Below are 72,089 nucleotides of genomic sequence, written 5' to 3'. Positions count from 1 at the left end.
GGCAACAGAAAGCACAGCCACCAATGGTGGAATGATTAAAATTGGGGATGCACAAAAGGCCAGAATTAAAGGAGTGCAGAAATCTCAGTTTGTGGAGCTGGAGGAGTTTACAGATTTAGGGTGGCACAAGGCCATGGAGGATTTGAAAACAAAGATAAGGATTTTAAAATTAAGGTGTTACCGGACCAGGGCCCAACGTAGATAAGCGAGCACATGGGTGGTGGGTGTAAAGGACTTGGTGCAAGTTAGGACACAGGTAGGCAAGTTTTGGATGACCTCAGGTTTATGGAGGGTGGGAGATAGGAGGCCTGCCAGGAGAGCACAGGAATAGTCAAGTTGCCAAGTAACAAAGAGTTTCAGCAGGAAGCAGGTGATCTTAGTGATGGCAAGTATTTTGTGTCTGGAACAGGTGTCATTATTGTCATGAGCAGGTGATTTTAGGTTTGGGTGTAGGGGACTATAGGGTCTTGAATGGGGAACAATAAGGTCAGGTACAGAGAATATTAGGATCGAGAGTAGGGGACATTAGGGTCGGGAACAGGCGACATACTCCTGATTGAAAACTTGAGTCCAGAAATTCCCTGCGCTTGAACGGTGAGGCTCCCTAGATATTGGCCCTCAGGTCTTACTGTAATGGAGTCAACGCGGCATCAGAGACAGCAAAGCAACAGTAACCAGTGAAAAATCAGGACACGCTGCAGTCCTGGGGGACTTTCAATATGTCCATAGTGGGAGGGGCTGCACAGGAAGACTCTATTATACACCATTGGAGGAGGCGCAGTATAGGGGCTCTAAATACCGGCTAGGGATAGGGGAAGTACAGGGGGATGTAAATAATGCCATGTGAGGAGGGTCAAGATGGGGGACACAAAATATTCCCACAGGGAGAATGGCAGTATGTGGTGGGGGGGGCCTCCAAATACCCCTAAATACCTCTAAAGAGAAGGGCAGTAGAGAAGGTGTCTAAATACCACCATGGGGGGGGGGGGGGCGCAGTACAGGGGCAGTGCTAAATAACCCATAGGGTTCAGCACCATTCATGACTCCCCAGATAATGAAGCAGTCCATGTCCATGTGCATCAAGACCTGGATAACATTCAGGCTTGGGTTGCTAAGTGGCAAGTTGCATTCGCGCCACACACGTGCCAGGCAATAACGATCTCCAAGAAGAGAGAATTCAACCATCTCCCCTTGACATTCAATGGCATTACCATCACTGAATCCCCACTATCAACATCCTGGGGGTTACCATTGACCGGAAACTGAACTGGACCAGCCATATAAATACTGTGGCTACAAGGGTAGGTCAGAGGCTGGGAATTCTGTGGGGAGTAACTCACTTCGTCACTCCCCAAAGCTCACAACCATCTTGCTTTGTGCTAGGTATGACTTCAACCAGTGGAGAGTTTTCCCTTTGATTCTCATTGACTTCACTTTGGCTAGGGCTCCTTGATGTCGCACTCAGTCAAATGCTGCCTTGATATCAAGGGCAATCACTCTCACCTCACCTGTGTTGTAGCTGTACTGGAACAGCTTGGCTGGGGGCATGGCTAATTTTGGAGCACAAGTCTTCAGTACTGTATCCGGGATGTTGTCAGGGCCCATAGCCTTTGCTGTATCCAGTGCCTTCAGCAATTTCTTGTTATCATGTGGCGTGAATCATATTGGCTGAAGACTGGCATCTGTGATGCTGGAGACCTCAGCAGTATGCTGAGATGGATCATCCACTCAGCACTTCTGGCTGAAGCTGGTTGCAAATACTTCAGCCTAGTCTTTTGCACTGATGTGATGGGATCCACCATCATTGAGGATGGGAATGTTTTTGGAGTCTCCTCCTCTAGTTAGGACTGATGTCCTAGGGGGAGTATTTGCTAGAGTGGTTGGGGAGGGTTTAAACTAAAATGGCAGGGTGATGGGAACCTTTTCAAGGAGTCAGAGGAGGGGGGATCAAAGACAAGAACAAAAGACAGTAAGGGGAATAAGAAAAGTGATAGGCAGAGAAATCAAGGATCAGAATCAAACAGGGCCGCAGTGAAAAATAGTGGGAAGGGGACAAGTAATGTTAAAAAGACAAGCCTTAAGGCTTTGTGCCTTAACGCGCGGAGCATTCGCAATAAATTGGATGAATTAATTGTGCAAATAGATGTAAACGGGTATGATATAGTCGGGATTACAGAGACATGGCTGCAAGGTGACCAGGGATGGGAAATGAACATCCAGGGATATTCAGTATTTAGGAAGGACAGACAAAGAGCAAAAGGCAGTGGAGTTGCATTGCTGGTTAAAGAGGAAATTAACGCAATAGTGAGGAAAGATATTAGCTCTGACGATGTGGAATCTGTAATGGGTAGAGCTGAGAAACACTAAGGGGCAAAAAATGTTAGTGGGGGTTGTATATAGACCCCCAAACTGTAGTGGTGATGTTGGGAATGGCATTAAACAGGAAATTAGAGACACACGTGATAAAGGAACATCTGTAATTACGGGTGACATTAATCTGCATATAGATTGGGCAAATCAAATTAGTCACAATACCGCAGAGGAGGAATTCTTGGAGTGCACAGTGGCGCAGTGGTTAGCACCGCAGCCTCACAGCTCCAGCGACCCAGGTTCAATTCTGGGTCCTGCCTGTGTGGAGTTTGCAAGTTCTCCCTGTGTTTGCGTGGGTTTCCTCCGGGTGCTCCGGTTTTCTCCCACAAGCCAAAAACTTGCTGGTTGATAGGTTAATTGGCCATTATAAATTGCCCCGAGTATAGGTAGGTGGTAGGGAAATATAGGGACAGGTGGGGATGTGGTAGGAATATGGAATTAGTGTAGAATTAGTATAAATGGGTGGTTGATGGTCGGCACAGACTCGGTGGGCCGAAGGGCCTGTTTCAGTGCTGTATCTCTAAACTAAACTAAAACTAAACTGTATACAGGATGTTTTTCTGGACCAATGCGTTGAGGAACCAACTAGAGAACAGGCCATCCTAGACCATGTAACGAGGGAGGACTAATTGACAATCTAGTTGTGCGAGACCCCTTGGGGATAAGCGACCATAATATGATAGAATTCTTCATCAAGATGGAGCGTGACATAGTTGATTCTGAGACTAGGGTCCTGAATCTTAATAAAGAAAACTATGAAGGTATGAGGTGCGAGTTGACGATGACCGGATTGGGAAACGTTACTTAAAGGGATCACGGTGGATAGGCAATGGCAAACATTTAAAGAGCGCATGGATGAACTGCAACAATTATTTATCACTTTATCAACTTTGGTTCTAATTTCCACCCTTCTCTCACCTTTACATGGTGCATCGCTGACACTTCCCTTCCCTTCCTCGACTTCTCTGTCTCCATCTCTGGGGATAGGCTGTCTACTAATATCCATTATAAACCCACCAACTCCCACAACTAAACTTCTTCACACCCTGCCTCCTGTAAGGACTCCATTCCATTCTCCCAGTTTCTCCGTCTCCGACGCATCTGCTCTGATGATGCTACCTTCTATGACAGCGCTTCTGATATGTCTTCCTTTTACCTCAACCGAGGATTCCCCCCCACTGTGGTTGACAGGGCCCTCAACCGTGTCCGGCCTATTTCCCGCACCTCTACCCTCACCCCTTCCCCTCCCTCCCAGAACCGTGACAGGGTTCCCCTCGTCCTCACTTTCCACCCCATCAGCCTCCATATCCAAAGGATCATCCTCCGCCATTTCCGCCACCTCCAGCGTGATGCCACTACCAAACGTATCTTCCCCTCCCTTCACCTGTCAACATTCCGAAGGGATTGTTCCCTTCATGACACCCTGGTCCACTCCTCCATTACCCCCACCACCTCATCCCCTTCCCACAGCACCTTCCCCTGCAATCGCAGGAGGTGTAATACCTGCCCATTTACCTCCTCTCTCCTCACTATCCCAGGCCCCAAACACTCCTTTCAGGTGAAGCAGAGATTTACTTGTACTTCTTTTAATGTAGTATACTGTATTCGCTGCTCACAATGTGGTCTCCTCTACACTGGGGAGACCAAACGCAGACTGGGTGACCGCTTTGCAGAACACCTCCGCTCAGTCTGCAAGCAGGACCCCGAGCTTCCGGTTGCTGGCCATTTCAACACTCCCCCCTGCTCTCATGCTCACATCTCTGTCCTGGGATTGCTGCAATGTTCCAGTGAACATCAAGGCAAACTCAAGGAACAGCATCTCATTTACCAATTAGGCACACTACTGCCTGCCGGACTGAACATTGAGTTCAATAATTTCAGAGCATGACGGGCCCCCCCATTTTAGAACAAAGAACAAAGAACAAAGAAAATTACAGCACAGGAAACAGGCCCTTCGGCCCTCCAAGCCTGCGCCGATCCAGATCCTCTATCTAAACATGTTGCCTATTTTCTAAGGGTCTGTATCTCTTTGCTTCCTGCCCATTCATGTATCTGTCTAGATACATCTTAAAAGACGCTATCGTGTTCGCATCTACCACCTCCGCTGGCAACGCGTTCCAGGCACCCACCACCCTCTGCGTAAAGAAATTTCCACGCATATCCCCCCTAAACTTTTCCCCTCTCACTATGAACTCATGACCCCTAGTATTTGAATCCCCCACTCTGGGAAAAAGCTTCTTGCTATCCATCCTGTCTATACCTCTCATGATTTTGTACACCTCAGTCAGGTGCCCCCTCAACCTCCGCCTTTCTAATGAAAATAATCCTAATCTACTCAACCTCTCTTCATAGCTAGCGCCTTCCATACCAGGCAACATCCTGGTGAACCTCCTCTGCACCCTCTCCAAAGCATCCACATCCTTTTGGTAATGTGGCCGAACCAAAGTCCTATACAACTGTAACACGACCTGCCAACTCTTGTACTCAATACCCCGTCCGATGAAGGAAAGCATGCCGTATGCCTTCTTGACCACTCTATTGACCTGCGTTGCCACCTTCAGGGAACAATGGACCTGAACACCCAAATCTCTCTGTACATCAATTTTCCCCAGGACTTTTCCATTTACTGTATAGTTCACTCTTGAATTGGATCTTCCAAAATGCATCACCTCGCATTTGCCCTGATTGAACTCCATCTGCCATTTCTCTGCCCAACTCTCCAATCTATTTATATTCTGCTGTATTCTCTGACAGTCCCCTTCACTATCTGCTACTCCACCAATCTTAGTGTCGTCTGCAAACTTGCTAATCAGACCACCTATACTTTCCTCCAAATCATTTATGTATATCACAAACAACAGTGGTCCCAGCACGGATCCCTGTGGAACACCACTGGTCACAAGTCTCCATTTTGAGAAACTCCCTTCCACTGCTACTCTCTGTCTCCTGTTGCCCAGCCAGTTCTTTATCCATCTAGCTAGTACACCCTGGATCCCATGCGACTTCACTTTCTCCATCAGCCTACCATGGGAAACCTTATCAAACGCCTTACTGAAGTCCATGTATATGACATCTACAGCCCTTCCCTCATCAATCAACTTTGTCACTTCCTCAAAGAATTCTATTAAGTTGGTAAGACATGACCTTCCCTGCACAAAACCATGTTGCCTATCACTGATAAGCCCATTTTCTTCCAAATGGGAATAGATCCTATCCCTCAGTATCTTCTCCAGCAGCTTCCCTACCACTGACGTCAGGCTCACAGGTCTATAATTACCTGGATTATCCCTGCTACCCTTCTTAAACAAGGGGACAACATTAGCAATTCTCCAGTCCTCCAGGACCTCACCCGTGTTTAAGGATGCTGCAAAGATATCTGTTAAGGCCCCAGCTATTTCCTCTCTCGCTTCCCACAGTAACCTGGGATAGATCCCATCCGGACCTGGGGACTTGTCCACCTTAATGCCTTTTAGAATACCCAACACTTCCTCCCTCCTTATGCCGACTTGACCGAGAGTAATCAAACATCTGTTCCTAACCTCAACATCCTTCATGTTCCTCTTCTCGGTGAATACCGATGCAAAGTACTCGTTTAGAATCTCACCCATTTTCTCTGACTCCACGCATAACTTTCCTCCTTTGTCCTTGAGTGGGCCAATCCTTTCTCTGGTTACCCTCTTGCTTATTATATATGAATAAAAGGCTTTGGGATTTTCCTTAACCCTGTTTGCTAAAGATATTTCATGACCCCTTTTAGCCCTCTTAATTCCTCGTTTCAGATTGCGCCTACAATCCCGATATTCTTTCAAAGCTTCGTCTTTCTTCAGCCGCCGAGACCTTATGTATGCTTCCTTTTTCCTCTTAGCTAGTCTCACAATTTCACCTGTCATCCATGGTTCCCTAATCTTGCCATTTCTATCCCTCATTTTCACAGGAACATGTCTCTCCTGCACGCTAATCAACCTCTCTTTAAAAGCCTCCCGCATATCAAATGTGGATTTACCTTCAAACAACTGCTCCCAATCTACATTCCCCAGCTCCTGCCGAATTTTGGTATAGTTGGCCTTCCCCCAATTTAGCACTCTTCCTTTAGGACCACTCTCGTCTTTGTCCATGAGTATTCTAAAACTTACGGAATTGTGATCACTATTCCCAAAGTACTCCCCTACTAAAACTTCAACCACCTGGCCGGGCTCATTCCCCAACACCAGGTCCAGTATGGCCCCTTCCCGAGTTGGACTATTTACATACTGTTCTAGAAAACCCTCCTGGATGCTCCTTACAAATTCTGCTCCATCTAGACCTCTAACACTAAGTGAATCCCAGTCAACGTTGGGAAAATTAAAATCTCCTATCACCACTACCCTGTTGCTCCTACATCTTTCCATAATCTGTTTACATATCTGTACCTCTATCTCACACTCGCTGTTGGGAGGCCTGTAGTACAGCCCCAACATTGTTACCGCACCCTTCCTATTTCTGAGTTCTGCCCATATTGCCTCACAGCTCGAGTCCTCCATAGTGCCTTCCTTCAGCACAGCTGTGATATCCTCTTTGACCAGTAATGCAACTCCTCCACCCCTTTTATCTCCCTCTCTATCCCGCCTGAAGCATCGGTATCCTGGGATATTTAGTTGCCAATCATGCCCTTCCCTTAACCAAGTCTCAGTAATAGCAATAACATCATACTCCCAGGTACTAATCCAAGCCCTAAGTTCATCTGCCTTACCTACTACACTTCTTACATTAAAACAAATGCACCTCAGACCACCAGTCCCTTTGCTTTCATCATCTGCTCCCTGCCTACTCTTTCCCTTAGTCACGCTGACTTCATTATCTAATTCCTTCCAGGCTTTAGTTACTACCTCCTTACTGTCCACTGACCTCCTCATTTGGTACCCATCCCCCTGCCACATTAGTTTAAACCCTCCCCAACAGCGTTAGCAAAAGCACCCCCAAGGACATTGGTTCCAGTCCGGCCCAGGTGTAGACCATCCAATTTGTAATAGTCCCACCTCCCCCAGAACCGGTCCCAATGTCCCAAAAATCTGAACCCCTCCCTCCTGCACCATCTCTCAAGCCACGCATTCATCCTGACTATTCTTTCATTTCTACTCTGACTATCACGTGGCACTGGTAGCAATCCTGAGATTACTACCTTTTATTTTTAGTTATTTTTATCTTTTTCCTTTTTTTATATATATTTTTTGTGTTTATTTTATTTTATTTCATCTTAGTTTGTTCATTTTGCTTACCCACTGTTTTTTCATGTTTGTACTTGCGGCTGTTCAATTTTCAGTCCGTTAACACCCTTTCTGTACTAATGCTTTGTCTTTCAACACACCCTTAACATATCTTTGCTCCATGGCCTTCTGGTCAGCTATTCTGTGACCTTGTCCTATCTACACCGTCTCCTTTGTTATCTCTTGCCCCACCCCCACTTTACTTGCTTATAACTTTTTACATTTCTAATATTTGCTAGTTCTGAAGAAGGGTCACTGACCTGAAACGTTAACTCTGCTTCTCTCTCCACAGATGCTGCCAGTCCTGCTGAGTGTTTCCAGCATTTCTTGTTTTTATTTCAGATTTCTAGCATCCGCAGTATTTTGCTTTTAATTGTTTATCCCTGTCTGGCGCAAAAATAAAACGGGGAAGGTAGCCAAACCATGGCTTACAAGGGAAATTAGAGATAGCATTAGGTCCAAGGAAGAGGCATATAATCTGCCAGAAAAAACAACAGACCTGAGGATTGGGAGCAGTTTAGAATTCAGCAAAGGAGGACCAAGGGATTGATTAAGAAGGGGAAAATAGAGTAAGAGAGCAAGCTTGCGGGGAACATAAAAACTGACTGTAAAAGTTTCTATAAGTATGTACAGAAAAAAAGATTGGTGAAGCCAAATGTAGGTCCCTTACAGTCAGAAACGGGAATTTATTATGGGGAACAAAGAAATGGCTGACCAACTAAATGTATACTTTGGTTCTGTCTTCACAAAGGAGGACACAAATATCATACCAGAAATGTTGGGGAACACAGGGCTTAGTGACCGAGAGGAACTGAAGGAAATCAGTATTAGTAGAGAAATGGTGTTGGGGAAATTGATTGGATTGAAGGCTGATAAATCCCCAGGGCCTGATGGTCTGCATCCCAGAGTACTTATGGAAGTGGCCCTAGAAATAGTGGATGCATTGGTGGTCATCTTCCAAGATTCTATAGACAGTTCCTACAGATTGGAGGGTAGCTATTGTAACCCCACTATTTAAAAAGGGAGGTAGAGAGAAAGCAGGGAATTATAGACCAGTCAGCCTGACGTCGGTAATAGGGAAAATTCTAGAGTCCATTATCAAAGATTTTATAGCAGAGCACTTAGCGAACAGTGGTAGAATCGGGCAGAGTCAGCATGGATTTACAAGAGGAAAATCATGCTTGACAAATCTACTAGAATTCTTCGAGGATGTAACTAGTCGAGTTGATGAGGGGAGCCAGTGGATATTTGGACTTTTAGAAGGCTTTCGACAAAGTCCCACATAAGAGATTAGCATGTAAAATTAAAGCACATGGGATTGGAGGTAGTGTATTGCGATGGATAGAAAATTGATTGGCAGACAGAAAACAAAGAATAGGGATGAATGGGTCGTTTTCCGAATGGCAGGCAGTGACTTGTGGGGTACTGCAGGGATCGGTGCTAGGACCCCAGCTATTCACAATATATATTAATGATTTAGATGTGGGAACTAAAAGTAATATCTCCAAATTTGCAGAGGACACAAAACTGGGTGGGAGGGTAAGTTGTGAGGAGGATGCAGAGAGGCGTCAGGGTGATTTGGACAAGTTGAGTGAGTGAGCTAATGCAGCATAATGTGGATAAATGTGATGTTATCCATTTTGGTAGCAAAAACAAGAAGGCAGATTATTATCTGAATGGCGATAAACTGAGGGAGGGGAATATGCAGTGAGACCTGGGTGTTCTCGTACACCAGTCGCTGAAGGTAAGCATGCAGGTGCAACAGGTGGAAAAAAAGGCAAATGGTATGTTGGCCTTCGTAGTGAGAGGATTTGAGTACAGGAGCAGGGATGTTTTGCTGCAATTATACAGGGCCTTGGTGAGGACACACCTGGAATATTGTGTGAAGTTTTGGTCTCCTTATCTGAGGAAGGATGTTCTTGCTATAGAGGGAGTGCAGCGAAGGTTTACCAGACTGATTCCTGGGATGGCAGGACTGACGTATGAGGAGAGATTGAGTTGGTTAGGATTATATTCGCTGGAGTTCAGAAGAGTGAGGGGGGATCTCATAGAAACCTATAAAATTCTAGCAGGACTTGACAGGGTAGATGCAGGAAGGATGTTCCCGATGGTGGGGGGAGTCCAGAACCAGGGGTCATAGTCTCAGGATACGGAGTAAGCCTTTCAGGACTGAGATGAGGAGAAATTTCTTCACCCAGAGAGTGGTGAGCCTGTGGAATTCGCTACCACAGAAAGCCGTTGAGGTCAAAACATTGTATGTCCCATGGGTGCTGCCACACTTTGATAGAGGTCCCATGGGTGCTGCCATACTTGGTAGATTTAGAAGCTGAGTCTACAGGCTGATCATCAGTCCTCTGATTCTGGTCTCTCAGAAGCCCCTAGCCATTTCCCCACCACCCTGAATCTACAGTCCAAAACTGCCTTATTAAAGCTTTTCAACATATTTCATTTCCGGGATTTGAGCCCACAGGCCAGGCTCAGTGCCAGTACTGAGGGAGTGTAGCACTGCTGGAGGATCAGTATTGAGGGAACATTGCATTTCGGAGGGGCAGTACTGAGGGAACACAGCACTGTTGGAGGGTCAGTACTGAGAGAGTGGTGCTCTGTAGGTGGGGGGGACAGTAGTGAGGGAGCTCTGCACTGTCGGAAGGGCAGTACTGAGACAGCTCTGCACTGCTGGAGGGGCAGTACTGAGGGAGCGTCACACTGTTGGAGAGAAGTACAGAATGTGGACATGTGACCTGGATGCGACATATGAAATCCTGAACAACAGGCCACGTAATCAATCCCCTGACATCTACGTCCTCCCCCGTACTCAGGAACTCTCTAGCAAAGCAGGGTGGTGGGACTGACAGCTTGGTGGGGTCCTACATCTGGAAAGCACAGATACGAACATATGAACATCCGAATTAGGAGCAGGAGTAGGCCACTCGGCCCCTCGAGCCTGCTCCGCCATTCAATAAGTTCATGGCTGAACTGATTTCTCCACATTACCACCGACCCCAGATAACCTTTCACCCCCTTGCTTATCAAGAATCTATCTACCTCTGCTTTAAACATATTCAAAGAGTCTGCTTCCACCGCCTTTTGAGGAAGAGAATTCCAAAGACTCACAACCCTCTGAGAGAAACATTTCTCCTCATCTCTGTCTTAAATGTGTGACACCTTATTTTTAAACAGTAACCCCTGGTTCTAGATTCTCCCACAAGGGGAAACATCTTTTCCATATCCACCCTGTCAAGACCCCCAGGATCTTATATGTTTCCATCAAGTCGCCTCTTACTCTTCTAACTTCCAGCGGATATAAGCCTAGCCTGCCCAGTCTTTCCTCATAGGATAGCCCGCCCATTCAGTCTAGTAAACCACTCACTAGTTTCCACTCCCCATCTCCTTCACACACACTTTCCTCAACATGGGCACAGCACATTTAGAGAGGGAGAAGACTGTACCACTGTGAGAGTCAGTACCATCACAAACATTAACCCCAGTGAGAATCAGCACCAGGAGGAACTGTACTCCAGTAACATTCAGCACTTCAAGAATTGTACCCCAGTGAGAGTCAGCATCTTCAGGAACTGTCTCCTACTGAGAGTCAGCACCTTCAGGAATTGCACCCCAGTGAGAGTCAGCACCTTCAGGAACTGTCTCCTTGTGAGAGTCAGCATCTTCCGGAATTGTCCCCCAGTGAGAGTCAGCAACTTCAGGAATGTCGCCAGTCTGATTCAGCACTTTCAGGAACTGTACTCCAGTGAGAGTCAGCACGTCCAGGAACTGACCCCAGTGAGAGTCAGCACCTTCTTGAAAGGTCCCCCAGTCAGATTCAGCATCTTCCGGAATTGTACCCCAGTGAGAGTCAGTTCATTCTGGAACTGTCCCCCATCGGGAGTCAGCACCTTCCGGAAATGTCCCCCAGTGGGAGTCAGCATCTTCTTGACCTTAACCCCAATGAGAGTCAACATCTTCTGGGACTGTCCCCTTGTGTGAGTCAGCACCTTCAGGCATTGTACCCCAGTGAGAGTCAGCACCTTCAGGAATTGCACCCCAGTGAGAGTCAGCACCTTCAGGAATTGCACCCCAGTGAGAGACAACACTTTCAGGAAGTCTATCCTTGTGAGAGTCAGCATCTTCAGGAATTCTACCCCAGTGAGAGACAGCACCTTCAGGAACTGTCTCCTAGTGAGAGTCAGCAACCTCAGGAACTGTACCCCAGTGAGAGTCAGCACCTTCAGGAATTGCACCCCAGTGAGAGACAACACTTTCAGGAAGTCTATCCTTGTGAGAGTCAGCATCTTCAGGAATTCTACCCCAGTGAGAGTCAGCACCTTCAGGAATTGCACCCCAGTGAGAGTCAGCACCTTCAGGAATTGCACCCCAGTGAGAGTCAGCACCTTCAGGAACATTATCCCAGTGAGAGTCAGCACCTTCAGGAATTGCACCCCAGTGAGAGTCAGCATCTTTAGGAGTGAACCGAGTGAGAGTCAGCAACTTCAGGAATCGTACCCCAGTGAGAGTCAGCACATTCAGGAACTGTCCCCCAGTGAGAGTCAGCACCTTCAGGAACTGACCCCAGTGAGAGTCAGCACCTTCAGGAATTGCACCCCAGTGAGAGTCAGCATCTTCAGGAGTGAACCGAGTGAGATTCAGCAACTTCAGGAATCGTACCCCAGTGAGAGTCAGCACATTCAGGAACTGTCCCCCAGTGAGAGTCAGCACCTTCAGGAACTGTCTCCTAGTGAAAGTCAGCAACCTCAGGAATTGTACCCCAGTGAGAGTCAGCACCTTCTGGAACTGACCCCAGTGAGAGTCAGCACGTTCAGGAACTCTATTTACTGTGAGAGTCAGCACCTTCTTGAAAGATCCCCCAATCAGATTCAGCATCTTCAGAAACTGACCCCCATGAAAGTCAGCATCTTCAGAAATTGTACCCCAGTGAGAGTCAGCACATTCTGGAACTGTCCCCCATTGAAGGTCAGCACCTTCCGGAAGTGTCCCCCAGTGAGAGTCAGCATCTTCTTGACCTTAACCCCAATGAGAGTCAACACCTTCTGGGACTGTCCCCTTGTGTGAGTCAGCACCTTCAGGCACTGTACCCCAGTGAGAGTAAGCACTTTAGGAATTGTACCCCATCGAGAGTCAGCACCTTCCAGAAGTGTCCCCCATCGACAGTCAGCACCTTCCAGAATTGTCCCCCAGTGACAGTCAGCATCTTCAGGAACGGTCCCAAAAATAGTCAACACCTTCTTGAACTGTCCCCCCAGCGAGAGACAACACATTCAGGAATTGTCTCCCAATGAGAGTCAGCACCCTCGGGAACTGATCCCAGTGAGACTCAACACGTTCTTGAAAGGTCAACCAGTCAGATTCAGTATCTTCAGAAACTGACCCCCGTGAAAGTCAGCTTCATCAGGAACTGTACCCCAGTGAGAGTCAGCAACTTCAGGAATGTCGCCAGTCTGATTCAGCACTTTCAGGAACTGTACCCGAGTGAGAGTCAGCACCTTCAGTAACTGTATCCCAGTGAGAGTCAGCACCTTCAGGAACTGTACCCCAGTGAGAGTCAGCACCTTCAGGAACTGTACCCCAGTGAGAGTCAGCACATTCTTGAACTGTCCTCCAGTGACAGTCAGCACCTCCAGGAACTGTATCCCAGTGAGAGACAGCACCTTCAGGAACTGTATCCCAGTGAAGCTCAGAACCTCCAGGAACTGTACCCCAGTGTAGAGTCAGCACATTCAGGAACTGTCTCCTAGTCAGAGTCAGCAACCTCAGGAACTGTACCCCAGTGAGAGTCAGCAACCTCAGGAACTGTACCCCAGTGAGAGTCAGCAACCTCAGGAACTGTACCCCAGTGAGAGTCAGCACCTCCAGGAACTGACGCCAGTGAGAGTCAGCACCTTCTTGAAAGGTCCCCCAGTCAGATTCAGCATCATCAGAAACTTACCCCCATGAAAGTCAGCATCTTCCAGAACTGTCCCCCAGTGAGAGTCAGCATCTTCAGGAACGGTCCCCAAATTAGAGTCGACACCTTCTTGAACTGTCCCCAGCGAGAGACAACACATTCAGGAATTGTCTCCCATCGAGAGTCAGCACCCTCAGGAACTGACCCCAGTGAGACTCAACACGTTCTTGAAAGGTCAACCAGACAGATTCAGTATCCTCAAAAACTGACCCCCGTGAAAGTCAGCATCATCAGGAACTGCACCCCAGTGAGAGTCAGCACATTCTTGAACTGTCCTCCAGTGAGAGTCAGCACCTTCAGGAACTGTACCCCAGTGAGAGTCAGCACCTTCAGGAACTGTCCCCCAGTGAGAGTCAGCACCTTCAGGAACTGTACCCCAGTGAAATTCAACATCTTGAGTAACTGTCCCCCAGTGAGAGTCAGCATCTTCTTGACCTTAACCCCAATTCGAGTCAGCACCTTCTGGAACTGTCCCTTTATGTGAATCAGCACCTTCAGGCACTGCACCCCAGTGAGAGTCAGCATCTTCAGGAAATGACCCCCATTGAGAGTCAGCACCTTGAGGAACTGTACCCTAGTGATAATCAGCAACATCAGGAACTGTCCCCCAGTGGGAGTCAGAACTTCAGGAACTGTACCCGGGTGCGAGTCAGCACCTTCAGTTACTGTATCCCAGTGAGAGTCAGAACTTCAGGAACTGTGCCCCAGTGACAGTCAGCATCTTCGGAATTGTCCCCCATTGAGCGTCAGCACCTTTAGTAAGTGTACCCCCGTGTGAGTTCGCACCTTCCGGAACTGTCCCCCAGTAAGAGTCAGCACCTTCAGGAACTGTCCCCAAGTAAGAATCAGCACCTTCTTGAAAGGGCCCCCAGTCAGATTCAGCATTCTCAGAAACCGACCCCCGTGAAATTCAGCATCTTGAGTAACTGTCCCCCAGTGAGAGTCAGCATCTTATTGTCCTTAACCCCAATTCGAGTCAACACCTTCTGGAACTGTCCCCTTATGTGAGTCAGCACCTTCAGGCACTGCACCCCAGTGCGAGTCAGCACCTTCAGTAACTGTCCCCCAGTGAGAGTCAGCACCTTCAGGAACTGTCCCCCAGTGAGTGCCAGCACCTTCAGGAACTGTACACCAGTGAGAGCATATTCTTGAATTGTCCTCCAGTGAGAGTCAGCACCTGCAGGAACTGTACCCTAGTGAGAATCAGCAACGTCAGGAACTTTCCCCCACTGAGAGTCAGCACCTTCAGGAACTGTCTCCCAGTGAGCGTCAGGTTTTTTCGGATTCGACCCCAGTGAAAGTCAGCACCTGGAGGAACTGTCCCCCAGTGAGAGCCAGCACCTTCAGGAACTGTCCTCACATGAGAGTAAGCACCTTCAGGAACTGTATATCCCCTGTGGCTATCCCCCTCTCTAACAAGTATACCGTTTTGGATACTTTTGGGGGGGATGGCCTATCAGGGGAAAACAGCAGCAGCCAGAGCAGTGGCACCACGGCTGGCACTGTTGTTCAGCAGGGAGGGACAAAGTGCAGAAGAGCAATAGTTATAGGGGACTCTATAGTCAGGGGCACAGACAGGCGCTTCTGTGGACGTGAAAGAGACTCCAGGATGGTATGTTGCCTCCCTGGTGCCAGGGTCAAGGATGTCTCTGAACGGACAGTGGGCATTCTGAAGGGGGAGGGTGAACAGCCAGAGGTTGTGGTACACATCGGTACCAACGACAGAGGCAGGAAGAGTGATGAGGTCCTGCAGGGGGAGATAGGGAGTTAGGTAGTAAGTTAAAAAACAGGACCTCTAGGCTTGTAATCTCGGGATTACTCCCTGTGCCACGTGCCAGTGAGGCTAGAAATAGGAAGATAGTGCAGCTAATCACGTGGCTGAGCAGCTGGTGTAGAAGGGAGGGTTTCATATATCTGGACCATTGGGCTCTCTTCAGGGACAGATGGGACCTGTACAAGAAGGATGGATTGCATCTAAACTGGAAGGGCACTAATATCCTGACTGCAAGGTTTGCTAGCGTCACTCGGCAGGGTTTAAACTAGTGTGGCAGGAGGGTGGGAACAGAGCAGTAGGGCAGCTAGTGAAATAAATGAGGAGGACATAGTAAATAAGGCCAGTAGGACTAAGAGAAGAGCAGACAGGGAGATGTTGCTGAGCACAGCGGGACTGGTGGTCTGAAGTGCATTTGTTGCAATGCGAGAAGTATAACAGGTAAGGCAGATGAACTTAGAGCTTGGATTAGTACTTGGAAATATGATGTTGTTGCTATTACAGAGACTTGGTTGAGGGAAGGGCAGGATTGGCAGCTAAATGTTCCAGGCTTTTGAACCTTCAGGCGGGATAGAGGGGGATGTAAAAGGGGTGGGGGAGTTGCATTACTGGTTAAGGAGAATATCACAGCTGTACTGCGGGAGGGCACCTCAGAGAGGTCAAGCAGCGAGGCAATATGGGTGGAGCTCAGGAATAGGAAGGGCGCAGTCACGATGTTGGGAGTTTACTACAGGCCTCCCAACAGCCAGCGGGAGGTAGCGGAGCAGATATGTAGACAGATTTTGGAAAGATGTAAAGGTAACAGGGTTGTAGTGGTGGGTGATTTTAACTTCCCCTATATTGACTGGTACTCACTTAGTGCTAGGGGCTTGGATGGGGCAGAATTTGTGAGGAGCATCCAGGAGGGCTTCTTGAAACAGTATGTAGATAGTCCAACTAGGGATGGGGCCGTACTGGACCTTGATTTGTGGAATGAGCCTGGCCAGGTGGTCGAAGTTTCAGTGGGGGAGCATTTCGGGAGTAGTGACCATAATTCCATAAGTTTTAAGGTACTTGTGGATAAGGATAAGAGTAGTCCTCGGGTAAAGGTGCTAAATTGGGGGAAGGCTAATTATAACAATATTAGGCAGGAACTGAAGAATTTAGATTGGGGGCGGCTGTTTGAGGGTAAATCAACATTTGACGTGTGGGAGTCTTTCAAACGTCAGTTGATTAGAATCCAGGACCAGCATGTTCCTGTGAGGAAGAAAGACAAGTTTGGCAAGTTTCGGGAAGCTTGGATGACACGGGATATTGTGAGTCTAGTCAAAAAGAAAAAGGAAACATTTGTAAAGGCTGGAAGGCTAGGAACAGACGAAGCACTTGAGGAATATAAAGACAGCAGCAAGGAACTTATGCAAGGAGTTAGGAGGGCTAAAAGGGGTCATGAAAAGTCATTGGCAAACAGGATTAAGGAAAATCCCAAGGCTTTTTATACATATATAAAGAGCAAGAGGGTAACCAGGGAAAGGGTTGGCCCACTCAAGGCCAGAGATGGGAATCTATGTGTGGAGCCAGAGGAAATGGGCGAGGTGCTAAATGAGTACTTTGCATCAGTATTCACCAAGGAGAAGGACTTGGTGGATGATGAGCCTAGGGAAGGGAGTGTAGATAGTCTCAGTCATCTCATTATCAAAAAGGAGGAGGTGTTGGGTGTCTTGCAAAACATTAAGGCAGATAAGTCCCCAGGGCCTGATGGGATCTACCCTAGAATACTGAGGGAAGCAAGGGAAGAAATCTCTGGGGCCTTGACAGAAATCTTTGCATCCTCATTGGCTACAGGTGAGGTCCCAGAGGACTGGAGAATAGCCAATGTTGTTCCATTGTTAAAGAATGTGGCAATGATAATCCAGGAAATTATAGGCCGGTGAGCCTTACATCAGTGGTAGGGAAACTATTAGAGAGGATTATTCGGTACAGGATTTACTCCCATTTGGAAACAAACGAACTTATTAGTGAGAGACAGCATGGTTTTGTGAAGGGGAGGTCATGTCTCACTAATTTGATTGAGTTTTTTGAGGAAGTGACGAAGATGATTGATGAAGGAAGGGCAGTGGATGTTATCTATATGGACTTTAGTATAGCCTTTGACAAGGTCCCGCATGGCAGACTGATACAAAAGGTGAAGTCACACGGGATCAGAGGTGAGCTGGCAAGATGGATACAGAACTGGCTCGGTCATAGAAGACAGAGGGTATCAGGGGATGGGTGTTTTTCTGAATGGAGGGATGTGACTAGTGGTGTTCCGCAGGGATCAGTGCTGGGACCTTTGCTGTTTGTAGTATATATAAATGATTTGGAGGAAAATGTAGCTGGTCTGATTAGTAAATTTGCGGATGACACAAAAGTTGGTGGAGTTGCGGATAATATGATGAGGATTGTCAGAGGATACAGCAGGATATAGATCGGTTGGAGACTTGGGCGGAGAAATGGCAGATGGAGTTTAATCCGGACAAATGTGAGGTAATGCATTTTGGAAGGTCTAATGCAGGTGGGAAGTATACAGTAAATGGCAGAACCCTTAGGAGTATTGACAGGCAGAGAGATCTGGGCGTACAGGTCCACAGGTCACTGAAAGTGGCAACGTAGGTGGATAAGGTAGTCAAGAAGGCATATCGCATGCTTGCCTTCATCGGTCGGGGCATAGAGTATAAAAATTGGCAAGTCATGTTGCAGCTGTACAGAACTTTAGTTAGGCCACACTTCGATTATTGCGTGCAATTCTGGTCGCCACACTACTAGAAGGATGTGGAGGCTTTGGAGAGGGTACAGAAGAGGTTTACCAGGATGTCGCCTGGTCTGGAGGGCATTAACTATGAGGAGAGGTTGGATAAACTCGGATTGTTTTCACTGGAACGACAGAGGTGGAGGGGCGACATGATAGAGGTTTACAAAGTTATGAGCGGCATGGACAGAGTGGATAGTCAGAAGCTTTTTCCCAGGGTGGAAGAGTCAGTTACTAGGGGACATAGGTTTAAGGTGAGACGAGCAAAGTTTAGAGGGGATGTGCGAGGCAAGTTTTTTACACAGAGGGTGGTGAGTGCCTGGAACTTGCTGCCAGGGGAGGTGGTGGAAGCAGATACGATAGCGACGTTTAAGAGACATCTTTACAAATACAAGAATAGGAAAGGAATAGAGGAATATGGGCCCCGGAAGTGCAGAAGTTGTTAGTTTAGGCAGGCATCAAGATCGGCGCAGGCTTGGAGGCCTATTCCTGTGCTGTACTGTTCTTGTTCTTTGTTGTTCTTTGAGAATCAGCACCTTCAGGCACTGTCTCCGAGTGAGAGTCAGCAGCTTCTTGAAAGGTCCACCAGTCTGATTCAGCATTCTCAGAAACCGGCCCCCGTGAAATTCAGCATCTTCAGGAACTGTCCCCCAGTGAGAGTCAGTATCTTCTTGACCTTAACACCAGTGAGAGTCAGCACCTTCTGGAACTGTCCCCCAATGAGATTCAGCAGCTTCAGAATTGTCCCCCATTGAGCGTCAGCACCTTTAGGAACTGTACCCCTGTGAGAATTAGCACCTTCAGGAACTGTCCCCCAGTGACAGTCAGCACCTTCAGGAACGGTAACCCAGTAAGATTCAGCACGTTCTTGAAAGGTCCCCCAGTCAGATTCAGCATTCTCAGAATACGACCCCCATGAAATTCAGCATCTTGAGTAACTGTCCCCCAGTGAGAGTCAGCATCTTCTTGTCCTTAACCCCAATTCGAGTCAACGCCTTCTGGAACTGTCCCCTTATGTGAGTCAGCACCTTCAGGCACTGTACCCTAGAGATAATCAGCAACGTCAGGAACTGTCCCCCAGTGAGCGCCAGCACCTTCAGTAACTGTCCCCCAGTGAGCGCCAGCACCTTCAGTAACTGTACACCATTGCGAGCACATTCTTAATTGTCCTCCAGTGCGAGTCAGCACCTGCAGGAACTGTACCCAAGTGAGAATCAGCAAGGTCATGAACTTTCCCCCACTGAGAGTCAGCACTTTCAGGAACTGACGCCAGTGAAACTCAGAACCCCCAGGAACTGTCTCCCAGCGAGAGTCAGGTTAATTCGGATTCGACCCCAGTGAAAGTCAGCACCTTGAGGAACTGTACCCCAGTGAGAGTCAGCAGCTTCAGGAACTGTATATCAGTGAGAACTTGCACCTTCAGGAACTGTCTCCGAGTGAGAGTCAGCAACTTCTTTAAAGGTCAACCAGTCAGATTCAGCTTTCTCAGAAACTGGTCCCCGTGAAATTAAGCATCTTCATGAACTGTCCCCCAGTGAGAGTCAGTATCTTCTTGACCTTAACCCCAGTGAGAGTCAACAACACCTTCTGGAACTGTCTCCTTACGTGAGTCAGCACCTCCAGTAACTGACCCCCAATGAGCGCCAGCACCTTCAGAAACTGTATCCCCATGAGAGTCAGCATCATCAAGAACCTTCCTCCAGTGAGAGTCAGCACCTTCCGGAACTGTCCCCCAGTGAGATTCAGCATCTTCGAAACTGTCCCCCATTGAGCGTCAGCACCTTCAGGAACTGTCCCCCAGTGATAGTCAACAGCTTCAGGAACGGTAACCCAGTAAGATTCAGCACCTTCATGAAAGGTCATCCAGTCAGATTCAGCATTCTCAGAAATCGACCCCTGTGAAATTCAGCATCTTGAGTAACTGTCCCCCAGTGAGAGTCAGCATCTTCTTGTCCTTAACCCCAATTCGAGTCAACACCTTCTAGAACTGTCCCCTTATGTGTGTCAACACCTTCAGGCACTGCACCCCAGTGAGAGTCAGCATCTTCAGGAACTGACCCCCATTGAGAGTCAGCACCTTCAGTAACTGTCCCCCAGTGAGCGCCAGCACCTTCAGGAACTGCACACCAGTGAGCACACATTCTTGAATTGTACCCCAATGAGAATCAGCACCTGCAGGAACTGTACCCTAGTAAGAATCAGCAACGTCAGGAACTTTCCCCCACTGAGAGTCAGCACCTTCAGGAACTGACGCCAGTGAAACTCAGAACCCCCAGGAACTGTCTCCTAATGAGAGTCAGGTTTTTTCGGATTCGACCCCAGTGAAAGTCAGCACCTTGAGGAAGTGTACCCCAGTGAGAGTCAGCACCTTCAGTATCTGACCCCAGTGAGAGTCAGCATCTTCAGGAACTGTCCCCCAGTGAGATTCAGCATCTTCGGAACTGTCTCCCATTGAGCGTCAGCACCTTTAGGAACTGTACCCCCGTGAGAGTCAGCACCTTCAGGAATGGTAACCCAGTAAGATTCAGCACCTTCTTGAAAGGTCCCCCAGTCAGATACAGCATTCTCAAAAACCGACCCCCGTGAAATTCAGCATCTTCAGTAACTATACACCAGTGCGAGTCAGCCTTTTCTTGACCTTAACCCCAATGAGAGTCAACACCTTCTGGAACTGTCCCCTTGTGTGAGTCAGCACCTTCAGGCACTGTACCCCAGAGCGAGTCAGCACCTTCAGGCACTGTACCCCAGAGCGAGTCAGCACCTTCAGGAACTTTCCTTATGAGAGTCAGCACCTTGAGGAACTATACCCGAGTGAGAATCAGCAACGTCAGGAACTGTCCCCCACTGAGAGTCAGAACTTCAGGAACGGTCCCCCAGTGAGAGTCAGCACCTTCAGGAACTTTATCCCAGTGAGAGTCAGCACCTTCAGGAATTGTACCCCAGTGAGAGTCAGCACATTCAGGAACTGTCTCCTAGTCAGAGTCAGCAACCTCAGGAACTGTACCCCAGTGAGCGCCAGCACCTTCAGGAACTACACACCAGTGAGAGCACATTCTTGAATTGTCCCCCAGTGAGAGTCAGCACCTGCAGGAACTGTACCCTAGTAAGAATCAGCAACGTCAGGAACTTTCCCCCACTGAGAGTCAGCACCTTCAGCAACTGACGCCAGTGAAACTCAGAACCCCCAGGAACTGTCTCCCAGTGAGAGTTAGGTTTTTTCGGGATTCGACCCCAGTGAAAGTCAGCCACTTGAGGAACTGTCCCCCAGTGAGAGCCAGCATCTTCAGGAACTGTACCCCAGTGCTTGTCAGCACCTTCAGGAACTGTCCTCCAATGAGAGTAAGCACCTTCAGGAATTGTATATCAGTGAGAATCTGCACCTTCAGGAACTGTCTCCGAATGAGAGTCAGCGGCTTCTTGAAAGGTCCACCTGTCAGATTCAGCATTCTCAGAAACCGGCCCCCGTGAAATTCAGCATCTTCAGGAACTGTCCCCCAGTGAGAGTCAGTATCTTCTTGACCTTAACACCAGTGAGAGTCAACACCTTCTGGAACTGTCTACTTGCGGGAGTCAGCACCTTCTGGAACTGTCCCCCAATGAGATTCAGCAGCTTCGGAATTGTCCCCCATTGAGCGTCAGCACCTTTAGGAACTGTACCCCTGTGAGAATTAGCACCTTCAGGAACTGTCCCCCAGTGACAGTCAGCACCTTCAGGAACGGTAACCCAGTAAGATTCAGCACGTTCTTGAAAGGTCCCCCAGTCAGAGTCAGCATTCTCAGAAACCGACCCCCGTGAAATTCAGCATCTTGAGTAACTGTCCCCCAGTGAGAGTCAGCATCTTCTTGTCCTTAACCCCAATTCGAGTCAACACCTTCTGGAACTGTCCCCTTATGTGAGTCAGCAAATTCAGGCACTGCACCCCAGTGAGAGTCAGCACCTTGAGGAACTGTACCCTAGAGATAATCAGCAACGTCAGGCACTGCACCCCAGTGAGAGTCAGCATCATCATAACTGACCCCAGTGCGAGTTAACACCTTCAGGAACTGTACCCCATTGAGAGTCAGCAACTTCAGGAATGTCGCCAGTCTGATTCAGTACTTTCAGGAACTGTACTCCAGTGAGAGTCAGAACTTCAGGAATTGTGCCCCTGTGAGAGTCAGCATCTTCGGAACTGTCCCCCATTGAACGTCAGCACCTTCAGCAACTGTATCCCAGTGAGAGTAAGCACCTTCAGGAACTGACCCCAGTGAAAGTAAGCACCTTCGGGAACTGTACCCCAGTGCGAGTCAGCACTTCAGGAACTGTCCTCCCATGAGAGTAACCACCTTCAGGAACTGACCCCAGTGAAAATCAGCACCTTCAGGAACTGTATATCAGTGAGAATCTGCACCTTCAGGAACTGGCTCCGAGTGAGAGTCAGCACCTTCTTGAAAGGTACACCAGTCAGATTCAGCATTCTCAGAAATCGGCCCTCGTGAAATTCAGCATTTATTTTATTTATTTATTTATTTAGAGATACAGCACTGAAACAGGCCCTTCGGCCCACCGAGTCTGTGCCGACCAACAACCACCCATTTATACTAACCTGACAGTAATCCCATATTCCCTATACTAGGGGCAATTTACAACGGCCAATTTACCTATCACCTGCAAGTCTTTGGATGTGGGAGGAAACCGGAGCACCCGGCGAAAACCCACGCAGACACAGGGAGAACTTGCAAACTCCACACAGGCAGTACCCAGAATCGAACCCGGGTCCCTGGAGCTGTGAGGCTGCGGTGCTAACCACTGCGCCACTGTGCCGCCCTTCAGGAACTGTCCCCCAGTGAGAGTCAGTATCTTCTTGACCTTAACCCCAGTGAGAGTCAACACCTTCTGGAACTGTCTCCTTGAGTGAGTCAGCACCTTCAGGCATTGAGCCCCACTGAGAGTCAGCACCTCCAGTAACTGTCCCCCAGTGAGCGCCAGCACCTTCAGGAACTGTATCCCCATGAGAGTCAGCATCTTCAGGAACTGTACCCCAGTGAGAGACAGCATCTTCAGGAACTGTATCCCAGTGAGAGTCAGCATCTTCAGGAATGGTCCCCACATTGGAGTCAACACCTTCTTGAATGGTCCCCGCAGCAAGAGTCAGCACATTCAGGAATTGACTTCCGTTGAGAGCCAGCACCCTCAGGAACTGATCCCAGTGAGACTCAGCACATTCTTGAAATGTATCCTGTTGAGAGTCAGCTTCTTCAGGACTTGTCCCCCAATGAGAGTCAGCACCTGCTGGAACATTTCCCCAGTGGCACTCAGCACCTTCCGGGACTGTACTCCGGTGAAGGTCAGCACTTTCAGGAACTGTACCCCAGTGAGAGTCCGCTCTCAGGAACTGTACCCCAGTGAGTATCAACAACTTTGCCCCAGTGAGAGTCAGCACCTTCAGGAACGGACCCCAGTGAGAGTCAGCATTTTCCGGATTCGACCCCAGTGAAAGTCAGCACCTTGGGGAACTGTCCCCCAGTGAGAGTCAGCACCTTCAGGAACTGTCCCCCATTGAGTGTCAACACCTTCACGAACTGAACCCCAGTGAGTGTCAGCACCTTCAGGAACTGACCCCAGTGAGAGTCAGCAAGTTCAGGAATGGTATATCAGTGAGAATCTGCACCTTCAGGAACTGTCTCCCAGTGAGACTCAGCACCTTCTTGAAAGGTCCACCAGTCAGATTCAGCATTCTCAGAAACTGACCCCCGTGAAATTCAGCATCTTCAGGAACTGTACACCAGTGAGAGTCAGCACCTTCAGGAACTCTATCCTTGTGAGAGTCAGCACCTTCAGGAACTGACCCCCATTGAGAGTCAGCACCTTGAGGAACTGTACCCTAGTGAGAATCAGCAATGTCAGGAACTGTCCCCCACTCAGAGTCAGAACTTCAGGAACTGTACCCCAGTGAGCGCCAGCACCTTCAGGAACTGTCCCCCATTGAGTGTCAACACCTTCACGAACTGAACCCCAGTGACAGTCAGCACCTTCAGGAACTGTCCTCCTATGAGAGTAAGCACCTTCAGGAACTGACCCCAGTGAGAGTCAGCACCTTATTGAAAGGTCCACCAGTCAGATTCAGCATTCTCAGAAACCAACCTCCCTGAAATTCAGCATCTTCAGTAACTGTACACCAGTGAGAGTCAGCATCTTCATGACCTTAACCCCAATGAGAGTCAACACCTTCTGGAACTGTCCCCTTGTGTGAGTCAGCACCATCAGGCACTGTACCCCAGTGTGAGTCAGCACCTTGAGGAACTGTACCCTATTGAAAATCAGCAAAGTCAGGAACTGTCCCCCACTCAGAGTCAGAACTTCAGGAACTTTGCCCCAGTGAGAGTCAACACCTTCAGGAACTGTATATCAGTGAGAATCTGCACCTTCAGGAACTGGCTCCGAGTGAGAGTCAGCACCTTCTTGAAAGGTACACCAGTCAGATTCAGCATTCTCAGAAACTGGTCCCCGTGAAATTCAGCATCTTCAGGAACTGTCCCCCAGTGAAAGTCAGTATGTTCTTGACCTTAACCTCAGTGAGAGTCAACACCTTCTGGAACTGTCTCCTTACGTGAGTCAGCACCTTCAGGCATTGACCCCCATTGAGAGTCAGAACTTCAGGAACTGTGCCCCACTGAGAGTCAGCACCTCCAGTAACTGACCCCCAATGAGCGCCAGCACCTTCAGGAACTGTATCCCCATGAGAGTCAGCATCTTCAGGAACTGTACCCCAGTGAGAGTCCGCACCTCAGGAACTGTACCCCAGTGAGAGTCAGCAACGTCAGGAACTTTGCCCCAGTGAGAGTCAGTACCTTCAGGAACGGACCCCAGTGACAGTCAGCATTTTCCGGATTCGACTCCAGTGAAAGTCAGCACCTTGGGGAACTGTCCCCCATTGAGTATCAACACCTTCATGAACTGAACCCCAGTGACAGTCAGCACCTTCAGGAACTGTACTCCTATGAGAGTCAGCACCTTGAGGAACTGTACCCTAGTGAGAATCAGCAACGTCAGGAACTGTCCCCCACTCAGTCAGAACTTCAGGAACTGTCCCCCAGTGAGAGTCAGCACATTCAGGAACTGTACCCCAGTGAGAGACAGCACATTCTTGAGTTGTCCTCCAGTGAGAGCCAGCACCTACAGGAACTGTACCCCAGTGAGAGACAGCACATTCTTGAGTTGTCCTCCAGTGAGAGCCAGCACCTACAGGAACTGTACCCCAGTGGTACTCAGCACCTTCAGGAACTGTCCTCCCATGAGAGTCAGCATCTTCTTGACCTTAACTCCAATGAGAGTCAACACCTTCTGGAACGGTCACCTGGTGTGAGTCAGCACCTTCAGGCGCTGTACCCAAGTGAGAGCCAGCACCTTCAAGAACTGACCCCCATTGAGAGTCAGCACCTTGAGGATCTGTACCCTGGTGAGAATCAGCAATGTCAGGAACTTTCACCCACTGAGAGTCAGAACCTCCAGGAACTGACCCCAGTGAAACTCAACACGTTCTTGCAAGGTCAACCAGTCATATTCAGTATCTTCAGAAACTGACCCACGTGAAATTCATCATCTTCAGTAACTGTACACCAGTGAGAATCAGCATCTTCTTGACCTTTACCCCAATGAAAGACAATACCTTCTGGAACTGTCCCCTTGTGTGATTCAGCACCTTCAGGAACTGTACCCCAGTGAGAGTCAGCACCTTCAGTAACTGCCCCCCTGTGAGAGTCAGCATCTTCTGGTACTGTCTCGTTGTGTGAGTCAGAACCTTCAGGCAATGTACCCCAGTGGGAATCAGTATCGTCAGGACCCGTCCCACATTGAGAGTCAGCATCTTCTTGGCCTTAACCCCAATGAGAGTCAACACTTTCAGGAACTGTGTTACCAATGGGAGTCAGCAATTTCAGTAACTGTCCTGCAGTGAGGGTCAGCACTGTCAGGAACTCTATTTATTGTGAGAGTCAGTACCTTCAGGAACTGACTCCCAGTGAGAGTCAGCACCTTGAGGAATTGTACCCCACTGAGAGACAGCATCTTCAGTAACTGAACCCAGTGCGAGTCAGCAGCTTCAGGAAGTGTCTCCCAGTGAGAGTAGGCACCCCCATCAGGAACCGTACCCCAGTGGGAGTCAGCTACTTCAGGAATGTCGCCAGTCTGATTCCGCACCTTCAGGAACTGACCCCAGTGACAGCCAGCACATTCTTGAAAGGTCCCCCAGTCAGATTCAGCATTTTCAGAAGCCGACCCCCGTGAAAGTCAGCATCTTCAGGAACTGTCCCCCAGTGAGAGTCAGCACTTTTAGGAACTGAGCCCCAATGGGAGTCAGCACCTTCAGTAACTGTTCCCCGGTGAGAGTCAGCATCTTCTGGAACTGTCTCCTTGTGTGAGTCAGCACCTTCAGGCACTGTACCCCAGTGAGAATCAGCATCGTCAGGAACTGTCCCACATTGAGAGTCAGCATCCTCTTACTCTTAACCCCAATGAGAGTCAACATCTTCTGGAACTGTCTCCTTGTGTCAGTCAGCACCTTCAGGCACTGTACCCCAGTGCGAGTCAGCACCTTCAGGAACTCTATAGCAGTGAGAATCAGCACCTTCAGGAACTGTCTCCCAGTAACAGTCAGCACCTTCTTGAAAGGTGCCCCAGTCAAATTCTGCATCATCAGACACCGACCGCTGTGAAAGTCAGCATCGTCAGGAACTGTCCCCCAATGAGAGTCAACACCTTCAGGAACTGACCCCAGTGGGACTCAGCACCTTCCGAATCTCTATTCTTGTGAGAGTCAGCACCTTCAGGAACTGACTCCCAGTGAGAGTCAGCACCTTGAGGAACTGTACCCTAGTGAGAATCAGCAACGTCAGGAACTGTCCCCCACTGACAGTCAGAACTTCAAGCACTGTACCCCAGTGAGAGTCAGCACATTCAGGAACTGTCTGCTAGTGAGAGTCAGCATCTTCCTAACTGCACCCAGTGCGAGTCAGCAGCTTCAGGAACTGTCTCTCAGTGAGAGTAGGCACCTTAAGGAACTGTACCCCACTGGGAGTCACCTCCTTCAGGAATGTCGCCAGTCTGATTCCGCTCCTTCAGGAACTGACCCCAGTGACAGTCAGCACCTTCTTGAAAGGTCCCCCAGTCAGATTCATCATCTTCAGAAACCAACCCCCGTGAAAGTCAGCATCTTCAATAACTGTCCCCTTGTGTGAGTCAGCACCTTCAGGCACTGTACCCCAGTGAGAGTCAATACCTTCAGGAACTCTATTTATTGTGAGAGTAGCACCTTCAGGAACTGACCCCAGTGAGAATGAGCACCTTCAGGAACTGTCTCCCAGTGAGAATTAGCACCTGCTTGAAAGGTGCCCCAGTCAGATTCTGCATCGTCAGAAACCGACCTCCATGAGAATCAGCATCTTCAGGAACTGTAACCCAGTGAGAGTCAGCATCTTCAGAACAGTCCCGAATTGATCATCAGCACCATCCGGATCTGTCCCCCATTAAGATTCAGCACATTCTGGAACTGTTCCCCCCGCGAGACTCAGCACATTTAAGACCTTTAGCCAGTGCCAGTCAGCACCTTCAGGAACTGTACCCCAGTGAAAGTCAGCAGCTGCTGTAACCTTTCCCCAGTGCGAGTCAGCACCTTCAGGAATGTCGCCAGTCTGATTCCGCACCTTCAGAAACAGTACCCCAGTGATAGTCAGCACCTTCAGGAACTGTCCTCCCATGAGATTCAGTACCCTGTTGCTCAGAAGGGAAGGGGAAGAGGAGCAGAGCATTAGTCATTGGGGACTCCATAGTTAGGGGAACAGATAGGAGGTTCTGTGGGAACGAGAGAGACTCACGGTTGGTGTGTTGCCTCCCAGGTGCCAGGGTTCGTGATGTCTCGGATCGTGTTTTTGGGATCCTTAAGGGGGAGGGGGAGCAGCCCCAAGTCGTGGTCCACATAGGAACCAACGACATAGGTAGAAAGAGATGGGGATTTAAGGCAGAAATTCAGGGAGCTAGGGTGGAAGCTTAGAGCGAGAACAAACAGAGTTGTTATCTCTGGGTTGTTGCCCGTGCCACGTGATAGCGAAGCGAGGAATAGGGAGAGAGAGGAGTTGAACACGTGGCTGCAGGGATGGTGCAGGAGGGAGGGTTTTGGATTCCTGGATAATTGGGGCTCTTTCTGGGGTAGGTGGGACCTCTACAAACAGGATGGTCTTCACCTGAACCAGAGGGGTACCAATATCCTGGGGGGGAGATTTGCTAGTGCTCTTCGGGGGGGTTTAAACTAATTCAGCAGGGGAATGGGAACCTAAATTGTAGTTCCAGTGTACAGGATGTTGAGAGTAGTGAGGTCAAGGATAAGGTTACAAGGACGCAAGAGGGCACTGGCAAGCAAGAACTTGGTTTAAAGTGTGTCTACTTCAATGCCAGGAGCATCCGGAATAAGGTGGGTGAGCTTGCAGCATGGGTTGGTACCTGGGATCTCGATGTAGTGGCCATTTCGGAGACATGGGTAGAGCAGGGGCAGGAATGGATGTTGCAGGTTCCGGGATTTAGATGTTTCAGTAAGAACAGAGAAGATGGTAAAAGAGGAGGGGTGTGGCATTGTTAATCAAGGAGAGTATTACAGCGGCAGAAAGGACATTTGAGGACTCGTCTACTGAGGTAGTATGGGCTGAGGTTAGAAACAGGAGAGGAGAGGTCACCCCGTTGGGAGTCTTCTATAGACCTCCGAATAGTTCCAGAGATGTAGAGGAAAGGATAGCGAAGATGATTCTCGACAGGGGCGAGAGTAACAGGGTAGCTGTTATGGGGGACTTTATTTCCAAATATTGACTGGAAATACTATAGTTCGAGTACTTTAGATGGGTCAGTTTTTGTCCAGTGTGTGCAGGAGGGTTTTCTGACACAGTATGTAGACAGGCCAACCAGGGGCGATGCCACATCGGATTTGGTACTGGGTAATGAACCCGGCCAGGTGTTAGATTTAGATGTAGGTGAGCACTTTGGTGATAGTGATCAGAATTCGGTTAGGTTTACCTTAGCGATGGGCAGGGACAGGTATATACCGCAGGGCAAGAATTATAGCTGGGGGAAAGGAAATTATGATGCGATTAGGCAAGATTTAGGATGCGTAGGATGGGGAAGGAAACTGCAGGGGATGGGCACAATCGAAATGTGGAGTTTATTCCAGGAGCAGCTACTGCGTGTCCTTGATAAGTATGTACCTGTCAGGTAGGGAGGAAGTTGTCGAGCGAGGGAGCCGTGGTTTACTAAAGAAGTTGAAGCGCTTGTCAAAAGGAAGAAGAAGGCTTATGTTAGGATGAGACGTGAAGGCTCAGTTAGGGCGCTTGAGAGTTACAAGCTGGCCAGGAAGGATCTAAAGGGAGAGCTAAGAAGAGCAAGGAGAGGACACGAGAAGTCATTGGCGGATAGGATCAGGGAAAACCCTAAGGCTTTCTATAGGTATATCAGGAATAAAAGAATGACTAGAGTTAGAGTAGGGCCAATCAAGGATAGTAGTGGGAAGTTGTGTGTGGAATCAGAGGAGATAGGGGAAGCGTTAAATGAATATTTTTCGTCAGTATTTACAGTAGAGAAAGAAAATGTTGTCGAGGAGAATACTGAGATACAGCCTACTAGGCTAGATGGGATTGAGGTTCACAAGGAGGAGGTGTTAGCAATTTTGCAAAGTGTGAAAATAGATAAGTCCCCTGGGCCAGATGGGATTTATCCTAGGATTCTCTGGGAAGCCAGGGAGGAGATTGCAGAGCCTTTGTCCTTGATCTTTATGTCGTCATTGTCGACAGGAATAGTGCCGGAAGCCTGGAGGATAGCAAATGTTGTCCCCTTGTTCAAGAAGGGGAGTAGAGACGGCCCTGGTAATTATAGACCTGTGAGCCTTACTTCGGTTTAGGGTAAAATGTTGGAAAAGATTATAAGAGACAGGATTTATAATCATCTTGAAAAGAATAAGTTCATTAGCGATAGTCAGCACGGTTTTGTGAAGGGTAGGTCGTGCCTCACAAACCTTATTGAGTTTTTCGAGAAGGTGACCAAACAGGTGGATGAGGGTAAAGCAGTGGATGTGGTGTATATGGATTTCAGTAAGGCGTTTGATAAGGTTCCCCACGGTAGGCTATTGCAGAAAATACGGAAGTATGGGGTTGAAGGTGATTTAGAGCTTTGGATCAGAAATTGGCTAGCTGAAAGAAGGTGGTGGTTGGTGGCAAATGTTCATCCTGGAGTTTAGTTACTAGTGGTGTACCGCAAGGATCTGTTTTGGGGCCACTGCTGTTTGTCATTTTTATAAATGACCTGGAAGAGGGTGTAGAAAGGTGGGTTAGTAAATTTGTGGATGACACGAAGGTCGATGGAGTTGTGGATAGTGCCGAAGGATGTTGTAGGGTACAGAGGGACATAGATAGGCTGAGAGATGGCAAATGGAGTTTAATGCGGAAAAGTGTGAGGTGATTCACTTTGGAAGGAGTAACAGGAATGCAGAGTACTGGGCTAATGGGAAGATTCTTGGTAGTGTAGATAAACAGAGAGATCTTGGTGTCCAGGTACATAAATCCCTGAAAGTTGCCACCCAGGTTAATAGGGCTGTTAAGAAGGCATATGGTGTGTTAGCTTTTATTAGTAGGGGGATCGAGTTTCGGAGCCACGAGGTCATGCTGCAGCTGTACAAAACTCTGGTGAGACCGCACCTGGAGTATTGCGTGCAGTTCTGGTCACCGCATTATAGGAAGGATGTGGAAGCTTTGGAAAGGGTGCAGAGGAGATTTACTAGGATGTTGCCTGGTATGGAGGGAAGGTCTTACGAGGAAAGGCTGAGGGACTTGAGGTTGTTTTCGTTGGAGAGAAGGAGGAGGAGAGGTGACTTAATAGAGACATATAAGATAATCAGAGGGTTAGATAGGGTGGATAGTGAGAGTCTTTTTCCCGGATGGTGATGGCAAACACGAGGGGACAAAGCTTTAAGTTGAGGGGTGATAGATATAGGACAGATGTCAGAGGTAGTTTCTTTACTCAGAGAGTAGTAGGGGCGTGGAACGCCCTGCCTGCAACAGTAGTAGACTCTCCAACTTTAAGAGCATTTAAGTGGTCATTGGATAGACATATGGATGAAAATGGAATAGTGTAGGTCAGATGGTTTCACAGGTCGGCGCAACATCGAGGGCCGAAGGGCCTGTACTGCGCTGTAATGTTCTAATCTAGTCTAAGTACCTTCAGGAACTGTCTCCCAGTGACAATCAGCACCTTTTTGAAAGGTCCCCCGGTCAGAATCAGCACCTTCAGAAACAGACCCCTGTGAAAGTCAGCATTGTCAGGAACTGTCCCCCAGTGAGAGTCAGCAACTTCGAACTGTGCTCCAGTGGGAGTCAGCAGCTTCAGGAACTGTCCACCGGTGAGAGTCAGCATCTTATTGACATTAATCCCAATGAGAGTCAGCACCTTCTGGATCTTTCCCCTTGTGAGAGTCAGCACCTGCAGGAACTGTCCCCCAAGGAGAGTCAACACCTTCTGGAACTGTCCCCTTGTGAGAGTCAGCACCTTCAGGAACTGTATCCCAGTGAGAGTCAACACCTTCTGGAACTGTCCCCTTTTGTGAGTCTGCAGCTTCAAGCACTGTACCCCAGTGAGAGTCAGCACCTTCAGGAACTCTATCCTTGTGCGAGTCAGCACCTTCAGGAACTGACCAGCAGTGAGAGTCAGCACCTTGAGGGAATGTACCCTAGTGAGAGGCAGCACATTCTTGAACTGTCTCCTAGTGAGAGTTAGCATCTTCATAAGTGACCCCAGTGTGAGTTAACACCTTCAGGATCTGTCCCCCATTGAGTGTCAGCATCTTCAGGAACTGTATCCCAGTGAGAGTCAGCACATTCTTGAGTTGTCCTCCAGTGACAGTCAGCACCATCAGCAACTGTCCTCCCATGAGAGTCAGCACCTTCGAGAGTCAGCACCTTCTTGAAAGGTCCCCCAGTCAGATTCAGCATTCTCAGAAACCGACCCTCGTGAAATTCAGCACCTTCAGGAACAGTCTCCAAGTGAGAGTCAGCATCTTCATAACTGATCCCAGTGCGAATCAGTACCTTCAGGAACTGTACCCCAGTGTGAGCCAGCTCCTTCAGGAATGGCGCCAGTCTGATTCAGCACTTTCAGGAACTGTACCCCAGTGAGAGTCAGCACCTTCAGGAACTGTATCCCAGTGAGAGTCAGCACCTTCAGGAACCGTCCTCCCATGAGAGTCAGCACATTCAGGAAATAACACCAGCGAGAGGCAGCACCTTGAGGAACTGCACCCTAGTGAGAAATAACAACATCAGGAACTGTCCCCCAGTGAGAGTCAGGACCCTAATGAACTGTATCTTTGTGAGAGTCAGCACCTTCAGGAACTGTATCCCAGTGAAACTCAGCACCTTCAGGAACTGTCCCCCAGTGAGAGCCAGCACCTTCTGTAATTGACCCCAGTGCAAATCAGCACCTTCAGGAACTGACACCAATGAAACTCAGCACCTTCAGGAACTGTCCCCCAGTCAGAGTCAGCACCTTCTTGACCTTAAACCCAATGAGAGTCAACACCTTCAGTAACTGTCCCCAGTGCAAAACAGCACCTTCAGGAACTGAACCCCCGTGAGAGTCAGCATCTTCAAGAAACTTCCCCCAGTGAGAGTCAGCACCTTCTGGATCTGTATCCCCTTGAGAGTCAGCATCTTCAAGTACTTTCCCCCAGTGAGAGTCAGCACCTTCAGTAACTGTCCACCCATCAGAGTCAGCACCTTCAGGAACTTTCCCCAATGAGAGTCAACACCTTCTGGAACTGTCCCCATGTGTTAAGCTGCACATTCAGGCAGTGTACCCCAGTGAGAGTCAGCACCTTCAGGAACTCTATTTTTTGTGAGTGTCGGCACCTTCAGGAACTGACCACATTGAGAGTCAGCACCGTCAGGAACTCTCTTGCAGTGAGAGTCAGCACCTTCAGGAACTGACCACAGTGTGAGTCAGCACCTTCTTGAAAGGTCCCCCAGTCAGATTCAGCATCGTCAGAAACCGACCCCGGTGAAAGTCAACATCTTCAGGAACTGTACCCCAGTGACAATCAGCAGCTTCTTGACCTTAACCGCAATGAGAGTCAATACCTTCAGGAACTGTCTCCTTGTGTGAGTCAGCACCTTCAGGCACTCTATTAATTGTGAGAGTCAGCAACTTCAGTAACTGTGCCCCAGTGAGAGTCAGCATCTTCTGGAACTGTCTCCTTGTGTGAGTCAGCACATTCAGGAACTGACCCCAGTGAGAGTCAACACCTTTTTGAAAGGTCCCCCAGTCAGATTCAGCATCATCAGAAACCGACCCCCGTGAAAGTCAACATCTTCTGGAACTGTACCCCAGTGAGAATCAGCAGCTTCTTGACCTTAACCCCAATGAGAGTCAACACGTTCAGGAACTGTTTCCTTGTGTGAGCCAGCACCTTCAGGAAGTGTAACCCAGTGAGAGTCAGCACTTCAGGAACTGGCCCCAGTGCGAATCAGCACCTTCAGGAACTGAACCCCCGTGAGAGTCAGCATCTTCAAGAACCTTCCCCCAGTGAGAGTCAGCACCTTCATTAACTGTCCACCCTTCAGTGTCAGCATCTTCTTGACCTTAACCCCAATGAGAGTCAACACCTTCTGGAAATGTCCCCTTGTGAGAGTCAGCACCTTCAGGCAGTGTACCCCAGTGAGAGTCAGCACCTTCAGGAACTCTATTTATTGTGAGTGTCGGCACCTTCAGGAACTGACCACATTGAGAGTCAGCACCTTCAGGAACTGACCACAGTGTGCGTCAGCACCTTCAGGAACTCTATAGCAGTGAGAATCAGCACCTACAGGCACTGTCTCCCAGTGAGAGTCAGCACCTTCTTGAAAGGTCCGCCAGTTAGATTCAGCATCGTCAGAAACCGACCCCCGTGAAAGTCAGCACCTTCAGTAACTGTTCTCCAATGAGAGTCAGCATTTTCTGGAACTGTCTCCTTGTGTCAGTCAGCACCTTCAGGCACTGTACCCCAGTGCGAGTCAGCACCTTCAGGAACTCTATAGCAGTGAGAATCAGCACCTTCAGGAACTGTCTCCCAGTAACAGTCAGCACCTTCTTGAAAGGTGCCCCAGTCAAATTCTGCATCATCAGACACCGACCGCTGTGAAAGTCAGTATCGTCAGGAACTGTCCCCCAATGAGAGTCAACACCTTCAGGAACTGACCCCAGTGGGACTCAGCACCTTCCGAATCTCTATTCTTGTGAGAGTCAGCACCTTCAGGAACTGACCCCCAGTGAGAGTCAGCACCTTGAGGAACTGTACCCTAGTGAGAATCAGCAACGTCAGGAACTATCCCCCACTGAGAGTCAGAACTTCAGGAACTGTGCCCCAGTGAGAGTCAGCATCTCCAGGAACTGTACCCCATGTGAGAGTCAGGACCCTAATGAACTGTATCGTTGTGAGAGTCAGCACCTTCAGGAACTGTATTCCAGTGAAACTAAGAACCTCCAGGAACTGTCTCCCAGTGAGAGTCAGCATTTTCCGGAATCGACCCCAGCGAAACTCAGCACCTTCAGGAACTCTCCCCCAGTGAGAGCCAGCACCTTCTGTAATTGACCCCAGTGCAAATCAGCACCTTCAGGAACTGACCCCAATGAAACTCAGCACCTTCAGGAACTGTATCCTCGTGATAGTCAGCATCTTCAAGAACCTTCCTCCAGTGAGAGTCAGCACGTTCCGGATCTGTCCCCCAGTGAGAGACAGCATCTTCTGACGTTTATCCCCTTGAGAGTCATCACCATCAGGAACATTCCCTCCGTGAGACTCAGCACATTCTGGAACTGCCTCTCAGTGACAGTCAGCACCTTCAGGAACAGTCCTCGCATGAGAGTTAGCTCCTTCAGGAATGTTGCCAGTCTGATTTCGCACCTTCAGGAACTGACCCCAGTGAGAGTCAGCACCTTCAGGAACAGTCCCCTTGTGTTAAGCTGCACATTTAGGCAGTGTACCCCAGTGAGAGTCAGCACCTTTTTGAAAGGTCCCCCAGTCAGATTCAGCATCGTCAGAAACCGACCCCTGTGAAAGTCAACATCTTCAGGAACTGTACCCCAGTGAGAGTCAGCAACTTCTTGACCTTAAACCCAATGAGAGTCAACACCTTCTGGAACTGTCCCCTTGTGTTAAGCTGCACATTTAGGCAGTGTACCCCAGTGAGAGTCAGCACCTTTTTGAAAGGTCCCCCAGTCAGATTCAGCATCGTCAGAAACCGACCCCCGTGAAAGTCAACATCTTCAGGAACTGTACCCCAGTGAGAGTCAGCAACTTCTTGACCTTAACCCCAATGAGAGTCAACACCTTCTGGAACTGCCCCCTTGTGTGAGTCAGCATCTTCAGGCAGTGTACCCCAGTGACAGTCAGCACCTTTAGGAACTGTATATCAGTGAGAATCTGCACCTTCAGGAATGGTCACCCAGTGAGTGTCAGCACCTTCTTGAAAGGTTCCCCAGTCAGATTCAGCATTCTCAGAAACCAACCTCCCTGAAATTCAGCATCTTCAGTAACTGTACACCAGTGAGAGTCAGCAGCTTCTTGACCTTAACCCCAATGATAGTCAACACCTTCTGGAACTGCCCCCTTGTGTGAGTCAGCACCTTCAGGCACTCTATCCTTGTGAGAGTCAGCACCTTCAGGAACTGTCTCCAACTGAGAATCAGAACTTCAGGAACTGTCCCCCAGTGAGAGTCAGCACCTGCTGGAACTTTTCCCCAGTGAGAGTCAGCACCTTCCGGAACAGTCACCCAGTGAGACTCAGCATCTTCCGGAACTGTACCCCAGTGTGAGTCAGCAACTTCTTCAACTGTATCCTTGTGAGAGTCAGCATCTTCAGGAACTGTACCCCACTGTGAGTCAGCATCTTCAGGAACTGACCACAGTGAGAATCAGCACCTGCAGGAACTCTACCCCATTGAGAGTCAGCAACTTCAGGAATGTTGCCAGTCTGATTCAATACATTCAGGAACTGTCCTCCCATGAGAGTCAGCACTTTCAGGGACTGTATATCAGTGAGAATCTGCACCTTCAGGAATGGTCACCCAGTGAGAGTCAGCACCTTCTTGAAAGATTCCCCAGTCAGATTCGACATTCTCAGAAACCGACCTCCCTGAAATTCAGCATCTTCAGTAACTGTCCCCCAGTGAGAGTCAGCATCTTCTTGACCTTAAACCCAATGAGAGTCAGCACCTTCAGGCACTCTACCCCAGTGAGAATCAGCACCTTGAGGAACTGTACTCTAGTGAGAATCAGCAACATCAGGAACTGTCCCCCACTGAGAGTCAGACCTTCAGGAACTGTGCCCCAGTGAGCGCCAGCACCTTCAGGAACTGTATCCCCATGAGAGTCAGCATCATCAAAAACCTTCCTCCAGTGAGAGTCAGCACCTTCTGGAACTGTCCCCCAGTGAGATTCAGCATCTTCGGAACTGTCCCCCATTGAGTGTCAGCACCTTTAGGAACTGTACCCCCATGACAGTTAGCACCTTCAGGAACTGTCCCCCAGATTTTGGAAAGATGTAAAGGTAACAAGGTTGTAGTGGTGGGTGATTTTAACTTCCCCTATATTGACTGGGACTCACTTAGTGCTAGGGGCTTGGATGGGGCAGAATTTGTGAGGAGCATCCAGGAGGGCTTCTTGAAACAATCTGTAGATAGTCCAACTAGGGATGGTGCCGTACTGGACCTGGTATTGGGGAATGAGCCCGGCCAGGTCGTCGAAGTTTCAGTAGGGGAGCATTTCGGGAGCAGTGACCATAATTCCCTAAGTTTTAAGGTACTTGTGGATAAGGATAAGAGTAGTCCTTGGGTGCAGGTGCTAAATTGGGGGAAGGCTAATTATAACAATATTAGGCAGGAACTGAACAATTTAGATTGGGGGCGGCTGTTTGAGGATAAATCAACATCTGACATGTGGGAGTCTTTCAAATGTCAGTTGATTAGAATCCAGGACCAGCATGTTCCTGTGAGGAAGAAGGATAAGTTTGGCAAGTTTCGGGAACCTTGGATAACACGGGATATTGTGAGCCTCATCAAAAAGAAAAAGGAAGCATTCGTAAGGGCTGGAAGGCCAGGAACACACAAATCCCTTGAGGAATATAAAGACAGTAGGAAGGAACTTAAGCAAGGAGTTAGGATTGCTAAAAGGGATTATGAGATGTCATTGGCAAACAGGATTAAGGAAAATCCCAAGGCTTTTTATACGTATATAAAGAGCAAGAGGGTAACCAGGGAAAGGGTTGGCCCACTCAAGGACAGAGATGGGAATCTATGTGTGGAGCCAGAGGAAATGGGTGAGGTACTAAAGGAGTACTTTGCATCAGTATTCAACAAGGAGAAGGACTTGGTGGATGATGAGCCTAGGGAAGGGAGTGTAGATAGTCTCAGTCATCTCATTATCAAAAAGGAGGTGTTGGGTGTCTTGCAAAGCATTAAGGTAGATAAGTCCCCAGGGCCTGATGGGATCTACCCCAGAATACTGAGGGAGGCAAGGGAAGAAATTGCTGGGGCCTTGACAGAAATCTTTGCATCCTCATTGGCTACAGGTGAGGTCCCAGAGGACTGGAGAATAGCCAAAGTTGTTCCTTTGTTTAAGAAGGGTAGCAAGGATAATCCAGGAAATTATAGGCCGGTGAGCCTTACGTCAGTGGTAGGGAAATTATTAGAGAGGATTCTTAGGAACAGGATTTACTCCCATTTGGAAACAAATGGACTTATTAGCGAGAGGCAGCATGGTTTTGTAAAGGGGAGGTCGTGTCTTACTAATTTGATTGAGTTTATTGAGGAAGTGACGAAGGTGATTGATGAAGGAAGGGCAGTGGATGTTATCTATAGGGACTTCAGTAAAGCCTTTGACAAGGTCCCTCATGGCAGACTGATACAAAAGGTGAAGTCACATGGGATCAGAGGTGAGCTGGCAAGATGGATACAGAACTGGCTCGGTCATAGAAGACAGAGGGTAGCAGTGGAAGGGTGATTTTCTGAATGGAGGGATGTGACTAGTGGTGTTCCGCAGGAATCAGTGCTGGGACCTTTGCTCTTTGTAGTATATATAAATGATTTGGAGGATAATGTAGCTGGTCTGATTAGTAAGTTTGCGGACGACACAAAGGTTGGTGGAGTTGCGGACAGTGATGAGGATTGTCAGAGGATACAGCAGGATATAGATCGGTTGGAGACTTGGGCGGAGAAATGGCAGATGGAGTTTAATTCGGACAAATGTGAGGTAATGCATTTTGGAAGGTCTAATGCAGGTGGGAAGTATACAGTAAATGGCAGAACCCTTAGGAGTATTGGCAGGCAGAGAGATCTGGGCGTACAGGTCCGCAGGTCACTGAAAGTGGCAACGCAGGTGGATAAGGTAGTCAAGAAGGCATACGGCATGCTTGCCTTCATCGGTCGGGGCATAGAGTATTAAAATTGGCAAGTCATGCTGCAGCTGTACAGAACTTTAGTTAGGCCACACTTCGAATATTGCGTGCAATTCTGGTCGCCACACTATCAGAAGGATGTGAAGGCTTTGGAGAGGGTACAGAAGAGGTTTACCAGGATGTTGCCTGGTCTGGAGGGCATTAGCTATGAGGAGAGGTTGGATAAACTCGGATTGTTTTCACTGGAACGACGGAGGTGGAGGGGCGACATGATAGAGGTTTACAAAGTTATGAGCGGCAGGGACAGAGTGGATAGAAGCTTTTTCCCAGGGTGGAAGAGTCAATTACTAGGAGACATAGGTTTAAGGTGAGAGGGGCAACGTTTAGAGGGGATGTGCGAGGCAAGTTTTTTACACAGAGGGTGGTGAGTGCCTGAAACTTGTTGCCGGGGGTGGTGGTGGAAGCAGGTACAATAGAGACGTTTAAGAGGCATCTTGACAAATACATGAATAGAATGGGAATAGAGGGATACGGACCCCAGAAGTGCAGAAGGTTTTAGTTTAGGCAGGCATCACGATCGGCGCAGGCTTGGAGGGCCGAATGGCCTGTTCCTGTGCTGCACTGTTCTTTGTTCTTGTCAGTCAGCACCTTCAGGCACTGTACCCCAGTGAGAGGCAGCATCTTCTGGAACTGTCTCCTTGTGTGAGTCAGCACATTCAGGAACTGACCCCAGTGAGAAACAACACCTTAAGGAACTTTCTCCCAGTGAGAGTCAGCAACTTCTTGAAAGGTCCCCCAGTCAGATTCAGCATCGTCAGAAACCGACCCCCATGAAAGTCAACATCTTCAGGAACTGTACCCCAGTGAGAATCAGCAGCTTCTTGACCTTAACCCCAGTGAGAGCCAACACCCTCCGGAACTCGATTAATTGTGAGAGTCAGCATCTTCAGGAACTGGCCCAGTGAGAGTCAGCATCTTCTTGACCTTAACCCCAATGAGAGTCAACACCTTCTGGAAATGTCCCCTTGTGAGAGTCAGCACCTTTAGGCATTGTACCCCAGTGAGAGTCAGCACCTTTAGGCATTGTATCCCAATGAGAGTCAACACCTTCTGGAAATGTCCCCCTGTGAGAGTCAGCACCTTCAGGAATTTTCCCATTTCTTGAGTGTCATTTCACTCGCAGCTGCCAGTTTCATTCGGCTCACGCCTTAAGTTGGTGTCCAACCACGTCCCCTTGCCTTTCCAGCTTGGATTATCAATGGAAATGGAATGAAAAGCATGTTCTATTAATTTTGCAATGAGTTTAGCTAATTGAAGGATCAATCGTGTCTAAGGGCTGGACAAAGTATGGATTTTAGGGTGGAGGCCATCAAGAAGATTCAGAGGTTAGGTCAGGGTCCGGATCTGGGTGGGGGGGTGGGGAGGTTTTGGGTAGGTTAGCAATAGGTGGTGTGGGGAGTTGGTAGGTTATGTATAGGTGGGGGAGTGGTGGTTTGGTAGGTTTGGAATAGGCTTTGGGTTATGGGGAGGTTTAGGTTTAGGCTTAGGGTTGTGGGGTTTTTTTTTGGTTTAGGCCTTAGGGTTAGGGCTGAGTCCAGGGGCAAGGGTAATTTTGATGTTGTGGGGGGTTGGGTTAGGGATTGTGACTGGGGTTGGGGCATCAGGCTTTAGGTTTTAGGGTTAAGGGTTAGGTTTAGGTTTTTGGGTTTAGGGCTTGGTTTAGGGTTAGGCTTAGTGCTAGGTTTAGGATTAGGTTTAGGATTAGTTTTAGGGATAGGTGTTGGAATTGGGGCTGTGGTTGGGGTATTTGGCTTTGGGGTTAGGCCTTAGGGCTGGGTCCAGGGGCAAGGGTTTTAGGGTTTAGGTTTTAGCATTTAGGTTTTAGGGCTAGGGTTAAGTTAGGGCAACAGGTTAGGGTTTGGAGTTAGGGTTGGGGTTGGGGTTAGGGTTGCAGTTGGGGTTGGGGTTAGGGTTAGTTTTCGAGGGTTATTTTTCGGGGTTTGGGGTAGGGTTAGGGGTAGGTTAGTGTAGTCGGGCAGCAGGGGTGGGAAAGCCTCCCCTCTTGTGTTTATATACTAATTTCTTGAGTTTAATTTCACTAGCAGCTGCCACTTTTATACAGCTCATGCCTTAAGTTGGCGTCCATCCACGTCCGCTTGCCTTTCCAGCTCGGATTATCAGTGGAATTGGAATGAAAAGCATGTGCTATTAATTTTGCAATGAGTATATCTAATTGAAGGATCAGTCGTGTCTAAGGGCTGGACAAAGTTTGGATTTTAGGGTGGGGGCCATCAAGAAGATTCAGAGGTTAGATCAGGATCTGCATCCGGGTCGGGGGTGGGGGTGGGGGTGTTTTGGGTAGGTTCGGAATAGGTGGGGGGGTGTTTGGTAGGTTAGGACTAGGCTTAGGCTTGGGTTTAGGGTTAGGGTTGGGGGGTTCAGGGTTAAGATTTGGGTTAAGGTAGGTGGGGTGGGTTTGGGGCAGGGTTCGGGTTGGGGGGATTTAGGCTTAGGATTGGGGGGTTTTGGGTTAGGGTTAGGCGGGGGGTTTAGGATTAGGGTTAGGGGGGATTTAGGGTTAGGGTTAGGCGGCGGGTCAGCGTTATGGTTAGGAGGTTAGGGTAAGAGTTAGGTTTAGGGTTAGGGTCGGGTGCGAGGTTAGGGTGGGGAGGTTTAGGGTTAAGGTTCAGGTTGGGGTGGGTTAGGGTTAGATTAGTGTTAGGGGGGTTAGGGTTAGGTTTAGGGTTGGGGGGTTCAGGGTTAGGCTTAGGGTTGGGGGCGGGTTAGGATCAGGGCTAGGGTTACGTGTTGGAGTTAGGCCTCGGGTTAGGCTGAGGGTTACGTGTTGGTGTTGGAGTTGGGGCTGTGGTTGGGGCGTTAGGCTTTGGGGTTAAGCATTAGGGTTGGGTCTGGGTCCAGTGGCAAGAGTTACATTGATGTTACGAGGGGTTGGGCTAGGGTTGGGGCTGGGGTCGGGCTGTTGGTTTTGCGTTTAGATTGTAGGGTCCTGGATGGATCTGGGGCGGGGGTTACATGAATGTTGCGGGGATTTGGGTTAGGGCTAGGTCTGGGGCTGTTGTCGGGGTCTTGGGCCTAGGGGTGGGGCCTTAGGTTTAGGTCTTTGGATTCAGGGTTAGGGGGCGTTAGGGTTAGGGCTGGGTCTAGGGGGCGAGGGCCACACCGGGTCAGTCACGGTTACAGGCGCGGGTCAGGCATCCGGGACAGCCTCAGGGTTTGGTTACATTAAGTTCCATGTTAGCATTAGGGTATTTGGGCAACAGGGGTTTGTCTAGGGTTCTGCCATAGTATGTGTAACCGATTATGACTTTTGTCATTTTCGGCCTAGTCCATTTAGGCTTTTGGGTATTAGATTATTAAAATTGTTTAATTGGGTTCCCCAGTGCACCAATTTTCTTTGGGTAGATGGGCTACTTCTAAGGCTGGCGTTATTGTCCCAAATGGTTGTGGATGATGTGCTGTGTTCCCATGGATTAGGGGTATGTGGAGTTCATGATTGTTTTGGATGTGTTGCGTTTTAAGTATGGGTGAAGAAATATTTGCTGTCCTACATTTGTTTCAGACCTTTTGGTAACTGGGTTTGTAATGTTAAGATCCACCATCTCTCTTTCCTTTTCCTTTGTATTGGTGTCCAATTCAAGTTAGTTTCAAGCCCCATGATTTCCAGGGACTGAATTCCATGTTGCATAAAATGTCTGCTTATCGCCTTGTCTTCCTTCCCTGTCCGGATGGAACTAAGGTGTCCCGTAAATCTAGTTCTTAAAGTGTTCCCTGTTTCCTTTATCTATAAAATGTGGCACTGTTTACATTGAATTGCATAGACTACATTTTGTTGCTCGCATGTAATTCTTTGCTTTATTAAAGTGGTTTTTCCTGTGTTCTCGTTTTGTAAGATTTTTAAGACCTTTAGGTGTTTACATGTTCCACATTGTCTGTCACCGCAATTTGGTACGGCTTGTGCCTTTCCGCTGCTAGTGACCAATAGATCCTTTAGGTTTTTGCCTCTTTTAAAAGCTGATGTTATACTATATTGGCTCAGTGAGTTAACATCCCCTTTTAACTTTTCAAAATGGTTTCTCACTACCCTATTTATCTGTTGAGTTGTTGCGCAGTATGTTGTAACAAGTGGTAGTCTTGTAGTTGGCCTATCCCGTGGCTGTGGGTTCTCCATCTCCCTCAGGAAATTGGACTTGATATGTCTGAGGAATCTTTTTGTGTTGGGGTTTAATTTAACCACAACCTCCAGCTGTGAGAGCGCGATCAACTGAGCCACAGCTGACATTAAAATAAAGGGCAAAAATATTGGATGATTTGATGAAAATTGTGCTCCACATGACACTAACAGCAGGTTAATGTAAATCATGCACAAACTACTCATTGGGGGAAACCAGGACTTGGGGCTATCACTATAAGATAGTAACCAATAAATCCAATAAGGAATTCAAGAGAAACTCCTTTACCTGGGGAATGGTGAAAATGTAGAACTCATTATCATATTAGCAGTGGAAAAGAATAGAAAGCTATGCTGACAGGATTGGATGAAGAAGGGTGGGAGGAGGCTCATGTGGAGTATAAATACTGGCATGGATTGTTTTTTTAAAATATCATTCATTGAGCATCACTGGCAAGGCCAGTATTTATTACCCATCCCGAAGTGCCCTCGAGAAACTGGTGGCGAGCCAACTTCCTGAATACAGCTGAGAGGTTTGTGAGGCTAATTCAGAAGACATTGAAGAGTCAATCACATAGCTTTGGTTCTGGAGTCACAGAGAGACCAGACTGAGTAAGAACGGTAGATTTTCTTGTCGAAAAGGTAGAAGGTAGCGACTCTTCGGTGGGTAAGTGAAGGCACCAGGAACTGTGTTTTAAAAGTTGTACTTACTGTTTTCCTTGTGTTCAAGCTACTTTTGGCGCGGGAGGAACCGGAAGCTGGACGGCAGCAAGGACTCCTGGGTAGGTATTTTCTTTAAAGGTGCGGAGCAGAGTTAACCCGAGACCCTTTTTACCCTCCTCCTCTAACCAAAAAGGACTGAACAGGTAAGCTATTTCACTGTTTTTGTTAATATCTATATTTGTACTTAATTAAGGGGTAATTGAGTAAAAGAAATGGCAGCCAGGGGAGTGCAGTGCTCCTCCTGCAGTATGTTCGAGGTAAGGGGAACCTCCGGTGACCCTGCCGACTTCACCTGCTGGAAGTGCATCCGTCTCCAGCTCCTATCAGACCGTGTTAGGGAACTGGAGCTGGAGCTGGATGAACTGAGGATCATTCGGGAAGCTGAGGGGGTGATAGATAGAAGCTACAGGGATGTCGTTACTCCACAAAACAAAGGCAGCTGGGTAACAGTTAGAGGTGGGAAGAGGTCAGTGCAGGGATCTCCTGTGGTCGTTCCCCTCAGCAACAAGTATACAGTTTTAGATATTGTTGGGGGGGACGGCCTATCGGGGGCAGGCTGCAGTGAACGGGCCTCTGGCACGGGGTCCTGCACTGTGGCTCAGAGGGGAAGGAGGGAGAACGGGAGAGCACTAGTCATCGGGGACTCGATGGTGAGGAGTACCGACAGGCGGTTCTGTGGGCGCAAGCGAGACGCACGGATGGTTTGCTGCCTCCCTGGTGCCAGGGTCCGTGATGTTTGTGATCGCGTCTTCAGGATCCTTAAAGGGGAGGGGGAGCAGCCAGAGGTCGTGGTGCACATTGGCACCAACGACGTAGGAAGGAAGGGTGGCACAGATGTTAGAAGTGAGTTTAGGGAGTTAGGCTGGAAGCTGAAAGCTCGGACGGACAGAGTTGTTATCTCTGGTTTGTTGCCGGCGCCACGTGATAGTGAGGCTAGGAATAGGGAGAGAGCACAGCTGAACACGTGGCTGCAGGAATGGTGTAGGAGGGAGGGCTTCCAGTTCTTGGATAATTGGACTGCATTCTGGGGAAGATGGGACCTGTTCAAACAGGACGGGCTGCATCTGAACCAGAGGGGCACCAATATCCTGGGAGGGAGGTTTGCTAGTACTGTTCGGGAGGGTTTAAACTAGTTTGGGAGGGGGATGGGAACCGGACTTGTAGTCCAGGGACCAGTGGGTCCACTCAGAAAGACAAAGAGTGTAGTGAGGTATTGGGGAAGGTAGCACTGTCGCAGAGGACAGATGGGCACGGAGAAGGGTTAAAGTGCGTATACTTCAACGCAAGAAGCATCAGGAATAAGGTGAGTGAATTGAAGGCGTGGATGGGCACTTGGGACTACGATGTTGTGGCCATCACTGAAACGTGGATAGGTGAGGGGGAGGAATGGTTCTTGGAGGTACCTGGTTATAGATGTTTTCATAAGATTAGGAATGGTGGTAAAAGAGGTGGGGGGGTGGCATTGTTAGTTAGAAATAGTGTAACAACTGCTGAAAGAATTTTCGAGGAGGATCTGCCGACTGAGGCACTGTGGGTCGAGGTCAGGAACAGGAAAGGAGCAGTCACCTTGATGGGAGTTTTCTATCGGCCCCCCAATAGCAGCAGGGAGGTGGAAGAGCAGATTGGGAAACAGATTTTGGAAAGGAGCAGAAGTCACAGGGTAGTAATTATGGGGGATTTCAACTTCCCAAATATTGATTGGCAACTCTTTAGATCGAATAGTTTGGATGGGGTAGTGTTTGTGCAGTATGTCCAGGAAGCTTTTCTGACTCAGTATGTAGACTGCCCGACCAGAGGGGAGGCAATATTGGATTTGGTACTAGGTAATGAACCAGGGCAAGTGATAGAGCTGTTGGTGGGCGAGCACTTTGGAGATAGTGATCACAATTCTGTAGCATTCACTGTGGTAATGGAGAGGGATAGGTATGTGCAACAGGGCAAGGTTTACAATTGGGGGAAGGGTAGATATGATGCTGTCAGGCAGGAACTGAGGAGCATAAGTTGGGAGCATATGCTGGCAGGGAAGGGCACGGTCGAAATGTGGAACTTTTTCAAGGAGCAGATAGTAGGGGCCATTGATAAGCATGTCCCTGTCAGACAGGGAAGGGATGGTCATGTGAGGGAACCGTGGTTGACAAGAGAGGTTGAGAGTCTTGTTAGGAAGAAGAAGGATGCGTATATAAGGTTGAGGAAAAAGGGCACAGGCATAGCTCTGGAGGGATACAAGATGGCCAGGAAGGATCTGAAGAAAGGGATTAGGAGAGCTAAGAGAGGGCATGAAAAATGCTTGGCGGGTAGGATAAAAGAAAACCCCAAGGCCTTTTACGCGTATGTCAGAAATATGAGGATGACTAGGGGGACCGTAGGTCCGGTCAAGGACAATAGCGGGAGACTGTGTGTTGAGCCGGAAGAGATAAGTGAGGTTTTGAATGAGTACTTCTCTTCGGTATTTACGAATGAGAAGGGGTGTATTACTGAAGAGGACGGTGTGAAACAGACTGGTAAGCTCGAGGAAGTGCTCGTTAGGAGGGAAGATGTGTTGGGGTTTTTGAATAACTTGAAGATAGACAAGTCTCCCGGGCCTGACGGGGTATATCCAAGGATGTTATGGGAAGCAAGGGATGAAATTGCAGAGCCGCTGGCAATGATCTTTTCATCTTCTCTGTTGACGGGGGTGGTACCAGGTGATTGGAGGGTGGCAAATGTTGTGCCCCTGTTCAAGAAAGGAAATAGGAACAACCCTGGGAATTACAGGCCAGTTAGTCTTACTTCGGTGGTAGGCAAGTTGATGGAAAAGGTGCTGAGGGATAGGATTTCTGAGCATCTGGAAAGACACTGCTTGATTCGGGACAGTCAGCACGGTTTTGTGAGGGGTAGGTCTTGCCTCACAAGCCTGATTGAATTCTTTGAGCAGGTGACCAAGCAAGTGGATGAGGGTAAACCAGTGGATGTGGTGTACATGGATTTTAGTAAGGCATTTGATAAGGTCCCCCATGGTAGACTTATGGAGAAAGTCAGGAGGCATGGGATAGTGGGGAATGTGGCCAGTTGGATTAAGAATTGGCTAACTGATAGAAGGCAGAGAGTGGTCTTAGATGGTAAATACTCAGCCTGGAGCCCAGTTACCAGTGGCGTGCCACAGGGATCAGTTCTGGGTCCTCTCCTGTTTGTGATTTTTATTAACGACTTGGATGAGGAAGTCGAAGGGTGGGTCAGTAAATTTGCAGATGATACAAAGGTTGGTGGAGTTGTGGATACCGAGGAGGGCTATTGTCGTCTGCAAAGGGACTTGGATAGGTTGCAGTGCTGGGCTGAAAAGTGGCAGATGGAGTTTAACCCTGAAAAGTGTGAGGTCGTCCATTTTGGAAGGACAAACACGAATGCAAAATACTGGGTTAACGGTAGGGTTCTTGGGCATGTGGAGGAGCAGAGAGACCTTGGGGTCTATGTGCATAGATCGTTGAAAGTTGCAACTCAAGTGGATAGGGCTGTGAAGAAGGCATATGGGGTGTTAGCGTTCATTGGCAGAGGGATTGAATTTAAGAGCCGTGAGGTGATGATGCAGCTGTACAGGACCTTGGTAAGGCCTCATTTGGAGTACTGTGTGCAGTTCTGGTCGCCTCATTTTAGGAAGGATGTGGAAGCCTTGGAGAGGGTGCAGAGGAGATTTACCAGGATGTTGCCTGGAATGGAGAATAAGTCTTACGAGGAAAGGCTGAACATTCTAGGCCTCTTCTCATTAGAACGGAGAAGGATGAGGGGTGACATGATAGAGGTTTATAAGATGATCAGGGGAATAGATAGGGTAGACAGTCAGAAACTTTTTCCCCGGGTGGAGCAAAGCGTTACAAGGGGTCATAAATTTAAGGTGAAGGGTGGGAGATATAAGGGGGATGTCAGGGGAAGGTTCTTTACCCAGAGAGTGGTCGGGGCATGGAATGCCTTGCCTGGGGAAGTTGTTGAGTCAGAAACTTTAGGGACTTTCAAACGGCTTTTAGATAGGTATATGGATAAAGGAGAATGATGGGGTATAGATTAAATTGTCCTTGACAGAGGACAAAGGATCGGCATAACATCGTGGGCCGAAGGGCCTGTTCTGTGCTGTATTTTTCTATGTTCTATGTTCTATGAAAGGGCATGAGTGAACCAGATGGGATTTTTTGTGACAATCATAGTCACTATCGCTGATAATTCAAAATGTATTTAATTAACAGAATTTTGAACTCCCCAGTGGTCACGGGATTTGAACTGACAATTTCCAATCATTAGTCCAGGCATTCTGGGTTACTTTCAGCAGTAGGCTACCATACCCATATTCTGACCAAATGGCCTGTTTACGTGCAGCAAATTCTATGGAAAAATCACAATCAGAATTCAAACTGTGTTAAAATACCGCTACGTAGAATGTTTGGACTGAGATACAATGATGAACAGTCACTTATGCAGTTTCTATATATCGTGTAGGTATGTCGTAAAACTACGGATACATGCCGGAGCCTTACTGAATGCATCATTTATCTGGGAGGTGGTTTTCATCGATTAATGTTCCAGAATAAACTATTCCGTGCTGAGGGGATAATCATGTTTCTTAGTATCACACAGACTGGCTAAAGAGAGCAGTGAAGCTCCTCACAGGTTTTGCAGAACACCAGAGCTTTGCGTATCGTTCATGGTCGAGGATGGAGAATGTAGCCTCACACCCACAGCACATGTAAGATCAGGCTGGTTGGGTAAGACCTGCAGAGTTCAGTTGCGAGTAACTGTACTACTTTCTTCCGTTCCTTTCCACCCAGCTGCCCTGTGGCTCTGCGAAAATGTACTGAGGTCGCAAAACCCGTGCGAAATGCCTCAGCTGCAGAAACCCACAGGCAACGCCAGCTAACTGGATGATACATGGATGATAGTAGAATGAAGGGTATGCAGGTAGTTTGATCTTAGAGTAGGTTAAAGGGTCGGCACAACATCGTGGGCCGAAGGGCCAGTACTGTGCTGTACTGTTCTATGTTCTAACTGTTAGCATGTCACAAGAGGATAACACTGAGGACTGTTGGGGATTCAGCATCTGGTGGCTAAATTGATCTCCACTTTAACAGATGAGGCTTTGAAAGGAAAAAGCAATTTTGAGATTGTTTTCAATGAATGCCGTAAAGAGCACAGTAAGGCTCCTTTCTGTTGTTAGTTCCCTGCATTTTATTTGTGACCGTTGTCGGGGATGTGCCCAGATGTAACGGCAGTGTTCCCACCATTGAGAAAATGGCACCTGATTAGTCAGATATTTTACTTGATTTTGGAGCTGAAGGCACTTGTCAAACACACTCACAAGAATACAGGACATGACCAATTCTTCCTGATGGTACCGAGCCTCTCACATTGACTGCCCATATTGCGGTGGGACCATTGCCCACTTTAGCGAATGGAGACAGATATGAAAGCTTTGTGGTTCAAGTGCGACCTCTGTAATCTCGTCCAGCCCCACAACTCTCCAAGATAACCTTGATCCTCCAACTTTTGCTATTACATCTTAAATAATAGCTTCCAACATTTTCCCTAAGACAGATGTTAAGCTAACTGGCCTGTAGTTTCCTGCTTTCTGTCTCCCTCCTTGCAACCCAGGCAATGGTGAAAGAGGAGGTATTCAGACACTGGAGGGGTTTAAAATTGATAAAGAAGATATATTATATAGGCTGTCCGTACTGAAAGTGGATAAAACACCAGGACCGGATGAGATGCATCCATGGATACTGAGGGATGTGAGGGTGGAAATTGCAGAGGCACTGGCCATAATGTTTCACTTTTCCTTCGATTTGGGGGTGGTGCCAGAGGACTGGAGAATTGTTCAAAAAAGGGTGTAAAGATAAGCCCAGCAACTACAGGCTAGTCAGGTGGGGAAATTGCTAAAAAGAATAATTACTAGTCACTTGGACAAATGTGGGTTAATTAAGGAAAGTCAGCATGGACCGGGAAAATCATGTTTAACTAACTTGCTGAAGTTTTTTGAGGAGGTAACAGAGAGGGTTGATGAGGGCAATGCTGTTGATGTGGTGTACATGGATTACAAAAGGCGTTTGATACAGTGCCACACAACAGACTTGTGAGCAAACTTGTAGTTCATTGAATAAAAGGGACGGTAGCAACATGGATACGAAATCGGCTGAGTGACAGAAAACAGAGAGTTGTGGTTAATGGATGATTTTAGGCTGGAGGAAGGTTTGTGATGGAGTTTCCCAGGGGTCAGTGTTGGGAGCCTTGCTTTTCCTGATATATATTAATGACCGAGACCCTGGTGTACAGGGCACAATTTCAAAGTCTGCAGATGATACGAAACTTGGAAGCATTGTGAACTGTGAGGAGGATAGTGTAGAACTTCAAAAGGACATGGGCAGGTTGGTGGAATGGGAAGATGAAGTTCAATGCAGAGAAATGTGAAGTGATTAATTTTGGGAGGAAAGACATGGAGAGACAACATAAAACAAAGGGTACAATTCTAAAGAGGCTGCAGGAGCAGAGGGACCTGCATGCATATGCACATAAGTCAGTGAAGGTAGCGGGACAGGTTGAGAGTGCGATTAATAAAGCATACAGTATCCTGGGCTTTATTAATAGGGGCAGAGAGTACAAGAGCAAGGAGGTTATGTTGAACTTGTATAAGACACTAGTTAGTCCTCAGCTGGAGTGCTGCGTCCAGTTCTGGGCACCGCACTTTAGGGTATATGTGAGGGCATTGGAGAGAGTACAGTGAGTGGTTCAGGTCTGGAACGCACTGCCTGGGAACGTGGTCGAGACAGGTTCAACTGACGCATACAAAACGGAATCAGACAGTTATATGAAAAGGAAGAATGTGCAGGGTTACCGGGAGAAGGCGGGGGAATGGAACTGAGCGAATTGCTCTTTCGGAGAGACCGTGCAGACACGATGGGCTGTGTGACCTCCTTCTGCACTGTAACAATTCTGTGATTCTGTGGGTTTTCAAAGATCTGGGATATGATACCACATAATAGACTCATGAATCAGGTCAGAGAATGAGGAGTCAGGGGACAAGTAGCAGAATAATTAGTTAGCCATTTGCAAGACAGACTCTCGGGGTAAAGGGTTGTAATTTGGAACGGCAGAAGGTGGGAAGTGATGTTCCACAAGAATCAGTGCTGTTCATAACGTATATGAATGCAGTTTACACCAAACAGGGAGGGAGGGAGGGGTGTCAACATCGTGCAAGACTGCGACACGGTGCAAGAAGCTATGAACAAACCTTCAGAATGGGCATATAATAGGCAAAAGAATTTCAACATGGATTATATTTTGGCAACAGCATCATATGAATGTGTTAAGCATCAGCAATCTGGCTTATCAAAGAGTTTAGTTTAGTTTAGTTTAGTTTAGAGATACAGCACTGAAACAGGCCCTTCGGCCCACCGACCTAGTGCCGACCATCAACCACCCATTTATATTAATCCTACATCCCTACCACATCTCCACCTGTCCCTATATTCCCCTACCTATACTAGGGGCAATTTACAATGGCCAATTCACCTATCAACCTGCAAGTCTTTGGCATGTGGGAGGAAACCGGAGCACCTGGAGGAAACACATGCAGACACAGGGAGAACTTGCAAACTCCACACAGGCAGTACCCAGAATTGAACCCGGGTGGCTGGAGCTGTGAGGCTGCGGTGCTAACCACTGTGTTTCCCATGATAATTCCCATTCTCTAATGAAATATTTCACAAACAAAAAAATGATTCATGAGCAACTCGGACTGCAGTTCCAAAGAATAAAATTGAAGTTGTCAGCTTTGAACACACCCCAAACTTAACTGGCATTGGAAAACTAACGGATCCCAGAGACAGGTCAAAATCAGTGGATTACAGAGACTGGGAAAATGTTAGTGCATTCTGAAATATCAAGTTATTGTAATCCAAGGAAACTCACAGGGTTTTGAAACACTCAGTTTGATCAAGGTGAGACTTGTTTAACTGGACGGGTGAAACCGTGACATCACAGAGCAAGTCTGACCCTCACACTGTCCATCACAGTGAGATCAGACATCGCAATCGGTTTGTAAACTGAGTTAATTTGAGGCAGGAGGCTGTACGAGCAGTTTTAGTGAAGGAAAGGGAGCTGCACTGACTGCAACTAACTGGCTGATCTGTCTCGGAGTGAATGTGGTCGGGGAGAAGATCTGAGCAGTTTTGTGATGGAGAAGACAGCAAGCTGAGAGAGGGAGGGAGGAAGAAAACCTTCACAAGATGGTGCGACTGACAGAGCAAATAGGTACGTTATCAATCCCTTCCATTCTTTGGAGCTGTAGGTAACATGGTCTGTAGGTAGTCATGTCTTCCAGGGGGTGAGGGAAGGGAGTGGGTGTGTTAAACAGATCATGGAAATATTGCTCGAGTTCCGTTCCGAAAAAGTTTAGATCTTATTTAAAACTGTAAAAAATCTGGAGCTCAGTCTGGGCCTCAGTCAATGATACTGAAGGAATCGGTTAGAAACACTTGTCCCAAGCATTTCTGCTGTCCTCTGACCTCATCCATCCCTCGCTCCATGCCAAGGCCCTCCTCCCAGGTCAGATGCCTCAGGTACTGCCCTCTAAAAGCCTCTCATTGTGTCAGACAAGCTCCTGGTGCCAGTGACCCTGGATCACCTGATGGCATTGCAGCCATTCTGGAGCTTCACTGTGATTCTGGAGAAGGAATCAACTGATTGACTCCAGAATCTTTAATACTCAGCTAACATCAGAATCTGTGGCCAGGAACATCACCAGAAAAGAGACACGTCCATAAGTAATGGTGCACTCTGAATCTGCATTCAGCATTTCCAGGTTAAATGGTTTAACTAGCAGTGGAATTAGAAAATGCCTAGAGATGTCTCGTTACAATCCAGTGATTCTGATCTGTTTTTTGCTTCTTCTTCCAGACATACATGGTTGGTGTCAGGATGAGCAAGAGGAAATTTCCATCAAATTACCCACAGACTAAAGGATGAGTAACAAAAGCACAAGGAACAAGTGCATCACGACACACAACAAGCAGCACATCCTGCCCCAAACCAACTCAAAATACTACAAAGGAGGGAGCCGTGTCCCTGAAATTCTCCTCACCCCATCCCTCTGTGTCCCATCCATTTCTCAGTGCCAACTCCACATCTGTTCATTTGTTGGTTTAATTTGACGGCCAACAACAACCCAGCCACTGGTCCATCTAGACACTCCTCCGATGGCTGGAGATGGTGTGAAACCGACTCTCTCTCCCTTCTGGTTTATTTCCCATCCCCACCAGGTCTATCATCCCCATCAGCTCCTCCTAGATTTACTTCGACATCTATTTTTATTGTTGTTTATGTTTATGTTTATGTTTAAAGATCCAGCACTGAAACAGGCCCTTCGGCCCACCGAGTCTGTGCCGACCATCAACCACCCATTTATACTAATCCTACACTAATCCCTATTCCTACCACATCCCCACCTGTCCCTATATTTCCCTACTACCGACCTATACTAGGGGCAATTTATAATGGCCAATTTACCTACCAACCTGCAAGTCTTTTGGCTTGTGGGAGGAAACCGGAGCACCCGGAGGAAACCCACGCAGACACAGGGAGAACTTGCAAACTCCACACAGGCAGTACCCAGAAGTGAACCCGGGTCGCTGGAGCTGTGAGGCTGCGGTGCTAACCACTGCGCCACTGTGCCGCCTAAATTGGGAAATTTGCCCCACACCCTCTTCCCCATCTTAGCCCCCAGGCTGGACCTTCACGTCTGGCCCTCATGTCCCCGCATCGGCATCAAGCAGTAACCCTGCTCCAACTCCAGGCTCAGTTTGATATTGCTCAGGACTAACTGCACTGGCACTGGCTAGGACCCAGTCCGTACAGTCAGCTCTGACCAATATCGGCTGGAGCTCCACCTTGGGACTGAAGTTGAAGGTCTCGAGGGGGAACGCTCTGGTTGTTGCCTCGATTGTGTCGAGTGGGACCGGCTGGTTCAGGCCACTCGCCTGCCAGTTGCTGCCATCCCCTCCGCACAATCGGGTGAGGCCCCGGTACCAACTTGTACCGAGACCTCCCAGAATTTGAGGAAGAGTCCTCCCCTGGCGACAGCCAGCTCTGAGGAGTCCGTGCCGACTGGTGCCAGTATAAGGCTGGTTCCCCCAAGCCCCACCAGCTAGTGTTGGTGGTCCTTCACCAGAGCCATCCTCTGGTGACACCAACCCAGCCCTGGGACATTGGTCTCCAGTTGGCGGCAGCTTATCTGGGGTCACCACCCTTGGGGGACTCGACCCCACTCAGGGTCACCTAGGTTGGGGGTGATTGCCACTTTGGTGAGAGCAGTCGCAGGTCTCTGTTCACTTTTTATCGATCTGTGTCTGCCTCCTCACCTCTGTGGACTCACCTTCAGCCACTCCCTGCAATTCTTAAGGGGTATCTAGGTTCCAAGGGCTCTCTCACGCAGGGAGGGTACCTGTGCCTCACTGGCACCTCCCCCGAGTGGCAGGGGAACATGTGTCGAGGGTTTATCTCCATCGGCCCTCGTGTTCATGAGCTCGTAGCTAATCCAGCCGCCCTCGACTCTGTTCCCCGAGATTTACTATTATCAACCTTCCCTGTCGGTTGAGCCCTTGGAAGCTTCCTGGAGGCATCCTGCCTCGGAAGCCCAGTTGGGAGCCTGAGTCGGACCACGACCTCCAGTCGTTTAGGCTTTCATGTATTTAACACGAGGGTGACCTTGAGTCTGAAACTGTGGCTTCCGGAAGTCCTTTCACTTGGGGGTTTGAGTCCATGCTTGGGGTTTTGCAAAAAGCCACAAGCATCGACCTTTGCTGGATTGTTTTTCCCTTGATAAGCGTCCTCCGGTTAAGGCCAGGTTAGACAGTATCCATAGGACCTCCAGCACCCTGCTTCACACCTTGCAGTTTACTGGTATCTGGTCAACTGTAGTCGTGAAGGTATCAGAAGGAAAGTTATCGCCTGGTTCCACCCACAAGTGGGATCTGGCGCAGCTTCCTGCAGGGTTTGGCACATCTCCCCCAATTCCCTACCACCATATCCACTGGGGAGGCGGCCTCACCGGCAGGTGAGTGGATACGGAGTGCGGACCACCTACACAGAACATCGACTGCAGCAGCTGGCTGTGTGGATGCCCTCATTGTAGGAGCAGAGTCTATCGCCCAGTGGATCTTGAATCACCGATTAGTATGGCCAAGCACCTTGGGCTTTCTTCAGGTACTGCAGATGCCCCTTGGTGCCGAGGCCGCCTTTGGTGAGCAAGTGGAGGAGCTGCTGCGGCAGAACCTTCAGGCATTCCCCAATTGGCATTTAAGATGTGGACACTGCTCACTCTAGAACTTAGTCTGTAGGCCCCTTCCATCAACCCACCAATACACTCACAGTCACCAATCCACTCACCTCCAACAGCCTTTCCCAGGCTGTATCCGGAACGGAATGTCCTTTGTACCATGCTAGCTCCCTGCATTGCAGATTCGGACCTGGAATTCAGGCAGCTCGCAACACTTCATCTTTGATACCCTGTCCGGCTGCACCCCCCCAAGCAGTGATCCTGCCTTTGCCAGTTGGAAGGGGGGGATCACTCTTGGGTTAAAGAGACCAGAAGTAGTGAGTATCCTCTGAATTGGTAGCTTGAGCCTCCATGTTTCTCACAATGTGGTTTGCTTTGATGCTCAGAGGAACCATCTACCAGTGGCCATTCTGGCAGGTGACACCATGGTCTTTTAGTATTGGGACTGAGAGTCAGGGATAGTTCTCCAGAAGAGAACTGTTGGGGAGATTTCTCCAGGTGAAACTTCTGGATAACTATCCCCACTGCCAGTAATGTTTCCACAGCTCGCCATTGTCACAGCATCTGAACTCGAGCTGATGCTCTTGGGGAACACTGTTTTCTCCAGGTTCTTCAGCTAATGCTTTGACAAATGGGTGATGTTGGGGGAGGTCACATTCAGGATGAATGGGCTTCCAGGCCAGTGGGCGTGCTTGAGCTCACTTGGCATTTCAACAGGCTCGGTCAGGGTGTGAACGGTATATTAGGACAGTGTGCACTTTCAGACTCGGGACGGCGGGGTAAGTCAGTGTGTCTGCAGACAGACAATATGACAGTCGTCCGGTATGTCAACAGGGTGGGACTCCCCCCTGGGTCCCTCTGTCAAGGAGATACGTTGCTTCCCATTGGTGCTTGTAGGACGGGGTGACACTTTTGCTGCCACATTTGGCCGGGGTGAACAACACAACAGTCAACACACTCAGCTGCTGTGTGTAGTTCACCTTCCGAGTGGATGATCCACACTGAGGTGGTCCAGAATATCTTCAGGACTTGGCGGGGGGGGGGTGGGTTTACCAGATCGATCGACTTGCTCGTATCACCGGACAATCCCCAATCTGCTGGGGGACCTCAAGCAGTCATGGTGGAGGCTGGACTGTCTGTGGTTCTTTGGTTTCGAGATTCTGTTGCTCAGGGTAGCCTGATCTCCAGGATGCTCGGGAAATTTACAGCAGATGGTGGTTCTGGTTAACCCTTCATTGACCTCACAAACCGTCCTCCTTCTACATCCTGGTGTTGAATACTGCCGGTCTGATTTCAGGAGCCCACGGAGAAAGCCAAGTTATTTGGAGATTAAAGACGACCCTACCTTTAGTAAGGGAAACATTAGTTTTCATTCCAGCGTCCTCCACACACGGCTGGACACTGTCCAACTGGTGCTCAGGGTGAGAAGGGTTGAACCTGCATGGGAACAGACTCCGGCTCCCAGGACAAGTTGATGAAAGTGTGTGTTATTCGTGGGAGCCAGCGCCAGAACCAAACAGTAAGCTGAAGGAGATTTGGGTCTTTCCAGCTTCTGATTGACGGTCTGGCTGTTCAGATGGAATGCCCATCAGATTAGGGTATAGCAGCAATGTGACACTCATGGTTGTGATGCTCACTTTTATCATGTCTGTCCTTGGTCTCTTTCGCCCCTGTTCACAGACAGGCCCCTCCACCCTCCTCGCCCTCAGCACTACTTGGTTCGTCGGCAGCAGTGCGTCTAGAATGTCTGAATGATGATCAGTGCCCTTGGAAGCTGATCCTTTGCAAGCTGCTCCCTTGTAAGGTTCTCTTCATTTTCCGATTGACGAGGCTTTTTCCACCCACCTGGGTGCCCCTTGGGAATTGGAGGGGGTGTTTGGTATGTAGTTTCCTTGTTCTGGGTTGTCTTTGGGTGTCAACAAGCTGAGTTCTGGGGTGTGCTAAAATTGAACACAGCACGGGAGCCGGGGAGGGACGGAGGGAGGGGAAAAGCATGTGGGCGTGCCCTCCACGGATAAGGCATTGAAAAAATGGCTTAAAAGGGAGGTCACGCCTTACCAAGTTTTCCCCAGGGAAATTGTGCCGATGCATCCCGATAATTAGATCCACATTCCCCCCCATTTGGCCGTCAATATTTCAGAGCTGATGTTCCATCCAAACATTGCTGGCTATGTAACTCAGTTCCAATCCACTGAGAGCCCAGCACAGACTATAGGAATGGCATCAGTTCCCAACAAATTCAAAGATGTCACAGTTAGCAGGGAAGTGGGAACCCTGGACATGCTAGTACAGAGCTAGAGTGCAGATGGTTGGAGACTAAGCTCTGAGGCAGTGTGTTCAGATGGTGCCTGGGAAAGCTATTGTCTTGGAAAGCAGTGGCTGAAGAGGGCTAGAGTGATCTCCTGGACTCGTTTCGATCGCCTAAGGGGGTCGGAGAGGAATTTCCCAGATCTTTTTCCCAAATTGGCCTGGGTTTTTATGTCTGGTTTTTCGCCTCTCTCAGGAGATCACATGGTCGAGGGTGGGGTGGGGAGTCAATCTGTGTTGTGATGAGAAGGAATCGCAGTTGTGTGGGACATGCTGGACGGAGCAGACAGGAACCTATCCATCCGTCAATTCTCTATCAAGTCACGTTAATTCAACGACTTCAATGTGAAATCTGGAAATAAACGTGGATTCAAATTGGACAAACTTTTTGTGTTTTTTTCTGATTTGTGCGCGGGCTAGAATAAGGACCAGAAAAGTGAAGAGTTCTCTTCATCTTCAGTTTTAATTCCGAATTCTGATTTGATTAACTGAATTTCAATTCCCCAGCTGTCTTGGTGGGATTTGAACTTGTGTCTCTGGATTACTAGTCCAGTAATATGACCACGATGCCAGTCTATTGCCCTTAGACAGAGCTGCTGATTGGGTGAACTCTCTGAGCCACTTACCAGGTACGACCTGAACTGAATCCCCAGTCAGCTGCACAAACGTACATAAAGACTATCAGATCCATCGAGCTCGCCCCATCCAGTCGACAGTAGAACCTCACGCTCTCCCATCCCTCCTTACATATTAATGTAATCTCTTGGAATGGAAAGGACCCTCGCCAATTCAGGAAAATCCTCTGGGCAGCTGCTCTGTCAACACCCTGAGGCTCCAGGAGGACACATCATAATCTAACCTGGCCACTAACTCCATGTAACTCACAATGTCCTCTCAGGACCTTAGCCAGTTCCTCTTTTAAAGGTCTCTCTGTTACACGTGTTTGTTCCAGAGGGTGACGAGCCTGTGACAGGTGATGGAGTGGTACAGCACAGAAGACCATTCGGCCCATCGAGCCTGTGATAGATCTTGACTGGAGCCGCACACCCAGTCAGTCCCACCTGACCCAAAACGTGCCCAAATACAAGCTGGTGGGAAGGAAAGAGACATACACTAAATACATGGAGAGCAGGGGACAGCAAGACAAGGGCAAATACAAAGATTAGAAGGAAGGTTAAAAAAAAAACAATGAGGGCAAAGGAAATGTGAAATTAAATTGTCAAGGAATATAAAACAAAAGAGTAAAATATTTTACAGACACATAAATAAAACAACTGGAAGTGTCGATGGGAATTGGGCCATTTAACGATGGACAGGATAATATGCCAATAACTTATACTTATATTACATAGTACAGCATCTCAAGGTGCTTCACAGGATATAAAGCCACAAAAGGAGATATTAGGGCAACTTCATTCTCCTGTGCAGCGAAAACTGCCCGTGTACCAGAACCTTCTTCAGCCGGTTCAGTTGTGAGATTGAATGGAGGGACAGGAAGCTGCAGGTCATCCATGTGAGAGAAGAGAAGCAGCAACGAGTACTTTTGAAAATTCAGTTCAGAGGGGGGAAAAAATCCACATCAGTCCTTTCTCAAGTCTTGTCTGCAAACATCATGTCCATTGAAGACAACAGTTCACACACCCATGGGCTTTCACTCTGTTCTCAATGGTTTTTATTCTGCAAATTAACATGTCCACAGACACAGCAAAAAATAAGCATTACCCCAACTGATCTGTAAAAATATTTCAAAACTGCTTTTTGCTACACAAATTATACACTGTCCAGCATGACCTCATTTCAGCATCAGCAGAAACTCACTTCACCCTGGGTCTTCCTAGCTGCAGACTGAATCACCAGCTTCAGTTCCGCCTGATCCCTGATCCAGGTGAAAATGGAGACCAGTACGGGAAATGCACCCAAAAAAAACAGCACAGCAAAGGCGGAGCCATGGAAGAAACAGATTTCCAGGGTTTTCTAGCTCATGCACTCGGTAAAGACGCTGTGACACTGAACCATGCAAAGCCTGAAAAACCACTGGGTCTGTATGGGATAGCTAACGTGGTCTGGGGCAGCATTGTACAGCTGCAAAGAGGGAGGAGTGAAGGACAGGCGAGGACAGCATTGGGCTTGACTATCGAGGGGCCGAGTGGCCTACTCTTGCTCCAAATTCTGACATTTGTATAAGACAAGTCCTCTTAAACTAAAAAAAAAAGAGCTTACATCGAATTGCATAGACTACATTTTGTTGCTCGCATATAATTGTTTGCTTTATTAAAGCAGTTTTTCCTGTCTTCTCGTTTTGTAAGATTTTTAAGACCTTTAGGTGCTTACATGTTCCACATTGTCTGTCACCGCAATTTGGTACGGCTTGTGCCTTTCCGCTGCTCGTGACCAATAGGTCTTTTAGGTTTTTGCCTCTTTTGAAAGCTGATGTTATGCTATATTGGCTCAGTGAGTTAACATCCCCTTTTAACTTTTCAAAATGGTTTCTCACTACCCTATTTATCTCTTGAGTTGTTGCGCCGTATGTTGTAACAAGTGGTAGTCTTGTAGTTGGCCTATCCCGTGGCTGTGGGTTCTCCATCTCTCTCAGGAAATTGGACTTGATATGTCTGAGGAATCTCTTTGTGTACCCCCTCCGTCTCAGTGCGGTGAAAAGGGTGGTGACCGCTTTGTTGAAATCGTCCAGTTTTGTGGATATGCGGTGGAACCGCATGAGTTGTGACTTCACCAGTCCCCTAAAGGTGTGCCTGGGATGATGGCTTTTAGTGTGCAGGAGTGTATGTGTGTCAGTTACTTTGAAGAATACCTTTGTTGCTAATGACGTTTCGCTGTTCACTGCAGCTTCATCAGGGGAAAATGGATGATTCATTGCAGAATCTGTTGAATAAAGGTGAGTGAGCTGCCTGTTGAATGTGATTGGTGGGAAAAGTCTCCTTATCCTGAAACAATTAGGCTGTTTTTTAAAAGTTTAATTGACCCAATGGGAAATGTGGTCTGTGCATTGAGCCCCTGTAAAAAAAACACCCTGGTTCCCACGGTAGCAGAGCCCCACCACGTGTTGGGTTTACCTTGTGCTCCACAACCTTCCAGCGTTCCGGCCGACTACATCTGCAGGAAGTGTACCCAGTTGCAGCTCCTCACAGACCGCATGGATCGGTTGAAGCGGCAACTGGATGCACTTAGGAGCATGCAGGCGGCAGAGAGCGTCATAGACAGGAGTTTTAGAGAAGTGGTTACACCCAAGGTGCAGGCAGATAGATGGGTGACCGCTAGAAGGGGCAGGCAGTCAGTACAGGAATCCCCTGTGGCTATCCCCCTCTCTAACAAGTATACCATTTTGGATACTGTTGGGGGGCGATGGCCTATCAGAGGAAAACAGCAGCAGGCTGTTGTTCAGCAGGGAGGGACAAAGTGCAGAAGAGCAATAGTTATAGGGGACTCTATAGTCAGGGGCACAGATAGGCGCTTCTGTGGACGTGAAAGAGACTCCAGGATGGTATGTTGCCTCCCTGGTGCCAGGGTCAAGGATGTCTCTGAACGGCCAAGGGGCATTCTGAAGGGGGTGGGTGAACAGCCAGAGGTTGTGGTACACATCGGTACCAATGACATAGGCAGGAAGAGTGATGAGATCCTGCAGGGGGAGTTGAGGGAGTTAGGTAGTAAGTTAAAAAACAGGACCTCTAGGCTTGTAATCTCTGGATTACTCCCTGTGCCACGTGCCAGTGAGGCTAGAAATAGGAAGATAGTGCAGCTAAACACGTGGCTGAGCAGCTGGTGTAGAAGGGAGGGTTTCAGATATCTGGACCATTGGGCTCTCTTCAGGGACAGATGGGACCTGTACAAGAAGGACGGGTTGCATCTAAACTGGAAGGGCACTAATATCCTGGCTGCGAGGTTTGCTAGCGTCACTCGGGAGGGTTTAAACTAGTGTGGCAGGGGGGTGGGAACCAGAGAAGTAGGACAGCTAGTGAAATAAATGAGGAGGACATAGTAAATAAGGCCAGTAGGACTAAGAGGAAGAGCAGGCAGGGAGATGTTGCTGAGCACAGCGGGACTGGTGGTCTGAAGTGCATTTGTTTCAATGCGAGAAGAATAACAGGTAAGGCAGATGAACTTAGAGCTTGGATTAGTACTTGGAAATATGATGTTGTTGCTATTACAGAGACTTGGTTGAGGGAAGGGCAGGATTGGCAGCTAAATGTTCCAGGATTTAGAAGATTCAGGCAGGATAGAGGGGGATGTAAAAGGGGTGGGGGAGTTGCATTACTGGTTAAGGAGAATATCACAGCTGTGCTGCGGGAGGACACCTCAGAGGGGTCATGCAGCGAGGCAATATGGGTGGAGCTCAGGAATATGAAGGGTACAGTCACGATGTTGAGGGTTTACTACAGGCCTCCCAACAGCCAGCGGGAGGTAGAGGAGCAGATATGTAGACAGATTTTGGAAAGATGTAAAGGTAACAGGGTTGTGGTGGTGGGTGATTTTAACTTCCTCTATATTGACTGGGACTCACTTAGAGCTAGGGGCTTGGATGGGGCAGAATTTGTGAGGAGCATCCAGGAGGGCTTCTTGAAACTGTATGTAGATCGTCCAACTGGGGATGGGGCCATTTTGGACCTGGTATTGGGGAATGAGCCTGGCCAGGTGGTCGAAGTTTCAGTGGGGGAGTATTTCGGGAACAGTGACCATAATTCCCTAAGTTTTAAGGTACTTGTGGATAAGGATAAGAGTAGTCCTCGGGTGAAGGTGCTAAATTGGGGGAAGGCTAATTATAACAATATTAGGCAGGAACTGAAGAATTTAGATTGGGGGCGGCTGTTTGAGGATAAATCAACATCTGACATGTGGGAGTCTTTCAAACGTCAGCTGATTAGAATCCAGGACCAGCATGTACCTGTGAGGAAGAAAGACAAGTTTGGCAAGTTTCGGGAAGCTTGGATGACACGGGATATTGTGAGCCTAGTCAAAAAGAAAAAGGAAGCATTTGTAAGGGCTGGAAGGCTAGGAACAGATGAAGCACTTGAGGAATATAAATACAGTAGGAAGGAACTTAAGCAAGGAGTTAGGAGGGCTAAAAGGGGTCATGAAAAGTCATTGGCAAACAGGATTAAGGAAAAGGGTCCAGGGAAAGGGTCGGCCCACTCAAGGACAGAGATGGGAATCTATGTGTGGAGCCAGAGAAAATGGGCGAGGTGCTAAATGAGTACTTTGCATCAGTATTCACCAAAGAGAAGGACTTGGTGGATGATGGGCCTAGGGAAGGGAGCGTAGATAGTCTCAGTCATCTCATTATCAAAAAGGAGGAGGTGTTGGGTGTCTTGCAAAGCATTAAGGTAGATAAGTCCCCAGGGCCTGATGGGATCTACCCTAGAATACTGAGGGAGGCAAGGGAAGAAATTGTTAGGGCCTTGACAGAAATCTTTGCATCCTCATTGGCGACAGGTGAGGTCCCAGAGGACTGGAGAATAGCCAATGTTGTGCCTTTGTTTAAGAAGGGTGGCAAGGTTAATCCAGGAAATTATAGGCTGGTTAGCTTTACGTCAGTGGTAGGTAAACTATTAGAGAGGATTATTCAGGACAGGATATACTCCCATTTGGAAACAAATGAACTTATTAGCGAGAGACAGCATGGTTTTGTGAAGAGGAGGTCGTGTTTCACTAATTTGATTGAGTTTTTTGAGGAAGTGACAAAGATGATTGATGAAGGAAGGGCAGTGGGTGTTATCTATATGGACTTTAGTAAAGCCTTTTGACAAGGTCCCTCATGGCAGACTGGTACAAAAGGTGAAGTCACACGGGATCAGAGGTGAGCTGGCAAGATGGATACAGAACTGGCTCGGTCCTAGAAGACAGAGGGTAACAGTGGAAGGGTGCTTTTCTGAATGGAGGGATGTGACTAGTGGTGTTCCGCAGGGATCAATGCTGGGACCTCTGCTGTTTGTAGTATATATAAATGATTTGGAGGAAAATGTAGCTGGTCTGATTAGTAAGTTTGCGGACGACACAAAGGTTGGTGGAGTTGCGGATAATGATGAGGATTGTCAGAGGATACAGCAGGACGTAGATCGGTTGGAGACTTGGGCGGAGAAATGGCAGATGGAGTTTAATCCAGACAAGTATGATGTAATGCATTTTGGAAGGTCTAATGCAGGTGGGAGGTATACAGTAAATGGCAGAACCCTTAGGAGTATTGACAGGCAGAGAGATCTGGGCGTACAGGTCCACAGGTCACTGAAAGTGGCAACGCAGGTGGATAAGGTAGTCAAGAAGGCATACGGCATGCTTGCCTTCATCGGTCGGGGCATAGAGTATAAAAATTGGGAAGTCATGTTGCAGCTGTACAGAACCTTAGTTAGGCCACACTTAGAATATTGCGTGCAATTCTGCTCGCCACACTACCAGAAGGACGTGGAGGCTTTGGAGAGGGTACAGAGGAGGTTTACCAGGATGTTGCCTGGTCTGGAGGGCATTAGCTATGAGGAGAGATTGGAAAAACTCGGATTGTTTTCACTGGAACGACGAAGGTGGAGGGTTGACATGATAGAGGTTTACAAAGTTATGAGCGGCATGGACAGAGTGGATAGTCAGAAGCTTTTTCCCAGGGTGGAAGAGTCAGTTACTAAGGGACATAGGTTTAAGGTGCGAGGAGCAAAGTTTAGAGGGGATGTGCGAGACAAGTTTTTTACACAGAGGGTGGTGAGTGCCTGGAACTTGCTGCCAGGGGAGGTGGTGGAAGCAGATACGATAGCGACGTTTAAGAGACATCTTGACAAATACATGAATAGGAAGGGAATAGAGGGATATGGGCCCCGGAAGTGCAGAAGGTGTTAGTTTAGGCAGGCATCAAGATCGGCGCAGGTTTGGAGGGCCGAATGGCCTGTTGCTGTGCTGTACTGTTCTTTGTTCTTTGTAACCTCTGCAAAAAAAAACCTAGTCCTGAAACAAAGGGGAACAATTAGGCTGCTTTTAAATTTAATTTTAATTGACCCACTGGGTTTGAAACAATTGCAGCTTTTTTAAGTTTTTAAAGTTTAAATTTAAATGGTCCCATGGGAAGCCCGATCTGTGCATTTGTGGCCCTGCAAAATAACCTGTTTGCCGTGGTAACAGAGCCCTACCCCATGCTGGGTCACCCCAAGTCCATCAAAAACAAACAAACAGTAAAATCACCCAGTCCTGGGACATTAATGGGTTGCTTTAGCTCCCCAGCGCCACTGTGTGGTAGGTCCTTGTAACAGCAATACATTTATATTCTAAATTTAAAATGCAGAAGTAAGGAGGGATTTAATGATAATTAATATTAACCTGCTTATCTAAGAGGGGGGATTTAATTATAATTATAATTAAAACTGACCTGCCTATCTAAGAGATCTGTAACCCTACACCCATTACACTCAGGTGTTAATTTAAAACTTTGGTTTATTTGTTACATAATTATTTGGGAATGGAATGGGAATTGGATGTATTCCTGGGGGTGAAGGGCCCGCAAGTTTGGTATTGGGGTGTGAGCTTAGGCACGACTGTTCCCCAGTAGAGACCCTGGCAGCACAGGCCAGATGGTCTTGAAAGGGCAGAATTTAATTTTCTTATGTCTTGTTTAATGGCACGCGCCATGTCTGTGTATCGACCAGCTGAACTTGGATTCTGTTGCCTATAAGGCAAATGCTTGGACTATGCAATTTTTTGGCACTGCTTGGACAGTCACAACGGACGGGGGGCTTTTAGGGTTAAGTTTAGGTTTGGAGGCGGGTTAGAGTTACAGCTAGGATTACGTGTTGGAGTTAGGCTTAGGGTTAAGTGTCGGAGTTGGGGATGTGGTCGGGGCTTTAGGCTTTGGAGTTAAGCCTTAAGGTTGGGTCTGGATCTAGGGGCAAGAGTTACATTGATGTTATGGGGGGTTGGGCTAGGGTTGGGGCTGGGGTCGGGTCGTTGGTTTTGGGGTTAGATTTTAGGGTCCTGGCTGGGTCTGGGGCAGGGGTTACATGAGTGTTGTGGGGATTGGGGTTAGGGCTAGGGCTGGTGTTGGGGTCAGGGTTTTGGGCCTAAGGGCAGGGCCTTCGGTTTAGGTCTTTGGGTTCAGGGGTAGGGGGGTATTAGGGCCTTGGGTTGTTGCGCAGTCTGTTATAACAAGTGGTAGTCTTGTAGTTGGCCTATCCCGTGGCTGTGGGTTCTCCATTTCCCTCAGGAAATTGGACTTGATATGTCTGAGGAATCTTTTTGTGTAGGGGTTTAACTTAACCACAACCTCCAGCTGTGAGAGCGCGATCAACTGAGCCACAGCTGACATTAAAATAAAGTGCAAAAATATTGGATGATTTGATGAAACTTGTGCTTCACATGAACAAAGAACAAAGAACAAAGAAAATTACAGCACAGGAACAGGCCCTTCGGCCCTCCAAGCCTGCGCCGATCCAGATCCTAAATCTAAACCTGTCGCCTATTTTCTAAGGGTCTGTATCTCTTTGCTTCATGCCCATTCATGTATCTGTCTAGATACATCTTAAAAGATGTTATCATGCCCGCGTCTAACACCTCCGCTGGCAATACGTTCCAGGCACCCACCACCCTCTGCCACTAACAGCAGGTTAATGTAAATCATGCACAAACCACTCATTGGGGGAAACCAGGACTTGGGGCTATCACTACAAGATAGTAACCAATAAATCCAATAAGGAATTCAAGAGAAACTCCTTTACCTGGGGAATGGTGAAAATGTAGAACTCATTATCATATTAGCAGTGGAAAAGAATAGAAAGCTATGCTGACAGGATTGGATGAAGAAGGGTGATTGGATGAAGAAGGGTGGGAGGAGGCTCATGTGGAGCATAAATACTGGCATGGATTGTTTTTTTAAAATATCATTCATTGAGCATCACTGGCAAGGCCAGTATTTATTACCCATCCCGAAGTGCCCTCGAGAAGCTGGTGGCGAGCCAACTTCCTGGATACAGCTGAGAGGTTTGTGAGGCTAATTCAGAAGACATTGAAGAGTCAACCACATAACTTTGGTTCTGGAGTCACAGAGAGACCAGACTGAGTAAGAACGGTAGATTTTCTTATCGAAAGGGCATGAGTGAACCAGATGGTTTTTTTTGTGACAATCATAGTCACTATCGCTGATAATTCAAAATGTATTTAATTAACAGAATTTTGAACTCCCCTGTGGTTACGGTGGGATTTGAACTGACAATTTCCAATCATTAGTCCAGGCATTCTGGGTTACTTTCAGCAGTAGGCTTCCATACCCATATTCTGACCAAATGGCCTGTTTACGTGCAGCAAATTCTATGGAAAAATCACAATCAGAATTCAAACTGTGTTAAAATACCGCTACGTAGAATGTTTGGACTGAGATACAATGATGAACAGTCACTTATGCAGTTTCTATATATCGTGTAGGTATGTCGTAAAACTACGGATACATGCCGGAGCCTTACTGAATGCATCATTTATCTGGGAGGTGGTTTCCATCGATTAATGTTCCAGAATAAACTATTCCGTGCTGAGGGGATAATCATGTTTCTTAGTATCACACAGACTGGCTAAAGAGAGCAGTGAAGCTCCTCGCAGGTTTTGCAGAACACCAGAGCTTTGCGTATCGTTCATGGTCGAGGATGGAGAATGTAGCCTCACACCCACAGCACATGTAAGATCAGGCTGGTTGGGTAAAACCTGCAGAGTTCAGTTGCGAGTAACTGTAATACTTTCTTCCGTTCCTTTCCACCCAGCTGCCCTGTGGCTCTGCGAAAATGTACTGAGGTCTCAAAACCCGTGCGAAATGCCTCAGCTGCAGAAACCCACAGGCAACGCCAGCTAACTGGATGATACATGGATGATAGTAGAATGAAGGGTATGCAGGTAGTTTGATCTTAGAGTAGGTTAAAGGGTCGGCACAACATCGTGGGCCGAAGGGCCAGTACTGTGCTGTACTGTTCTATGTTCTAACTGTTAGCATGTCACAAGAGGATAACACTGAGGACTGTTGGGGATTCAGCATCTGGTGGCTAAATTGATCTCCACTTTAACAGATGAGGCTTTGAAAGGAAAAAGCAATTTTGAGATTGTTTTCAATGAATGCCGTAAAGAGCACAGTAAGGCTCCTTTCTGTTGTTAGTTCCCTGCATTTTATTTGTGACCGTTGTCGGGGATGTGCCCAGATGTAACGGCAGTGTTCCCACCATTGAGAAAATGGCACCTGATTAGTCAGATATTTTACTTGATTTTGGAGCTGAAGGCACTTGTCAAACACACTCACAAGAATACAGGACATGACCAATTCTTCCTGATGGTACCGAGCCTCTCACATTGACTGCCCATATTGCGGTGGGACCATTGCCCACTTTAGCGAATGGAGACAGATATGAAAGCTTTGTGGTTCAAGTGCGACCTCTGTAATCTCGTCCAGCCCCACAACTCTCCAAGATAACCTTGATCCTCCAACTTTTGCTATTACATCTTAAATAATAGCTTCCAACATTTTCCCTAAGACAGATGTTAAGCTAACTGGCCTGTAGTTTCCTGCTTTCTGTCTCCCTCCTTGCAACCCAGGCAATGGTGAAAGAGGAGGTATTCAGACACTGGAGGGGTTTAAAATTGATAAAGAAGATATATTATATAGGCTGTCCGTACTGAAAGTGGATAAAACACCAGGACCGGATGAGATGCATCCATGGATACTGAGGGATGTGAGGGTGGAAATTGCAGAGGCACTGGCCATAATGTTTCACTTTTCCTTCGATTTGGGGGTGGTGCCAGAGGACTGGAGAATTGTTCAAAAAAGGGTGTAAAGATAAGCCCAGCAACTACAGGCTAGTCAGGTGGGGAAATTGCTAAAAAGAATAATTACTAGTCACTTGGACAAATGTGGGTTAATTAAGGAAAGTCAGCATGGACCGGGAAAATCATGTTTAACTAACTTGCTGAAGTTTTTTGAGGAGGTAACAGAGAGGGTTGATGAGGGCAATGCTGTTGATGTGGTGTACATGGATTACAAAAGGCGTTTGATACAGTGCCACACAACAGACTTGTGAGCAAACTTGTAGTTCATTGAATAAAAGGGACGGTAGCAACATGGATACGAAATCGGCTGAGTGACAGAAAACAGAGAGTTGTGGTTGATGGATGATTTTAGGCTGGAGGAAGGTTTGTGACGGAGTTTCCCAGGGGTCAATGTTGGGAGCCTTGCTTTTCCTGATATATATTAATGACCGAGACCCTGGTGTACAGGGCACAATTTCAAAGTCTGCAGATGATACGAAACTTGGAAGCATTGTGAACTGTGAGGAGGATAGTGTAGAACTTCAAAAGGACATGGGCAGGTTGGTGGAATGGGAAGATGAAGTTCAATGCAGAGAAATGTGAAGTGATTAATTTTGGGAGGAAAGACATGGAGAGACAACATAAAACAAAGGGTACAATTCTAAAGAGGCTGCAGGAGCAGAGGGACCTGCATGCATATGCACATAAGTCATTGAAGGTAGCGGGACAGGTTGAGAGTGCGATTAATAAAGCATACAGTATCCTGGGCTTTATTAATAGGGGCAGAGAGTACAAGAGCAAGGAGGTTATGTTGAACTTGTATAAGACACTAGTTAGTCCTCAGCTGGAGTGCTGCGTCCAGTTCTGGGCACCGCACTTTAGGGTATATGTGAGGGCATTGGAGAGAGTACAGTGAGTGGTTCAGGTCTGGAACGCACTGCCTGAGAACGTGGTGGAGACAGGTTCAACTGACGCATACAAAACGGAATCAGACAGTTATATGAAAAGGAAGAATGTGCAGGGTTACCGGGAGAAGGCGGGGGAATGGAACTGAGCGAATTGCTCTTTCGGAGAGACCGTGCAGACACGATGGGCTGTGTGACCTCCTTCTGCACTGTAACAATTCTGTGATTCTGTGGGTTTTCAAAGATCTGGGATATGATACCACATAATAGACTCATGAATCAGGTCAGAGAATGAGGAGTCTGGGGACAAGTAGCAGAATAATTAGTTAGCCATTTGCAAGACAGACTGTCGGGGTAAAGGGTTGTTATTTGGAACGGCAGAAGGTGGGAAGTGATGTTCCACAAGAATCAGTGCTGTTCATAACGTATATGAATGCAGTTTACACCAAACAGGGAGGGAGGGAGGGGTGTCAACATCGTGCAAGACTGCGACACGGTGCAAGAAGCTATGAACAAACCTTCAGAATGGGCATATAATAGGCAAAAGAATTTCAACATGGTTTATATTTTGGCAACAGCATCATATGAATGTGTTAAGCATCGGCAATCTGGCTTATCAAAGAGTTTAGTTTAGTTTAGTTTAGTTTAGAGATACAGCACTGAAACAGGCCCTTCGGCCCACCGAACTAGTGCCGACCATCAACCACCCATTTATATTAATCCTACATCCCTACCACATCCCCACCTGTCCCTATATTCCCCTACCTATACTAGGGGCAATTTACAATGGCCAATTCACCTATCAACCTGCAAGTCTTTGGCATGTGGGAGGAAACCGGAGCACCTGGAGGAAACACATGCAGACACAGGGAGAACTTGCAAACTCCACACAGGCAGTACCCAGAATTGAACCCGGGTGGCTGGAGCTGTGAGGCTGCGGTGCTAACCACTGTGTTTCCCATGATAATTCCCATTCTCTAATGAAATATTTCACAAACAAAAAAATGATTCATGAGCAACTCGGACTGCAGTTCCAAAGAATAAAATTGAAGTTGTCAGCTTTGAACACACCCCAAACTTAACTGGCATTGGAAAACTAACGGATCCCAGAGACAGGTCAAAATCAGTGGATTTCAGAGACTGGGAAAATGTTAGTGCATTCTGAAATATCAAGTTATTGTAATCCAAGGAAACTCACAGGGTTTTGTAACACTCAGTTTGATCAAGGTGAGACTTGTTTAACTGGACGGGTGAAACCGTGACATCACAGAGCAAGTCTGACCCTCACACTGTCCATCACAGTGAGATCAGACATCGCAATCGGTTTGTAAACTGAGTTAATTTGAGGCAGGAGGCTGTACGAGCAGTTTTAGTGAAGGAAAGGGAGCTGCACTGACTGCAACTAACTGGCTGATCTGTCTCGGAGTGAATGTGGTCGGGGAGAAGATCTGAGCAGTTTTGTGATGGAGAAGACAGCGAGCTGAGAGAGGGAGGGAGGAAGAAAACCTTCACAAGATGGTGCGACTGACAGAGCAAATAGGTACGTTATCAATCCCTTCCATTCTTTGGAGCTGTAGGTAACATGGTCTGTAGGTAGTCATGTCTTCCAGGGGGTGAGGGAAGGGAGTGGGTGTGTTAAACAGATCATGGAAATATTGCTCGAGTTCCGTTCCGAAAAAGTTTAGATCTTATTTAAAACTGTAAAAAATCTGGAGCTCAGTCTGGGCCTCAGTCAATGATACTGAAGGAATCGGTTAGAAACACTTGTCCCAAGCATTTCTGCTGTCCTCTGACCTCATCCATCCCTCGCTCCATGCCAAGGCCCTCCTCCCAGGTCAGATGCCTCAGGTACTGCCCTCTAAAAGCCTCTCATTGTGTCAGACAAGCTCCTGGTGCCAGTGACCCTGGATCACCTGATGGCATTGCAGCCATTCTGGAGCTTCACTGTGATTCTGGAGAAGGAATCAACTGATTGACTCCAGAATCTTTAATACTCAGCTAACATCAGAATCTGTGGCCAGGAACATCACCAGAAAAGAGACACGTCCATAAGTAATGGTGCACTCTGAATCTGCATTCAGCATTTCCAGGTTAAATGGTTTAACTAGCAGTGGAATTAGAAAATGCCTAGAGATGTCTCGTTACAATCCAGTGATTCTGATCTGTTTTTTGCTTCTTCTTCCAGACATACATGGTTGGTGTCAGGATGAGCAAGAGGAAATTTCCATCAAATTACCCACAGACTAAAGGATGAGTAACAAAAGCACAAAGAACAAGTGCATCACGACACACAACAAGCAGCACATCCTGCCCCAAACCAACTCAAAATACTACAAAGGAGGGAGCCGTGTCCCTGAAATTCTCCTCACCCCATCCCTCTGTGTCCCATCCATTTCTCAGTGCCAACTCCACATCTGTTCATTTGTTGGTTTAATTTGACGGCCAACAACAACCCAGACACTGGTCCATCTAGACACTCCTCCGATGGCTGGAGATGGTGTGAAACCGACTCTCTCTCCCTTCTGGTTTATTTCCCATCCCCACCAGGTCTATCATCCCCATCAGCTCCTCCTAGATTTACTTCGACATCTATTTTTATTGTTGTTTATGTTTATGTTTATGTTTAAAGATCCAGCACTGAAACAGGCCCTTCGGCCCACCGAGTCTGTGCCGACCATCAACCACCCATTTATACTAATCCTACACTAATCCCTATTCCTACCACATCCCCACCTGTCCCTATATTTCCCTACTACCTACCTATACTAGGGGCAATTTATAATGGCCAATTTACCTACCAACCTGCAAGTCTTTTGGCTTGTGGGAGGAAACCGGAGCACCCGGAGGAAACCCATGCAGACACAGGGAGAACTTGCAATCTCCACACAGGCAGTACCCAGAAGTGAACCCGGGTCGCTGGAGCTGTGAGGCTGCGGTGCTAACCACTGCGCCACTGTGCCGCCTAAATTGGGAAATTTGCCCCACACCCTCTTCCCCATCTTAGCCCCCAGGCTGGACCTTCACGTCCGGCCCTCATGTCCCCGCATCGGCATCAAGCAGTAACCCTGCTCCAACTCCAGGCTCAGTTTGATATTGCTCAGGACTAACTGCACTGGCACTGGCTAGGACCCAGTCCGTACAGTCAGCTCTGACCAATATCGGCTGGAGCTCCACCTTGGGACTGAAGTTGAAGGTCTCGAGGGGGGACGCTCTGGTTGTTGCCTCGATTGTGTCGAGTGGGACCGGCTGGTTCAGGCCACTCGCCTGCCAGTTGCTGCCATCCCCTCCGCACAATCGGGTGAGGCCCCGGTACCAACTTGTACCGAGACCTCCCAGAATTTGAGGAAGAGTCCTCCCCTGGTGCCAGCCAGCTC

The sequence above is a fragment of the Heterodontus francisci genome, chromosome 32 (assembly GCF_036365525.1).
Source record: "Heterodontus francisci isolate sHetFra1 chromosome 32, sHetFra1.hap1, whole genome shotgun sequence".
Classification (NCBI taxonomy): domain Eukaryota; kingdom Metazoa; phylum Chordata; class Chondrichthyes; order Heterodontiformes; family Heterodontidae; genus Heterodontus; species Heterodontus francisci.
This window is presented reverse-complemented; position numbering follows the sequence as displayed.